At 34.0% G+C, this 72,089-nt stretch overlaps 2 protein-coding genes, 1 non-coding gene and 2 pseudogenes across 4 annotated transcripts; 1 reads left to right on the top strand and 4 right to left on the bottom strand.

Annotated features, from left to right (window-relative positions):
- The first annotated feature begins 32,033 nt into the window (after positions 1-32,033).
- Positions 32,034-34,878, top strand: LOC120148610 (DEAD-box ATP-dependent RNA helicase 35-like). 2 transcript variants are annotated; one of them, XM_039161685.1, is made up of 3 exons: positions 32,034-32,140; positions 32,293-33,201; positions 33,869-34,878. In XM_039161685.1, exons 2-3 carry the CDS (start codon positions 32,303-32,305, stop codon positions 34,731-34,733), a joined length of 1,764 nt encoding a protein of 587 aa, XP_039017616.1. In that variant the 5' UTR covers positions 32,034-32,140; positions 32,293-32,302; the 3' UTR covers positions 34,734-34,878. The 2 variants fall into 2 exon arrangements, with proteins under 2 accessions (XP_039017616.1, XP_039017617.1); XM_039161686.1 differs by having other exon boundaries at positions 32,044-32,140; positions 32,273-33,201.
- A 616-nt stretch (positions 34,879-35,494) lies between these two features.
- Positions 35,495-36,525, bottom strand: LOC120148572. The gene is made up of 2 exons (XM_039161652.1): positions 36,335-36,525; positions 35,495-36,208 (listed from the first exon to the last, which is right to left on the bottom strand). The coding sequence occupies exons 1-2, from the start codon at positions 36,366-36,368 to the stop codon at positions 35,601-35,603; spliced, it is 642 nt and encodes a 213-aa protein (XP_039017583.1). The 5' UTR covers positions 36,369-36,525; the 3' UTR covers positions 35,495-35,600.
- Positions 36,526-50,403: 13,878 nt separating this feature from the next.
- LOC120148627 lies at positions 50,404-50,520 on the bottom strand. The gene has a single exon (XR_005518385.1). It is a non-coding gene; the product is annotated as a U5 spliceosomal RNA (small nuclear RNA).
- A 1,280-nt stretch (positions 50,521-51,800) lies between these two features.
- Positions 51,801-61,119, bottom strand: LOC120148571 (annotated as a pseudogene).
- A 7,593-nt stretch (positions 61,120-68,712) lies between these two features.
- The window catches only part of LOC120148570, a 7,231-nt pseudogene continuing 3,854 nt past the window's right edge, over positions 68,713-72,089 (bottom strand).

Genomic DNA, 72,089 nt, shown 5'->3' with positions numbered 1-72,089 from the left:
TACAAAGAACGGAGGAAAGCACATGAAAATAAGGTATTCATTAAACTTGTAAATACGTTGATACAAAATATATAAGAACTATAACATTATATATTGTTAAAAAATGTAGGAAGTGTCGACAAGATGCAGCATTAAACGGGTGAATTTATTAATTAAACACCTTAAGGAGAAGGGTCAGTTGATCGTTGGTAGGAGTAAGGGATCGACCTATTCGGAGGGAATTGTGTCGATCCTTGATGGTGCAATTTGATGTCAGGCAATGTATTGCTAAATATGGTGATTTTTCCTTTCCTCTCGGGATCCCATGTGCTGCAGCCGTATTGGAGGTAGAAAATGAAGGCAAAAGTGTTGTAGAAGTCTGTAAGAGTAAGGACTGTAAAGCACATGCCTCCAAATATGGTTTGAAGCATAAGGTGACATATGCTGAAATTGAAGAGGAAATAAAAAGTGGATCTTACGTTGGGGATGAGCTGAAGGCCAGAGTTCTATTATACCTTGTCGGTATCTTTCTTTGTCCAACGGGTAATACGTCAACGAACAAAGAACATATAAAGCTCATTTGTGATGAAGGCTTGAAGGGTGAATTCAATTGGACTGAATATATCCATTCGAGATTGATTGAATCAATAATCACCTTTGAAAAGGGTAGCCAGAGATACCTCAAATGGTGCATAGCAATCTTAGAGGTAAATGAGTTGAAGAACTTTTTTGTGTTTTTATATAAAAATATAAATTTTATTATAAATGCAGGTTGCACTGTTCGATTTTTGGTCGGGCTGTGAGGCAGTGCCGGCTTATGAAAGAACCGGAGTGGCACGCATCCATGCATGGGGGAAGGAAGAGGTGGTTAGAGTGATGGTGAAGTTGAAGTTGAAGTTGGATAGAGCGAAGAAGCAAGAAAGGGTAATAAATGTAATTAAATAATATTAAGAATATAATCAATGTCTTAATATTGTAATTTAATTTTGAAGGTTATTGGCAAGGATGTAGAGGAGGCAGAGGAGAAGAAAGGAGGGATGGTTGTATTGGGGGATGACGGTGAGTGGGACGATGGTGAGGGAAAACGTAGTAACTTCGACATTTTGATGTCTAAATTGGCTGATATCAAAAAAATCCAATTTGAAATCATGCAAAGACAATCAAGAGTCGAAGAGAAACTTGAGAGAGTCGAAGATACACTTGAGAGGCATAAGGGGGTAGTGGAAGGAAAAATAGATGGAGTGGTAAAGAAGTAGAGGTGTTGAGGGTGAAGTGGTGAAAGAAGTTGGGGTGTTAAGGGGTGATATTAAGATGGTAACGGGTGAAAAATTTGAGGGAGTGGTGAAGGAGGTTGTGGAATTGAGGAGTGAACTTACGGGGGTGAAGGGGGTGGTTGATAAATACTTGGATGAAGGAGATCAATTGAAGGGTGAAATAAAAGATATGAAGAGCTATGTAGAAAAAAATACGATGAACTGAAAAAATATGAAGAAGAAAAGAGGGAGGAGGAAGAATAAGAGATGGAAGAAATGAGGATGAAGGAAGTCAATGTCATTTATACACCGGAGAGTGTTATAGCAGCAGATTTGGATTCGGAATGTCCTGCACCCCAGAAGAAGAAGCAGAAGGTAAGTTGAATAAAAGAAAACTTAATTTGATTTTTATTATGTTGTTGTGACAAAAATTTGTATGCAAATTGTAGGTTGAAAAGCGGATATTCCAAGCGGAATTGATGACATCGAAGCTGCAATTTGTGATTATTTATGGAATAGAGAGTTAGAATCGGAGTAAGTGAAATATTGTTTTGTGAGTGACAACTATTAATCCTAATGATTCATACAGATATTCTGTAATCTCAATGGGAAATCAATTCGCTACTATATACGACGTTGCAATGTTGAAGCCTACGGAATGGGTTGGCGGTGTGGTAAGTAGAAAGTAGAAAATGTTAAAACTTATTGAATATGTTCTGATTGTGTAATTAATTTTGTTAGGTTATCAATTTGCTCGCCTGGACAATATGCTACGATTCTCAAAAGTCACTCCGGAGGATTGGCTACCTTCCATACCTCTTAGCGGTGAGTTAAATTAATAAATGTTGAAAAGTAGTGTTATAGACGGTAAATTAATAATGTTTGTTGCGTAATTACAGCAACAGGCGTTGGATGCCAACAACAAAGAAAGTGTTGAGAGTATTTCTACCTTCTGGGTCTCATATTGGATACTATGTGAATTCACCGACTGTGAGAAGGTAAGACACCATACCAATTGCAAATGATGTTTTCAGATATAGAATGTTGAATTTGTCAAATTGGGTGTGAAATTTGTTGCAGATCATGATCACAATAACTACCATAATTCACATTGGTATCTGTTGGTGTTGGATATGGTAGATCGTGTTGCAACAATATATGATAGTATGTTTACAACTGAAGCAGCTAAACAGAGAGTGAAGGATGCTAAGAGATTAGTATGTATGTAGTATGAAAGGACATTATGTAAATTATAATGCATAATTTTTTTGGTGCATAACTTCTTCTATTTTAATGCAGATTAAATATTAGATTTTTATAATAAGAAACGCATTTGGGTTGAATCCTGTGGATCTCTAGGAAAGTATCCCTTGAAAAATTTCAAATTTGTGGAGCATAGAAGAATAAGCAATTGAATGGGTATGAGATGTTATCACAAATAGAAAGCTTAATTTATGCAGTATTCATCATAATTGACATGTGTAGTTTTCAAATTTGTAACAGACATGATTGCGGCATGTATGTGATGATGTGGATGGAATCGATCGGTTCTACAGGGGCACTGGTGATTTTGTAAGTGGATAGAAAAATTCGTTTGTGGTAAAATTGTTAAAAGTCGTAGATTGAATGCTAGTTGACAATACTTAACGTTCTGACAATTTGAATATAGGTTGTTGGAGACTGGGATCGATCGCGAATATTAAACGATCTCGTAAGCCACAATCAAAATGAACGAAGACAGAATAACAAAGTTGCCATATTACATAAGAATAACAAAGGATGCAATGATGTAAATGTAGGGTTAATTTTGTATAAGATTTATAATTTTGTATACGATTATATTTTTGTATGTGAATATAATTATGAATGAGATGAGAAAAGTTAGCAGTATGTTGTTGTACATGTTTCTTATACACATTAAGGGTCTGTTGATACTTTGAAGTAAAAGGCAAATTTACAATATGGCCAACAATATGTAATATATAAATTTTCAATCTAACCGGTACAAGTATACGGTTTTAGAGAGAATATGTCTAAATAATATGTCGACACTTTTAGTTTGTGTCGATATTTTTGTTCCAGAATGAATGGAAAACAGGGTGCAACCATAAGTGTCGATCCATATATAAAAAGTGTCGATCCCAAAAATCGAACCAAAAAGTAATGTAATATGTAATTTTCAATCTAACCGGTACAAGTATACGGTTTTATGAGAGAATATGTCTAAATAATGTGTCGACACTATTTTAGTTTGTGTCGATATTTTTGTTCCAGAATGAATGGAAAACATGGTGCAACCGATCCATATAAAAAAGTGTCGATCCCAAAAACATCGAACCCAAAGTATAATGTAATATGTAATTTTTCAATCTAACCGTACAAGTATACCGGTTTTATGAGAGAATATGTCTAAATAATGTGTCGACATATTTTAGTTTGTGTCGATTTTTGTTCCAGAATGAATGGAAAACATGGTGCAACCATTAAAGTGTCGATCCATATATAAAAAGTGTCGATCCCAAAAACATCGAACCCAAAGTATAATGTAATATGTAATTTTTCAATCTAACCGGTACAAGTATACCGGTTTTATGAGAGAATAGTCTAAATAATGTGTCGACACTTTTTAGTTTGTGTTGATATTTTTGGTCCAGAATGAATGGAAAACAGGGTGCAACCATAAAGTGTCGATCCATATATAAAAAGTTTCGATCCAAAAACATCGAACCCAAAAGTATAATGTAATATGTAATTTTTCAATCTAACCGGTACAAGTATACCGGTTTTATGAGAGAATATGTCTAAATAATGTGTCGACACTTTTTAGTTGGTGTCGATTTTTTGGTCCAGAATGAATGGAAACAAGGTGCAACCATAAAGTGTCGATCCATATATAAAAAGTGTCGATCCCAAAAACATCGAACCCAAAAATATAGTAATATGTAATTTTCAATCTAACCGGTACAAGTTACCGGTTTTATGAGAGAATATGTCTAAATAATGTGTCGACACTTTTAGTGGTGTCGATATTTTGGTCCAGAATGAATGGAAAACAGGGTGCACCATAAAGTGTCGATCCATATATAAAAGGTGTCGATCCCAAAACATCGAACCAAAAGTATAATGTAATATGTAATTTTTCAATCTAACCGGTACAAGTATATGGTTTTATGAGAGATATGTCTAAATAATGTGTCGACACTTTTTAGTTGTGTCGATACTAATTTAAATATCAAGTACCCCCACCGTTCACTATATAGTACTCTTAATCGAAACCCTAAACATAAAGGCAAGCAGGCATAAGATAACTCTTACTCTTTCTTCTACCGTTATCATAAGTGACGATCAGATATTCAGGTAAATTTATTGATAATTTATGGGTTTGATTGATTTCTATATTGGAGTTTTTTTCCTGAATGTGTTTGTGTTCCATTGTAATAGCATCCAACCAAAATGGCTCCAAAACGTCAGCATCAGAAGCGAGGTCTTTCTCAAGCTCTTCTCAACCCAATTCTTCTCAACCACAACCTCCTTCTGTAACAAACGATTCTTCTGAGGAATCAGGTCCTTCGAAACTCTGAACTTTAGATCCGATATGGAGAAACAAAGATGGCAGACGAGTTTTAAAGTAAGGAAGATTCGTCCCGAATGTGTCATTGACCTGGGTTTCTTGTTTGATGATAAATATGCATTTAGTTTTAAATCCACATTTACATCTTGGGGTTGGCTTGAATTCCTTGGTGTAGAACCAAGATATTATCCCAACCTAGTTAGAGTCTTCTACAACATGCTTCCTTACAGCACGAGCCTAATAAGACTAATATAATAGGAATTAATACACATGTCATGGGGAAGGATATATATATATCTCCAGAAACTATTGCGGAGGGTTTAGGTGTAGCGAATACAGGGGATTCAGATGAAAATGGTGTAGATTGGTCTACAATTAAACGGGTTGCTAGAAATAGCCCAATTCACCTCGATGTAGAGCGAGAGTGTTTCACAAAATGCTCACATGGTATATCCGGCCTAGTGGGGGAAAACATTCAACGCTTCGAGACAGCGATATTGGTGGATAGCAAAGTATAAATCCAAAACGGCTCCAAACATTGCAAAATCATATTTAATACAATTGTATATATGGTCACAAAGGGGCAACAATTTCAACTACACTACCATATGGATGTGTCATCACCCATCTGTTGAAGAAGAAGGAAGTTGATTTTCGCATGACGCCCTGTTCGATTAACCCGCAAGATGACATGGTATTATTAAAAAAGCGGATATGATTTTGTTGAAAACTCGGTTGGAAGCGTGTCAAGGAGGTCGGATTAGATCAAGAGAGGGAGGAAATGGACCCCGTTGGCCATGAAGAAGAGCAACCAAGTGGAGACGCAATGATGGAAGAAGCTCCAGTTGCAGAGGATGTCACAATTAAGACCGTGATGGAATACATGGTCAATTTTCGGGAGCATATTGATTCCCTTGTGAGTGGAATGCGATCCGATATTTCATCATTGCAACGTGAAGTCTCCATGTTGCGTAACGAATTACGTCAACGACATCAAACGAGTTAGGTAATTCATTATCTATGTTTCTTAACATTTACACGTTCTGAACTTTATTTTATTTTCTTTTAACAGATGTGGACAACCAAGCGGTCGCAGAAGATGAAGCTGACGATGAAGATGACGATGATGATGACAATGAAGCTGGCGATGAAGATGATGACGATGATGATGATGATGATGAAGATGATGATCCAAACAAGTATATCGTGTCTGCAACGCTGCCTTCAAGAAAACTTTTAATTTTTGATCTCAATGGTGTCATTGCTTACATCTCAAGACTGCCTGCAGGTTTTAATTCTATTCTTTTGTATCCATTATTTTAACATATAAGCGTAAAACTTTAATCTCATTTTCTTCATGTTGTAGATGTTGTCCTCAGAAGAGGATTATTTGAATTTATGCATTTTTGTGTCGACAATTTTGTTGTTGCCCTTTGGTCTTCAAAGATGAGGTTAGAACATGTTTGAAGCAATTGAATTACTATAGTCAAAATCGTTAATATACATTTGAATGTTAACATTCAAACTTGATTACAATCTCAGGCATAACGTCGACCGTGTACTTGAGAAACTACATGTATTTTCTGAGCATTTTCTATTCGCGTGGGTAAGATGAATGTCATTACAATTTGCTGACTTTTCGTTGTCTATGATTCCTACATATTTATGTTCGACTGTTTGTGAACAGGATCAAAAAAAATGCAAAACATACGATTCTGTTACCTACTGTAAAGATCTCAATGATGTTTGGAACGCGTGTCCAGATTTTAACGAGCTAAATACACTTTTGGTCGATGATTCAGCGGAAAAAATGATTTATAATCCGGTAAGTTGCATTTTTGCAATATGTTTTTCCAGTTGAACAGGTGTTCAGACATTGATTATTTTAACAACTTATGTGTTTATATAGAAATACAATTACATATGTCCACATACCTTTGACGCTGCTTTCCATCCGAACGATAATGCTCTAGGTATGACACAAATTTATTCATGCTTATGCGAATTTAGTTTATTGTTAGTAAAATTGCACCTCATTAGTTTGATAATTGAAATTATTTATGTATGTCCTCAGAAAAAATTGGAAACATACGAGAGTATTTGGAAATTTTGTTGAAGGCCTCTAATGTTCCGGACTTCGTTAGAAATAACCCTTTTTCATCGGATTAATTTTGTTTGCCGGTACATTATTTGAACATTCTTGTGTATTTATATTTTGGGGTGATTATATTGTGTGTATATTTTCATTAATTATTTCATATTTGCTTCTATGTGTACATATACATTTGAGGATTGTTGAAATATCAATACTAATGTATTTTACATCTGCTTGCAAATGTATCGAAACACATGACTATAGCATTATTTTCGATGATATCCACAACAAAGTGACGATTTAAAAAAGTGTCGACTGAAAAATGTAATAGACAATTTTGTAATATAACCGGTATAAATATACCAGTTTACTTATAAAATAGGTAAATATAAGCGCTACCTATTACATAACTTACATATTATTAAATTAAAAACAATAACATATATTACATATTTATTATTATCTTTGGTTAATGTTGTTAAATTTAAATTCTAAATATTATTTTATAAAATATCAAAACAATCAAATAATTTTTTGTGTAAATGAAATTATTAAATTAATATTGTAGGTGGAAAACATAAAACACTATTAAAAAAATTGAAACATAAATTACATAACTTTTAAAAAAAGTATCGATCCTTTTTATAAAAAGTATGGACACTTTCAATATAATAGGTAAAAATATGATGTAATAGGTAGCGCTTATATAATGTAATAGGTATCGTTTATATAATGTAATAGGTAGTTGTTATATTGTAAAGTATCTATCCTTTTTATAAAATTGTATATACTTTTTTCACTGTGGAAAACATTAATTTAAGGTTATCTTTTGAGTGAGTTTTAAGATATTAATTTAGTAATTATAGGCGTCTAATGATTTATTTTTTACGTTACGATATATATTATTATTAAATTAAAAATTCTAAATATTATTTTATAAAATATCAAAACAATCAAATAATTTTTGTGCAAATGAAATTATTAAATTAATATTGTAGGTGAAAAACATGAAACATACTTAAAAAAAATTGAAACATAAATTACATATCTTTAAAAAAAGTATCGATCCTTTTTTATAAAAAGTATGGACACTTTCAATATAATAGGTAAAAATATGATGTAATAGGTAGCGCTTATATAATATAATAAATATCGTTTATATAATGTAATAGGTAGTGGTTATATTGTAAACTATCTATCCTTTTTATAAAAGTGTCTATACTTTTTTCACTATGGAAAACATTAATTTAAGGTTATCTTTTGAGTGAGTTTTAAGATATTAATTTAGTAATTATAGGCGTCTAATGATTTATTTTTTACGTTACGATATATATTATTATTAAATTAAAAATTCTAAATATTATTTTATAAAATATCAAAATAATCAAATAATTTTTTGTGCAAATGAAATTATTAAATTAATATTGTAGGTGGAAAACATGAAACATACTTAAAAAAAATTGAAACATAATTACATATCTTTAAAAAAGTATCGATCCTTTTTATAAAAAGTATGGACACTTTCAACATTATAATAAAATAGGTAAATTTGCAATGCTATCGGTATAAATATACTGGTTTTATGCGCGAATAGGTCTACAACCTATATCGACACTTTTTAATATTGTGTCGGTACTTTATGTCCAGATTGGAAGAAAAATGTGTCGATACGATTTAAAAAAGTGTCGACATTTACACATCGGAACCCATATTTATAATGTAATAGATAATTTGGTAATATAACCGGTATAAATATACCGGTTTTATGAGCGAATAGGTCTACAACCTATATCGACACTTTCTAATATTGTGTCGGTACTTTATGTCCAGATTGGAAGAAAAATGTGTCGATACCATTTAAAAAAGTGTCAGTAATTTTAAGTAACGCGGTTTTTCTTCCTTCATTCAAAATATTTATATGTACATATAATAGGAGTCATGTTGATACTTACGATATATTATATGGAGATCGTTGTCATTCCATTCCGTCTTCGAAAAAATCAGTTGATGTAGGCTGTGTGCTTGTACTCAAACTGAGCTTGACTTGAGGACATGTTAGTTTGTTATGTCCCTCACCGTTGCAGTACCCACATCGCCTAATTTTATTCTCGACCTTGTTCTTCGGCACTTCTTTTCGCTTGCGTTGTTTTCGTTGAGGGTCACGAACATTGTTTACTACAATGCTCTGGTTAACTGAATGATTCAAACCAAACGAGTTTTCTAATTCTTCTATTAGTTTTTTCATCTCATCTCTTGCGGTTTTGAAAGACTCGTCTGTCTTTGATGCAATGTAGCATAACCTACTTGACGTTGAACGTAGAGCAGCGAACCTTGCCATTTGCATCACTTCTGGAGACACATTCAAATCAACATAGCTGGGTGCAGAAGCCTTCGCATCATTAGTCCACCTACTTTGAATCAAAGTCCCAGGAAAATATGTGTAGTCCAATTGCTTCAAAATGTGAAGTTGATGGCGACACGGAAGTCCAACGATCTCGAATTTTTTGCAGGAGCAAATTAGAGTTTTCGTACGAGAATCAAAACTAATTTCAAATTTCCTATTTTTTTCTGCGTACTTTGACAAAATATAATGTTGACATTCATCTGATAAGGACTTAATCTATGCCTCAATCCGGTGCAATGTCTCCCGTATAAGTTCATCTTGGAACACACGGAAAGATTCGCGGGTAAAAATCGCAGCGGCATGGCTTTCAAGGTCGACCAGTTTTGTGATCTGGAAGGGCTTCGTATGGGAACTTAAGTAATCCGCTTTCAACTCGTTCATACGCATTCTACTAATTCCATCTTCAATTGCACGAACAACATCTAAATATGTCTTCTTGTGTTTCAGTGCAATAGCTAGTGAAGCATTCATAGACTCGCACCTTTTTGTTGAGCAAATATTGGCAAAGAAATGACCGGTTAGATATGCTTGTGCCCATAAGTGTCGTGTATTTCCCTTCTCAATCACCCATGGATGCTTTTGGACGTTGAATTCTGAAACAACCGAACGCCATTGAATATCAAATTCCTTGGTTGTCCACCAGGAAGCCATGCATTTTGAGAATGCTGCTGTAAACTTTAGGTCACCAATGTTAGCTTGTGCATTGCGAGAAAGATGCCAAGAACATAATCTGTGCTTAGCATAAGGGATAACAGATTTGATAGCCCTTTGCATTGCCCTATCCCCATCGGTTACAACGGAAATAGGTGATTTATTCATCATGGCTTCTAAAAAATTCTGTAGCACCCACTCGAAAGATTGAGACGTCTCGTCAGCGATTATGGCAGTGGCAAACACAATTGTGTTATGGTGATGATTGACACCAACAATAGGCATAATTGGTCGACCATACAAATTATCTTTGTACGTTGTGTCGAACGCAATTACATCACCGAAGCATGTGTAATCCGATCTCGATGTAGAATCCGACCAAATAAGATTATACAATGCCCCCGATTCGTCTACCGAGTATGTCATAAAAAACACGGGATCATCATGTTTCTTATAATCAAAGTAGGCAATAAGCGCATTCACATCCCCATCGACGATTTCCTTTGCTTTACCTCTTTGAAGTGCATTGTAGAGGTCTTTATGTGTAAATCCAACATTAAGATAGCCCCATGCCTGCTGCGTTAAATAGTTCATTACTTGTGACGTGCCAACACCGACCTCTTTCAATGTTGTTGCCTCATCGATATCAGCCTTACTTACAGCTATATTAGAACGCATAAATGGTGTCATAGCAGGTGTGCACAATGCATGATTATGTTTCTGATTAGACTTACTTATAACCCACTGATCGTTTGTATTTGTTACTGTAACTACGACTCTAGCCTTACATCCTGTTCTTGTGACTGGCGTATGAGCACGTTGATGATCAACATTATTGACTTTTGATACTCGAAACCCTTCTTTGGAACAACAAAATTCTTGTGTCTTCACATTCCCTTCCACGTCAAGCCGTGTTGTTCCCTTACGTGCACTAAACCCATGTTCCCATGCGAATCCCTTGTAAAAGTGCCAAGCTTGATCACGTGAACAGAAGAGCTGACCAACCAATCTGTCAGATTCATCAACATTATGTACTTCATGGCATTCCTCGGTTGGCTTAACATTGTCTACATTAGTATTATCCATGGTAAAAATTTTGTTGTGCAAGTTCAGTGCTCCAGGAGTTGATGGAGATGTAAGCAAAGGTTCATTTTGAACATGTTTCAGTCGTGCTGCTTTCAATAGGATGTGGCATTGGTAGTGGTAGTTAAAGGGTGGGTACAACATTAAATTCGCAGTACATATTTAGGTATGTACAATAACTACAAGTATATATTATCATTAAATTTAGGTATGTACAATAACTACATATTTAGATATGTTTGTTAACTACATATTTAGGTATATACATCTTTTGAGTGAGTTTTAAGATATTAATTTAGTAATTATAGGCGTCTAATGATTTATTTTTTACGTTACGGTATATATTATTATTAAATTAAAAACAATAAACATATATTACATATTATTATTATCTTTGGTTAATGTTGTTAAATTTAAATTCTAAATATTATTTTAAAATATCAAAACAATCAAATAATTTTTTGTGTAAATGAAATTATTAAATTAATATTGTAGGTGGAAAACATGAAACACTGTTAAAAAAATTGAAACATAAATTATATAACTTTTAAAAAAAGTATCGATCCTTTTTATAAAAAGTATGGACACTTTCAATATAATAGGTAAAAATATGATGTAATAGGTAGCGCTTATATAATGTAATAGGTATCGTTTATATAATGTAATAGGTAGTGGTTATATTGTAAAGTATCTATCATTTTTATAAAAGTGTCCATACTTTTTTCACTGTGGAAACATTAATTTAAGGTTATCTTTTGAGTGAGTTTTAAGATTAATTTAGTAATTATAGGCGTCTAATGATTTATTTTTTACGTTACGATATATATATTATTAAATTAAAATTCTAAATATTTTTATAAAATATCAAAACAATCAATAATTTTTTGTGCAAATGAAATTATTAAATCAAATAATTCAAATTGAAAATTAAACAACAAATCAATTAAACATTGTTGTGGGTACATTATTTGAACATTGTTATGGGTACATTCTTTGGAAAAATAATGTTCCGAACTTTGTTAGAAATAACTCTTTTTCATTGGATTAATTTCGTTTTTGTGGGTACATTATTTGAACATTGTTATATATAAATTTGTTGTGTATGTATGTTTGGTTTGATTATATTGTATGTATTTTCATTCAGTTGAGATGGGTTATGTATAACAAAACAATCTATCTCTTCCATGTGAGTACTTTATTCCAACCATGTGACAAGTGTGACAACTCCATCAACTCACAACTCAGCTTTGAACTCAATCAATATTGTCTTTTAGCTTGATGGTTCATAAAGCATGTTACTTGAACAGTATGAATCAATTATGCAATTTTCATATTCAATTTAACACTGCATTTCAAATTCATTTCATATGTAATTGGAGTTTGAATTTAAATTTCAATTTGAGTTTGAATTTCAATATATATTTCGGCTCCACTATAAATATTAGCCCAAGCCAATATGCATGTTATCATTGATTATTCCTAATTTCCATTGTTTTTTTTTCCAACGTTTAAACGTGAGGGAAATCCCGACCATTGTATTTTTTGGTCAACTTTAAAGCGTCAGAAACGTTTCGGGCGTATGATCTGGGTGGTATACAAGAAATGTAACAAATAGCAACTAAAATCATAAGTCCGAAATGCTTCTGAGTACTACCCAAATCATAAGTCCGAAATACTTCCGATGCTCATCAAAATCCAAAGCTCATATGGTGCCAAGCAAAAGGAAATCAAAATCCAAATCTCATATGATGCCAAGCAAAAGGAAATCAAAATCTACAACTTGAGTTTGAACATTGATATGATATGTTCAGTTGTTATCATGTTGGGATTTTCTCGTTTTTGATTGCTTGGATAGTTGTTCTCTTGCTTCTTCAAGTGTCCTTAGCTTGTAATTTATAGCTTGGAATGTGTTTGATATTGTATATATTATTATTAAATTAAAAACAATAAACATATATATTACATATTTATTATTATCTTTGGTTAATGTTGTTAAATTTAAATTCTAAATATTATTTTATAAAATATCAAAACAATCAAATAATTTTTTGTGCAAATGAAATTATTAAATTAATATTGTAGGTGGAAAACATGAAACACTGTTAAAAAAATTGAAACATAAATTACATAACTTTAAAAGAAGTATCGATCATTTTTATAAAAAGTATGGACACTTTCAATATAATAGGTAAAAATATGATGTAATAGGTAGCGCTTATATAATGTAATAGATATCGTTTATATAATGTAATAGGTAGTTGTTATATTGTAAAGTATCTATCCTTTTTATAAAAGTGTCCATACTTTTTTCACTGTGGAAGACATTAATTTAAGGTTATCCTTTGAGTGAGTTTTAAGATATTAATTTAGTAATTATAGGCGTCTAATGATTTATTTTTTACGTTATGATATATATTATTATTAAATTAAAAATTCTAAATAATATTTTATAAAATATCAAAACAATCAAAAAAATTTTTGTGCAAATGAAATTATTAAATTAATATTGTAGGTGGAAAACATGAAACACTATTAAAAAAATTGAAACATAAATTACATAACTTTAAAAGAAGTATCGATCATTTTTATAAATAGTATGGTCACTTTCAATATAATAGGTAAAAATATGATGTAATAGGTAGCGCTTATATAATGTAATAGGTATCGTTTATATAATGTAATAGGTAGTGATTATATTGTAAAGTATCTATCCTTTATATAAAAGTGTTTATACTTTTTTCACTGTAGAAAACATTAATTTAAGGTTATCTTTTGAGTGAGTTTTAAGATATTAATTTAGTAATTATAGGCGTATAATGATTTATTTTTTACGTTACGATATATATTATTATTAAATTAAAAATTCTAAATATTATTTTATAAAATATCAAAATAATCAAATAATTTTTGTGCAAATGAAATTATTAAATTAATATTGTAGATGGAAAACATGAAACACTATTAAAAAAAATTGAAACATAAATTACATAACTTTAAAAGAAGTATCGATCCTTTTTATAAAAAGTATGGACACTTTCAATATAATAGGTAAAAATATGATGTAATAGGTAGCGCTTATATAATGTAATAGGTAGCGTTTATATAATGTAATAGGTAGTGGTTATATTGTAAAGTATCTATCATTTTTATAAAAGTGTCCATACTTTTTTCACTGTGGAAAACATTAATTTAAGGTTATCTTTTGAGTGAGTTTTAAGATATTAATTTAGTAATTATAGGCGTCTAATGATTTATTTTTTACGTTACGATATATATTATTAAATTAAAAATTCTAAATATTATTTATAAAATATCAAAACAATCAAATAATTTTTTGTGCAAATGAAATTATTAAATTAATATTGTAAGGGGAAAACATGAAACACTATTAAAAAAAATTGAAACATAAATTACGTAACTTTAAAAGAAGTATCGATCATTTTTATAAAAAGTATAAACACTTTCAATATAATATAACGTAATAGGTAAATTTGCAATGCTATCGGTATAAATATACCGGTTTACTTATAAAATATGTAAATATAAGCGCTACCTATTACATTATATAAGCGCTACCTAGTATGTTATTATATTTTATAATATTTTCGGTTAAATAATATAACATAACCGGTCTAAATTTTAACCGATCACATCGTATATTAACCGTTTTTTTAGGCACCGCACCTCATAACTACCCAAAAAAAAAACGTGACACCACGATCCTGAAAATAAAAGTATGCTCATTTAAAACATAAGATTATAAGAATATTCTAATGAAACTAGAGGTGTGACTAAAGGTGATTTGATAGGACTCGAAATGTCTAAAACAACCCTAAACCCCAATTGAGTATCTAGGCTCTACGCATAAGCAATCAAGAGGGAAGAGAAGAGGGGTCATGATTGTGGGTGGAGTAAAAGAGGATTGGAAAATCCAGAATCCGGGGATAGGATTATTGACGGTAATAGGCATTAATAGTGCGTAATAGGGGAACTCCATCCATGGGTTTATAGCCGTTGGATTACGTGACGTCAGCTTAGCATGAAAAGATTAGATTGTTTGACTGGATAGGTGTTGGATTTATTATTGATACAAAATCTGAACTGTTAGCACTTGGCATTTCTGGGAGGCTAAATTTTTTAACGGCTCGAATAATATTTGCATTAGATTATTTTTTTAAATAGGATAATTGCTACAGTAATGAAGGTGACGTATTAGAGTCCATGCGACACATACAAACACACATGAATCACCATACATTTCCATCTACTTTAGCTTGATGGAATTTGCATCTTAATTTCAAAGCTTTTAATAAATATTTTACCCATGTAATATTTTACCTTAATTTCAAATCTTTTTCAATGAATTTCAGTTATGCAATCACGAATCGAACCATGCCCAGTTTATTAAGTACAATTATATTCCTGTGTAATCCATATCCTGACAGTACAAGTTGAACCAACCATACATGCTAATTAGGTACATTTATATCCCTGTATAATTCATATCCTGACACTACAAATTGATCGAATTTGAGGTTAGGATGATTACATTTGGTTTGAATTTGAGGTTGGTATTATTAGAATAGCATGGATTTGATCATAGGAAGTTGAATTTATCCTTGAAATTGAATGAAAATCAAGTCCTATTGCACTAAGTAGGTTCAGCCACGTGAAGAAAAATACGGGGAAAATATTCCAAAATTTCCTATAGTCTATAATTGATATTAGAGGAATTTTACATGCTTGGAATTTGATTTGGATTAATTTGGACCATTGTGATAGTAAAAGGACGATTTTGCAAGTTTTTGGAACTATGGGACATTGATGTGTACAAGTGCAATTCTGAGTGTTTAATGCTAGAAATTAATACTTGGATGCTGAATTTTAAGTTTGAATATGGTTAAGAAGTTTGGGATTTAATTGCAAGTTTGCAAAAGTGGAAGAACTAGATTGAATATGTTATTTCAATGCTAGAGATTTTAATAATCGATTTGAATTGAACAAAATGGTGAAGGACCATTTTGAATTAATTGAAAATTTTAGGATGAATTATAAAAGAATTCATAAGTTGTGGTTAAAATGTAAAGTTTGTGAAATTTAAGTGGATTAGTGATGAAGATGATAACATAAAGAATTTGAGAATTTATTTTGGAAATGTTGAAGATGTTATTGAATAGAAAAGTGATTTTATATCGAACAAATATTGAATGTAATTTGTGGATTTTAGTATTGGATTTGGATTATGTTAGGTTGAAATCAGTTGTTAATTGAGTATCATTGGTGAGATTGGAGCTTACTGTGTTCACCTCATTATTAATATTTCATAATCCAATATTGTTAAGCATCGAACGCGATTAATATATAAAATTTTAATTATTTCTTCTATAACCATTTTTTAAGTAAAATCTTATAAAAAAATACAAAGCCTGGATAGATTGATTAATCAAAATAAATATATAATTAAATTATTGGAAAATATTTATGTTGGAGATGCCGTGGCATTGGTGGGAAAAATATGAATGGCGGGTCATTATAGGGAAAGAATTGGGGGTGCAGGGGAGTAACCGTGTGGAGACAGTAGAGGAACCGATGTGTAAGTGGGATGAGGACATCATCTTTTGATCAAAGGATGACGACGGTGAATTGGCGTATCTTTATTTTTGACTTATGATAGATCCTAATCATGTGACGATTCATGTCTGTTCAATTTCTGTTTTTTTTTTTAAATTGTTTCAATTAATATTGAGTAATTATGAGATAATATTCTCAACAAATTCACATTAAACTATTACACCCTTTATATTTTTATGATCGAATCCGATAACTTATAAAATAATAGCAATTTTTACTATCAATATCATTTGATTTTTTTTAATTTTTATATATAAAAAAGTTTTCCATCTAATGTGTGAGACAATTATTTTATGATCAAATATGATTATTACAGTATATATCAAAAGATGTTCATATGACACTATTCATTTACAAAGACACCCAAATGATCGCATTTGATAAGGTTGTAGCGCTACAAGCTTTCGAATATATATGCAACTAGGGAGAAGGCAATATCATCCCAATGTTTTTACGAAGATGTCGTATTGTTTGAACATCTTTCGATGTATTGTACGCGGTAACAATCACATTACTTGATAAAATAATCCTTTCATAACCTAGATAATTTTTTTCTCATAACAATATCCAAGTATTTTTATCAATTTACTTGGCAGATTAAATTTAAAGTTTAATATAATCTATACAACATATTTGATATATTAATTGTATAAAATTTAATATTATATTAAATTTTAAAATTTTAAATTCTAATTCTTAGATTAGAAAACTCAAATTTTAGACAAAGTAAATGATACTAAAATAAATAAAGTATAAATTAAATTTTATATAATTTATGTATAAATATATTTTTTTAACAATATATATAAAAACGTATGGTTTAAACGTAGACAAAACGATATTGATGCATTTTAAAAAAAACGACATTGATGCTACTTAGGTGCTGTTTGTTTTTGCAGATGTAAAAGGTCTGCAGTTTGCGGATCACATATGCAAGCATCTGCAGCAGAAGAAGTGAACCAAAAGTCTGCAGTCTGCAAGAAGAAGACTGTTTGTTTTTTAACGTCCGCATACTGTTAAAATAAACTGAAATATAAATAAAATGATATTTTAATAAATTTAATAAGTATTTTATAATTTTTTAAACTTTATTAACGAAAATGATCATTTGTATATAACTCAACGATATCTAATATATTTTATTTCAAAAAATATATTAAATAAATATTATACAAATTTTATTATTATAAATTATTACATCTACGGACTATTAGATTTTGGTTTTAATATTATATATCATTTTAAAAATTATTATTAAATCAATCGATAATGAAATCAATTTGATTTTAATTCAATCTGTTTGTTTCAGTTTAAATAATTGTTAAAAAAATTATATTTTAATTCTCAATTATTATCGATTCACAAATATATCAATACTCAATTTTATAATATAATTTAAATCATCTTAATTTATTCGAGTGGTACAATCCGATTCTAGTAACATCAAAAAATATATATAATATATACTCCATATAATATACATCAATTAGTATTTTTCTATTTAGAAAAAATATATTATTTGTTATTTATTTATTTATTCTGTATAAAGGGATTTTCGTACTTTACTAGAATTAAATGATAAGAATCAGATTTTTCAATAGTGTGAATATTTTTTTATTAAAACATTTATTTTGTCTTTTAATGCTAATAATTGTATGTTCCCGTGATTTTCTAAGTTTTTATATAAAAAAACATTTACTAAGTTTAATTGTATAATATTTTTTACTAAGTTTAATATATTTTTTCAAATAAAGTATATTAGATATCGTTGAGTTATATACAAATGATCATTTTCGTCAATAAAGTTTAAAAAATTATAAAATACTTATTAAATTTATTAAAAGATTATAAAATTATTAATAAATTTATCTAAATGCTATAAAATAATTATTATATTATCGAACTTTTATAATTTATTATAACATTATAGTGACTATTTTGTAATAATTCATTAAATTTAATGACATTTTATAATTTTTAAAAAATTAAATAGTAAAAATGGTTCTTTGAAGACTTTAAACCACGTCTGCGCCGTGCAGACCACACACATACGTTAGAAGAGTTTATGTTTTCTAAAAAACAAACGGTCTGCGAAGCCTAATGTCTGTGCGTGGTCTGCGCGGCGCAGACATAAGAGCTTTGAAGACCTTAAACAGTGAAAACAAACACCACCTTACTCTCTAAGATTAAAAAAACTATCTGCAATATAATTGATATTTGATTTAATAAGTAAATATTAAATAATTTTTTTATCATTTAATTCTAATCAGATGCCTTAATTAATTAATTAATTAATTTTTATTACTAATGTTTACTATATATTGAGTTGGATTTTAGTGAAGTTTTTTTTATCTTCATAACGGGAATAGGAGATAATTATATATTTTAATTTTATTATGAGATTTGTTTAATACAATCTAAATGCATTTTGGGTAGGTTTTGCCATGTTAATATCATCTTATAAAATTTAAAATTTTCGATATCCACAAACGAGATTTGCATGTTTCAATCTCAAAATGCATCTCGCATCATTTATTAAATTTTTTGACAGAAAAAAACAGCTATTTCTTTCCAGGTAAATATTTATATAATTCAAAGTCCGGAGTTGTAATATAAAATATTAGGGTAAATTCGTATTTAGTACATAAACTATTAATTTTAATCTCTTTTAGTACCTAAACTTCAAATATTTACAAAAACATATCTAAAGTTTATTTTTTATTTCATTTTAATACCACACCATTAAAAATTATAGTTTTGTTTCATTTTAGTACACTCGTTTGAAATCTAACATTAAGTTTTGAAAAGATTAAAAGTTTTAGGTACTTAAACAGATCAAAATTGATAGTTTATGTACTAAGCGCATTAAATTTTTAACGGTAAGATACTAAAACGAAATGAAAACTAAACGAAAGTATGTTTTTAAAAAAAATCAAATTTTATGTATTAAAACATATCAAAACAAATAATTTAGGTACTAAATTTGTAGTTTACCCAAAAAAACTATCTTGAAGTGAGACATTGATAGTATGTTTGACCAAAACAAAAATAAAAAATCAGTTTCGTTACGAGTGCGTTTTTTCTTGTTTATTATTTCAATTAATTTACAGCATGATCATGCGATAGTAAATCCAAGCATGCTACTTGTCTTCCTAGTCATGCTTTAATACGTTAGAATATGTATACATATATTTTTTTAATTGTATGAAATTATTATAAAATAGTATTTTTACGATTTTTTTATTAATTAATAATGTGTGTATACTCTACAAATATAATTGCTCTAACCTAGAACCTCAATAAAACAATAATGTGTGTATACTCTACAAATATAATTGCTCTAACCTAGAACCTCAATAAAACAATAATTTTTTTAATCATAAAATCATTCAATAAATTATACACGTAATTGCATTCTAAGATTATTATAAAATAGTATCTTTTATAATTTCAAGATTTGTTTTTGTTTAAAAGTTAAGATGCAATTAAAGTTACCCTCAAGTGATATTGAACTCTATAACAATTTTATAATAGGAGAGGGTTGTTGGCCATTGGGATACCCTCAAATTGATATTTGAAGAAACATTTGCTACTACCAAAAAGGGGGGATGTTTTAAACTCTATACCTATGAGGCTGTTGAAGAAAGGGGATATGATTTGGGGATCTATGTTGTTCCCAAGAGAAAACAAGGTTTCTGATGATGAAGCACGCCCACGAGTTAACGATGATTTCATGGGACTAAGTGTTGTTCACCTGCAAATGGCAATGTGCAAAAAGCGTGGGATTGTGAGAAAGAATAAGAGAAAAGAGAAAAATCCCCATAATTAAGAAGACAAAGAAAGTATGCTATGATGACATCTTTACCATTCTTTTACATCCAAACTGTGTATTTTAGTGTAAAGTAAGAACTCTAGTCTCTGTTGCTTGCCGTTTCTTGTCTTTTGCGCTGAAGATGAGATATTGAGTTGCGGGTGCTACAAGCCTTTTAAGTTTCCTGGTTTGGGATGAATTGATGAGCCACTTCTGAATATTCTCCCATTACACATGTTTCCTTTACACAATAATTGCAAATCTGTCTTTTTTCTCAAAGGAAAATATGAATAGTGGACTAGGTGGATTTGGTTTGCATCATCGGTTTGCCCCTCCACACCAGGACTGGTCTTGTCAGTACTGTATTTAGCCTAAATGTTCATTCCGGGTTTTGCCTGTGTTAAGTGCTGTGATTAAAGCAAGTTCATGGACTATGACCGGCTATTGGAACAAACCACATTCACGGGCTTTGCCTTGAATATTTGACAGTAATAAATAAACAGAGCCTTCTTCCTCTAGTAGTCTCACATTAGATTTCTTAAATATCATCTATACTTTGAATTTCATTGTTATAAATAGAGTAAGTTAGACTAAAATATTCTATCTTATAATGAATTTTTATAATATCTAATTCAAATAATAGATCAAATACCAAAACTATATTAAAAGTTTGTTTCGGTTCAAAGAACTAACCATCTCCAAGAAGCACAGTTTTATGAGAGAAGCTTTTACCATTGTTCATCCATTCTTGGTTTTATCCTAGATTTTCATTAGATATTGAAGACTGCTCTACTGCCTTCCCTGCTGCTTCAAGCTGTGCCATCAAATCTCTAAGCTGCAAAATCCATGGAAAAAGTAGCCACAACACAAAATTGATACAGAGGTAAATTAAGTTGACCTGGCAATGGACAGGAGACGCACATAACATAGAACAACTAAACACACTATACGAGAAAGAAACACGAACACAAGATACAAACTTTGACTTCAACAATTAACAACAGCGCAACAAATCTGTTAAAAAAGTCAAATACTGGCTTGCTTGTTCCTCCAACGCCTGAATTTTATCATTCTTTAACCTCGAAACCTTCTTTTCCCTGACAAAGTTCAACCTCAGTGTTAAATCAAATAAACAACGAAGTACAACACTCATTAACCTGTCTTTTACCACGCGATATTAATTCATTTGGTATTTGAGTCTTGAATCACCAATTCTGCATAGAATCAATCTTTCTGTAGTTAAAAGTTTCAACTCTGATCATCTATGTTGATGATCAAAAGGACATCAGATATGAAACACTTAAATAACACCAGGGTTGTGTTTCACCAATGACTCTAGGATCATAACATGTTTATTCGAACCCAAAATCCAACTCAAAAGGAATCAAATCTAATCGTGTTGCACACAAATTCTGCAATCCAACCATAATTCCAATTACCATCACCAAACAACCAAAAATAAAAAGGTCCTAGAAACAAGATTTTCAAAGATCACAGCTTATAACAGGGAAAGTTACCGCTTGATGGTCTAATCCTTCCAATTATATTTCTAACTAATTTTGTCACCATTGTTCACGTAACCTTCCCTTTTTCTCAGTGACAATCGATGGATTCAATAAAATGTCTAACAAAATATATTTCAGAATTCGTCCAGTCTTAAACTAAAAATATTTATCTGAAATATTATATAAAAGTTCAAAACCATAAAACTCCAAACAAAATCATTTGTTGCTTAGAGAAAAGGAAAATGCCTGAAGAGTCCAACCAGCCAAATTCACATCTCATGATTGCCAACATCCATTTCCCTCCTCACTGCAATTTACGTGATTATCCATTGTAAATTGAGAGACATCCACCCCCAACATGATATGCATATCAATTACTAGTTTAACACATCGGTTGAGTGCTATGCATATCATGTAAGAGGCCTAGGTACAATTAAGACTAAGAGCATGAACATTATCTTTTATTTTATCCCCATAGTTGGTGATATGTATTGCAATTTAATTTGTTGAATAAAATTAATTAAGAAATACTAAAGGAGAAATATAAATGTCATATGAATTTTTTTAAAAAAAAATTGACATGTCATGTCACACTAATATTGTCGTTAATTATTTTGAAAAAATAAAGTTTAATTAATAAAACAAAATAAAAATTATAGTGTATATATTAAATGTATAATTTACTTTTTTAATATTTATTTAATAACAAAATTAATTAGTAGTATATTTCAATAAGTTGTTTTAGTAGTATGTGCGATGTACGACGTGGTCATCCATCTATATATAATATACACTTGGCGTACTCAAATTATTTTTGTGGCCGTTGGGTTTGTATTTTAACGATGATGTCTATGTTTGATTCCACAACTAAACAATCTGAGGATAACAAGAACCAAAAAATCCCATAAACAATCATATAAGGGGCTTCCTCGCCCATGTAGGGCTTTGGGGAAAAAATATCCCCATATAGAGCTCTAACCAAATTATTTCTTGAACTGGGGTGTTTGCTACAGTCACCTCATTGGTCGTCAAGTGCTTCATAGGTCGCCAAGTGCTCCTTGTTACAAAGGCTCCTTTGTTGCATCAACTCTTCTCTCTTCCCTCGCTGTTGCAACTATTCTCTCGCATGCATGGCCCATGCACACTAGGTAGGTCGTCGTGTGCTCCTGGAGACCTATGGAGGTCGTCGTGTACTCCTGGAGACCTATGGAGGTCACTGTAGCAATCACCATACTTAAGCAAATAATTGTTCGACTGCACTATGTGAAGAAAAAAAATTTCCCATTGCATTATTCAACCACTTTTGCCTCATATAAGGCTTCATGTACGGTCTTCATTCGCTTTATGTATGGTGTTTCAGGTATAGTTACCGCTATATTATTGTTTAATTAGTTATATTCTATTTTAAAAATATTTAAATTAATCAAATATCAATAAATATTTAAAAAAAAACCTTAAAACTAGTTTTGGACTAACTCAAACCTAAGAGATGTAAATATTTATAAATACTAAAATTTGAATCTAAGTTTTTAATGTATATTTATAACCAACTGAATTATTCTGTCACATCATCATTTATATATAAACAACTATGTTAATATCTTGGATTATTATATCATAGAAAAGTTTCACGTCAATATTATTAATTGTTATGTTAGCATTGTAAAAATTAAAACTGGTCAACTTGTTAAAAGGTAGAATTTGAATAATTGATTAAAATTAGATGACTAAGAATACATTATAGGGATGATAATTTCTTGGGATGTCGTATTATGATCCGATTCGACTTGATCGGGTTGATTTTTTAGTTTGAGGTTAGGTTGAGTTGATTTTTTTAAGGTATGATTGATTGAGTCGAGTTTATGGTAAAAATCACTCCGGTCATATCGGAATACACAAGTAACTGTAATACTCTCAACTCGTATCCGACCCGGATACGAGTCCGATATGTCACATTGACATTTTAAAACAATATTCTTACAAATACATAACATTTGGACTTATATTAAGAAAATACGATAATATACTGTTGAATTATGTTTCGTTCTAACAAATTTAAAGAAAAACGTTTTTATGAATAGTACTATACTGTATGAATAGTATCATGATCATTAATGAACAGTACGGTGAACATTACCATTGCTAAAAATTTTCCAGAATGCTAGAGGGGTATCGATACCCTACTACAGTATACCGATACCTTACTACAGTAATTCTGGCCAACATATATAAAACTCATAAAAATTTAACCTTTTATCACTATAAAGTTATCATTTACATATATACGTTTAAAACATTACAAAATTCAATCATATGATTTTACAAAACCGATTAGAACATATCGGATTCAAACCTTTATTTACATGCCAACCAATATCAGTATTACAAAATACATACTATTCAATTCTTTTCTGATCTGATCTTTGGAAAGGAGAAACTAACTTGTCTTGCATAACTTTTATCAATCTTTCTCTTCTCGGAACCTACGTGTGAAACAATCACACGCTAAGTCGTTGACTTAGTGAGGAATAAAATATAATAATAATAATGCATCTCATATACATATGAACATATCATCTAATTATTCTATCATGTCACACACAATTCAGTGTAAATGATAATAACATGAATAATGTAAACAATTTTGATACCTTTTGTAAGCCCATTAATATGCTTATCAGTATTTATATTACTATAACTAATTCTTTTTTATCATATAAGCATATACTGAACATTTCTATACATATCATCGAACACATATATCATTTCACAACAGAGCACACATATTATCATATCAATTGATTTATTTACTCTCTTTAAAGCCCATGTATACTTCTGAGAACTTAAGATATATGAGTACATTGAGGTTGTGCACCACTATGTTGCCACTACAGCTCGTATAAATGTCCCGAAGGACCAGTCCATAGATCCCGAAGAATCTAGGTAATCAGTCCATATGTTCCGAAAAACATAGGTAAACAGTTCATATGTCCCGAAGAACATAGGTAAACAGTCCATATGTCTCGAAGAACAAAGGTAAACCCTTGACTCTTGGCATGCCATTTATACCCCTAACTCTCATATCATATAACATGGGCACTATCATTATGCTTCATTTATTCATGCATTCATATCATTGCTCTTATAATCACATAATTCTTTTCTTCTGTCACATACCATATGTATGTGTAAACATTTGTTTCATATCATATAACATGTATTATTCAAGTATATTCATATGTTTCATGGCTATGTCTTCTCATAGACATATATTCACATATTCACATAGTCACATAACTTATATTCTTTCTCATGTAGTCACATAGGTTCATGTCATATAACAAATATCACAAGTGCATGTAATCACGTATTACATGTAATCACGTAGATCGTTACATATGGTTTATATCATTTCTCATTTGTTCATGTACGTATGTCATATCTTGTTCACATATGTTCATATATACATCACATAGCACATAGAATAACATATGAACTTATACATGTACTCATATACATACTTTCATATAGTCTGTATACAAATACCATATAACTTATCTCACAATTTTACATAATTACTTATATCACATTAATTATATATTGTTTCCATGTATTTACTATTATTGGATTCACCTATCTTATATTACATATTCCTATAATCACTTATGTCAATACCATATAGCTTATATTATAATTCATATATTCCTGTAGTTCAGTATCACATATCACATATACACGTAATCATGTAGATCATGTCACATATAATAACATATACCTATTTTAATGTACTCATGTGCACATAAGAATCACAAATCAAATAACATTTTAGGAGTCACTTCTTAGCATAGTAACTCTGTCGCTGGCTCATCGCAAGCCAATGTTCATTCAATAACATAAGTACAATTAAATTTGCACTCACCTTGACACTTTATATATCCAAATCCACTTATATGATTTATCTCTTTGGATTGATCCTAACTTTGTAGCGTTTCAGAACTTGCTTGTGCTCGATATCTACACAATCATACATTTTTAAGGTAATTATCAGATATCTACACCTTTAAATTTGATGCTAATAACTTAAACGAATTTAATATACCCATATTCACTTTTTCCTTTAAGGGGGTATCGATACACTCCTAAAGGTATCGGTGCCCTTATTGCATTATGTGATTTTTCGTTCAAGGGGGTATCGGTACACATACATAGAGTACCGATACACTCTGCCCAAAACATGTTTTTTCACTCGAAAATTCATCATTGTCAGCTTAAATTCTTCCTGTTTCATTCCCTTTTCTACTCTTAACTCAAGTACATATACTTAAACTAATTTCTACTCATTCAATACATCATTAACCTCAAAATTCCATATTTCATATATAAATCAATAATCATACCAAATTTTCAAGATGCTCTAAATCCAATTCTATCACTTCATATCTCCTAATTAAGTTGATGACAAGTCAAATTTAGTTTCAAATTCAACTTATCAACTATTTTCCAGAAATTCACTTAAAACCCCATTCTCTTTGATCTTTCATAATTTCTTCATCTTTTGATTTAAGACAACTTAAGTTTTCCTTAAGCTTAAGTATCACTTAAGGATTAAAACCCACTCTTAAAATCAACAAATAATCAACTAACAAAGAAACTCACCTTTGCTCCCTTGGGTTCACGGTGGAGAAGAAGAATAAGAAAGAGATTTCTGGAGAAATCTCTCAACCTTATCCCCATATATACCCTTATTTTAATTCATTTATTGGTCAAGTGACCACTTTGCTCTCATATCATATAACATAGGTAAACAGTCCATATGTCCCGAAGAACATAGGTAAACAGTCCATATGTCCCGAAGAACAAAGGTAAACCCTTGACTCTTGGCATGCCATTTATACCCCTAACTCTCATATCATATAACATGGGCACTATCATTATGCTTCATTTATTCATGCATTCATATCATTGCTCTTATAATCACATAATTCTTTTCTTCTGTCACATACCATATGTATGTGTAAACATTTGTTTCATATCATATAACATGTATTATTCAAGTATATTCATATGTTTCATGGCTATGTCTTCTCATAGACATATATTCACATATTCACATAGTCACATAACTTATATTCTTTCTCATGTAGTCACATAGGTTCATGTCATATAACAAATATCACAAGTGCATGTAATCACGTATTACATGTAATCACGTAGATCGTTACATATGGTTTATATCATTTCTCATTTGTTCATGTACGTATGTCATATCTTGTTCACATATGTTCATATATACATCACATAGCACATAGAATAACATATGAACTTATACATGTACTCATATACATACTTTCATATAGTCTGTATACCAATACCATATAACTTATCTCACAATTTTACATAATTACTTATATCACATTAATTATATATTGTTTCCATGTATTTACTATTATTGGATTCACCTATCTTATATTACATATTCCTATAATCACTTATGTCAATACCATATAGCTTATATTATAATTCATATATTCCTGTAGTTCAGTATCACATATCACATATACACGTAATCATGTAGATCATGTCACATATAATAACATATACCTATTTTAATGTACTCATGTGCACATAAGAATCACAAATCAAATAACATTTTAGGAGTCACTTCTTAGCATAGTAACTCTGTCGCTGGCTCATCGCAAGCCAATGTTCATTCAATAACATAAGTACAATTAAATTTGCACTCACCTTGACACTTTATATATCCAAATCCACTTATATGATTTATCTCTTTGGATTGATCCTAACTTTGTAGCGTTTCAGAACTTGCTTGTGCTCGATATCTACACAATCATACATTTTTAAGGTAATTATTAGATATCTATACCTTTTAATTTGATGCTAATAACTTAAATGAATTTAATAGACCCATATTCACTTTTTCCTTTAAGGGGGTATCGATACACTCCTAAAGGTATCGGTGTCCTTATTGCATTATGTGATTTTTCGTTCAAGGGGGTATCAGTAAACATACATAGAGTACCGATACACTCTGCCCAAAACATGTTTTTTCACTCGAAAATTCATCATTGTCAGCTTAAATTCTTCCTGTTTCATTCCCTTTTCTACTCTTAACTCAAGTACATATACTTAAACTAATTTCTACTCATTCAATACATCATTAACCTCAAAATTCTATATTTCATATATAAATCAATAATCATACCAAATTTTCAAGATGCTCTAAATCCAATTCTATCACTTCATATCTCCTAATTAAGTTGATGACAAGTCAAATTTAGTTTCAAATTCAACTTATCAACTATTTTCCAGAAATTCACTTAAAACCCCATTCTCTTTGATCTTTCATAATTTCTTCATCTTTTGATTTAAGACAACTTAAGCTTTCCTTAAGCTTAAGTATCACTTAAGGATTAAAACCCACTCTTAAAATCAACAAATAATCAACTAACAAAGAAACTCACCTTTGCTCCCTTGGGTTCACGGTGGAGAAGAAGAATAAGAAAGAGATTTCTGGAGAAATCTCTCAACCTTATCCCAATATATACCCTTATTTTAATTCATTTATTGGTCAAGTGACCACTTTGCCCTTTACTTCATTTGATAATTACTAAACTTTCTTCATAAAATATCTCCAAATAGTAATTGAACTATTCATATATTCTACTTTAATCACCAAATTCTGAAGTTTTATAATTTAGTCACTAACATGGTATTGAGGATGTTACAGTAACTCAGATACAAAGGATCCTGAATACCCCATTTGGTTCAATTGGACTTAAAATCCTATTAATTCAATGCATAATCCTAAATACCCCTGATTGTTTGAATAATATAACTATTCTCTGTAAATTTGATTATAGAATTATTATGATATAAAGGTTCCTGAACACCATCCTGATGCACCCGAACCATAACGGGTTCTAAAGTATCAACTTTAAATCTCTGATTAGAGTAATCGACCCCTTTCAATAAGACCTCGATCTTGGAATTCGATCAAATTAAATAAGTTTCATGTTTTCCATTTCTGATAACTACCGAGTACCTTTGAAAAATACTTGGATCCTCTAGTGTGTTCCCCATGTACTACATGACTGTCTTATATGTTTTGAAATATATTTCATCGTAATTATTGATTTCTAGCTTATGAACCATGGCTACATGGTATGTGTTTTATGATTTCAGTTTTCACTAAAAAATATGATCGTTCTTGATTATTGGGAATCATGAAATTTACTAGTTTATAAACTATGGTTTTCTATTTTCACTAGTTATATTGAACTGTTTTATTGGGACATTATATGGGTAGGCTGAAGGTTCAACTCTGATCAAGCTGGTAAATCCTTACGGACCTAAGGTGACCCTTGGGTAGGCTGTGAGGCCCCGAGAAACTTTCTTGGGTAGGCTCTCAGGCCCCAAGGCACTCCCTTGGGTTAATCATGGAGCTATATATATATGGTGTACAAGTGGAGGGAAATTATATGGTTTATTTCATTCTCATGTTACAAGATTTTACTGGATCATGATCCAGATATTACGGTTTACTGTTAAAATTGATTTCTATTAGATTTTATATGGGTATAATTCTGGAGTATGGAGATTCAACCCTGATCCAGTTGGTAAATCCTTACGGACTTAAGGTGACCCTTGGGTGGCCTATAGGCCCCAAGGCATTCCCGTAGGTTGGCTCCCTTTACTGTGTGCTTAGGGTAAGCCCTTATGGATGCAGTTCTGGGGAACTGCATAACGATGTTCGGTTGGAGGGTTCTACTAAGGTTTTGAAACCATGTTTTAAACGGTCACTATTTTAAAAAGATTTATATCTTTTCATTAGTTTTGGTTGAAACACACTAGACATCATATTCCAATCTCCTGAAAACATTGTACTCTAAATGTTTTTCTATAGACTAAGATCTTCATGGCTTTTACTTGATGAACTATCAGTAGAACCCCGATTTTATCCCGAAAATCTGTATACGTCTGATTCAATAAGGAAAATTTATTGTTCTACATTTACATGCATGTCATGTAGCATCAATAGGTAGTTCTGTATTACTGAGCTTCCCAAAGCTCACTTTGCAACCTACTATTTCAGGTTAAAAGAATCAAACATGTGCAGCTATCGACATCAGTAAGGGAGTACCATCGACATTGCTTGCGGAGTACGTTGCATGTGATTAGGGGCATGTAGGTTGTATTTTGTTTTATATACGAGTATGAAAATCTGTTTTATTTCTGAATATTAGTAAATTTTACTTTTGTATTTATAAATTGATTTTATGATTTTACATGTTTTAACAAAAATATTTAAAAAATTTTCGAGACTTTTACGGTGGGTCACTCCAATGGCCCTAATGTGACACCTCAAATCGGATCGAGTCATCTACATCGATATGAGGGGGTTACAATTTAAATTATAACCAATTTGGTTGAGAAAACCCATGGTTTAAATCGAATGTTCTCTTTTAATTTCACTTGCAACTTTGTGTTTCTTTGTTTTATAATTATATTTAAAACATTTTATATTTATCAGTGGAATTACATATAAATGATAAATACTTTTGAGTGCTGATATACATATATTAATTATATGATAATTAAAATAAGGTGAACATAAATACAATTTTAAGATAAATATTATTAATAAGATATATATATAATTAAAAATTAAAATTTTAAAATAAATATATTTTTTTAGCTTAATTCATATAATCATCGTTATCGCTGATTTTCTTTATTCAATGTTAAGTAAAATATTCCGGGAGTCATTTATAATAATTTCGTTAAAAACTTTGTTCTTTAAGGCGTAGTATGTGAACAACAATGTCATACATTACTCTTGCCAAGTACTTAGCAAATAGAGTGGAGCCATGTGCTTCTCCTTTGTAATAATTTATTACAAGAAAATGTTTGGGTCTGGAGATAAATGATCATGTATTTTGCGTAGTTTGAAATATGTGGAATTAAAATGAAATAACAGTTCAGAAGGGCTTTGAAAAATGAGAAGTCGGTTATAAGCAGTGTTTTGAAAATCTGATCGGATTGGTCGGTTCAATCAGGAATCGTTGTCTAGTCTGATTTAATCTATACCGGTTGAATCGTTACTAGTGAACCGGCCAGAACCGCTGAACTGTTCGAACCGGACCGGACTCAAAAAAAATTTAAATTTTATTTAAAAAAAAAAATTAAACCAAACAATTTCGTTTATTAAACGAGCCAAGTCGAACTCGAATATTGCTGAGCTCGACTCGAACTTGAAAACTTTAAAAGTAAGCTCAACTCGACTCAAACTCACAAGCTAAAAATTATCAAGTTCAACTCAAACTCGAAATATAATATTGAAACTTGAACTCAAAAATGCTTGAACTCAAAAAAAATTTAGAAGCTCAATTGAAGCCTAAAATTCAAGCTTGATTGAAGTGAAAGAATAGTTCACTCAATGCTCACCAAAAGGCTTCATGATTTTGAATGTCAAATTACCTCTATTATTTATAGAAGTTAGTTGTGATGCTCTTCTATGTTTCTTAGCCATGTGGGATTGTTTTGTTCTCATATTTTTACTCTTTAGACTTTTGGGATGCTCTTCTATGTTTCTTAGTCATGTGAGATTATTTTTAAAAAAAAAATTAAACCAAACAAATATCATTTTGTTATGATTTTTTTAGCCCTAAATTTATTTTTTAATTATAGTTATATAGTTATATTTATTATTTAATATGTTTTAACTTAAATATTATGTTATAATTAATTTGAATTATTTTATTTCGCTTGATTTTATGGTTTTTAACTTATATATGTTATGACTTGCTTTGAATATGACTTGTGATATAAAAAATTATTTTTTATTAAATATTTTTTGATATTTTTATTTAATTTTTTAAATAATTATGTCGTCGTTCGATTCTTCCGATCGATCAAATCGATTCAACCGATTGAACCAATAAATCAATAACATGACCGGTTCGCTAACCGGTCCGATTCTGAAATCCATGATTATAAGTTGAATCCCAGGGCCCAATTGGACTTACGCACTAATCCTACACACTTCATTGAACTTCCCCATCTCTCTTTCTCAATTCGACACCGCGATTTTGCGACACCCGCCGCGCCGTTTCCGCCTGCCTGTTCTACCTACAAAGGTGATTCCCCAACCCTACTTTCGATTTTCTTCCTTCCTTTCTCGTTCATGTCGCCTGTATTTTAATGCACATAAAGTTTTAGGGATTTTTGCTTTATTAGTTCGGGAATTGATTTTTTAAATCAAAATTTAGGGGTTTCTTGGTCAATACAGAAAATTAAAAATGGAGGAAGATGATGATTACGTTGAGTATATTCCGGTTGCAAAACGTCGAGCTATGGAAGCTCAGAAAATCCTACAAAGAAAGGGAAAGCCTTCTGCACTGGAAGATGAAGCTGAAAAATCCAGTGTCGCTGAAGTGAAACCTAGTTTACTTATAAAAGCAACTCAGCTTAAAAAGGACCAACCTGAGGTCAGTCAAACGGAACAAATTGTACAGCAAGAGAAAGAGATGATTGAACATTTACCCGACAGGAAGACACTTATGTCAGTTCGCGAGTTGGCTAAAGGGATTACTTATACAGAACCCCTGATGACCGGGTGGAAACCGCCTTTGCATATTCGAAGGATGACTCGAAAAGATAGGGATTTCATTCGAAAGCAATGGCATATTATTGTTGAAGGGGAGGAGATTCCTCCTCCTATTAAGAATTTTAAGGACATGAAGTTTCCGGATCCAATATTAAAGAAGTTAAAGGCAAAGGGAATTGTGCAGCCAACTCCAATTCAAGTCCAAGGCCTGCCTGTCATTTTGTCTGGAAGAGATATGATTGGGATTGCCTTTACAGGATCAGGGAAAACGCTCGTATTTGTGCTTCCTTTGATTATGATTGCATTACAGGAGGAGATTATGATGCCAATTCTTCCAGGAGAAGGTCCTTTTGGGTTGATTGTCTGTCCTTCCAGGGAGCTTGCTAGGCAGACATATGAAGTGGTGGAGCAATTTTTGGTACCTATGCGGGAAAATGGGTATCCAGAAATCAGGCCATTGCTTTGTATTGGTGGTGTAGACATGAGGTCTCAGTTGGATGTTGTGAAGAAAGGGGTTCATATTGTTGTTGCTACTCCTGGGAGATTGAAGGATATGCTTGCCAAGAAGAAGATGAATTTAGATAATTGCAGGTACGACTTTAATTCAATGCGTTTAGTAACACCATTTTCAATTATCTAAATTCTAATGTGCTACATTTAGTCTTATTATCATCAATATAACGTGTTTGAATTTAGTTGATTATGGTAGCTTAAGCCAATACTATATGCATAGACAGATGTCAAGAGTCCGATGCTAAAATTTATAGAGGCTTGGTGGGGGCCAAGCTACGTTTGTTTTTCCTGTTCGTTTGTTTTCACTTGTTTAAATATCTTTCAGTAATTTCGCCAATATGCTGTGCTATTTGTGTATTGGTTTCTGATGAAAATAAGTAGCGTTCCTCAAACTGGTTTCTTTTCCAAATTTTCTTTCCTTTATTTTCAAAGGTGTTGGATGAAACAAACACTGTTCCCGGATTTGTTAATTTCTTAAATTTGCATTTTTTTAGGAAAAGACTTTTTCTTTTGGTTTCCTTTGTTATTAATTTTGTTTAGATATCTCTATGTACTTCGGCTATTTCATAATTTTAGGTGCTTGTGCATCGGTTTTCGCTACTTATTTAAAATTATAACAAATGTTTTGAATCTGTCACAGCAACCTTTCTTACTCTCAAAACATAATTACATATATGCAGTTTTGAATTTACATTTTTCCTTCTAGGTAGGTAATGATACTCAAGCAATTGTGTCTTTTCTGTAGGTATTTGACATTGGATGAAGCAGATAGGCTAGTGGATTTAGGCTTTGAAGATGACATCAGAGAAGTGTTCGACCATTTTAAAGCTCAGAGACAAACCCTTTTGTTCTCTGCTACCATGCCTACCAAAATTCAAAACTTTGCCAGAAGTGCTTTAGTCAAGCCAGTTACTGTTAATGTTGGCAGAGCAGGAGCTGCAAATCTCGATGTGATTCAGGAGGTTGAGTATGTGAAGCAAGAGGCCAAGATCGTCTACCTCCTTGAATGCCTACAGAAGACGCCTCCACCTGTTTTAATATTTTGTGAGAATAAGGCTGATGTGGATGACATTCATGAATATCTCCTACTGAAAGGAGTTGAAGCTGTGGCAATTCATGGAGGCAAGGACCAAGAAGAGAGAGAGTACGCAATTTCATCCTTTAAAGCCGGCAAGAAAGATGTCTTAGTTGCAACTGATGTTGCATCAAAGGGTTTGGATTTTCCTGATATTCAACATGTGATCAATTATGATATGCCTGCGGAAATTGAAAACTATGTCCACAGAATAGGACGAACAGGAAGATGTGGTAAAACAGGAATTGCAACCACATTTATAAACAAAAATCAAAGTGAGACAACCCTGCTTGATTTGAAACATCTACTGCAAGAAGCCAAACAGAGGATTCCACCTGTCTTAGCTGAGCTCAGTGATCCAATGGAAGATGTGGACGCAATCACCAATGCAAGTGGTGTAAAGGGGTGTGCTTATTGTGGTGGGTTGGGGCATCGTATCCGGGATTGCCCCAAGTTAGAGCATCAGAAAAGCATGGCTATTGCAAATTCTAGAAGGGATTATTTTGGTTCTGGTGGTTACAGAGGAGAAATTTGAGTTATGCTTATAAGTACCCTGAACTTGTTTTGGTTTGTATCAAACATAAAGAATCTGGGGACGAGGCCCCTTTAAATCTTGGGTTGTTGTGCCTTAATGCAACTTCTGTTTCTTTGACATGAATTAATGCAAAGTTCAACAATGAGGAAAATAGAATCACGCGTCATCTTGTTTCTTTTGGGAAACTTCGCTGCAGTTTGTTTTGTCCTTTTTAAAGTTGTTTTTTTCCCTTGTTTTCCAATATGATAAATACTGAATAATTATCTGTGAATCGAAATTTAAAATGAGCTTTAGCTCAAGTGATAAAAATAAGGTGAAAACGGGGGGAAATCTTGAGTTCAAGTCATTGTTACCTCCCATAGAGTTACGTAAGATAGCATTGAAACTTTGGAAGACCTTCAGAATGGAACTTGATCACTGTTTCTAATTACAATGCAAATTTATGTCTAATTGTGTGGATGTGTATCTCTGATCGAGAATTGCTAATACTTTGGCCTCAACATATCCAAAACCTGGATTTTCCTATAGAACTTGCGACAGACTCTTCTTGGCTGTTCCTTGATCAGCATCACTATCAATTAGATGTTTCCAGGTTTATGTGCAAGGAAGGTAGTGCTACTGTATCATTAAAACACAGTGAAGTGATTATGCAATGCCATATTTAATCAGAATTTATATACCTTATGCTTCTTTATTACTCATTGTGAAAATAATAAATTCTTTTTTGGTACAATGGAAAAAAGATCTTGGGGGTTGTAAATGCTGGGATTTGACTTTATAGGATAACACTTCTTCATGATGGTTGCTTGAACCAGCTGGGTTTTGTGTGGGGTTCAATGCTATGAAATTTTACTCAACATCTGGGGCTCAAACTGGAGAAGGCTTGATGACCAAAAATCCATAGCCATCTTCTTTATCCTTATTGAGGATGGTGTAGCGCAGTGTCTCAAACAGCTTACAGATTTCATTAATTAGTTTTTTCCTCTCCACCACTGTCTCTAAGAATGCTTGCTTCATAACTTCACTTTCTTCCTCGAGTCTCTTTAATCTTGTATTCAGGTTTTCAGCTTCACTAGCCTGCAAAGCCGCCTCCCCTTCACATAAATTGCTGCAAACCCTTTTTCTTGGATTACTTACTATCACTCCAGATTGAAACAATTCCTGTTTCGAACTCGAAGAAGCCCCTTCGTTCTGAAAACTGAAAAACAAGTTTTCTTGTTTCTTGATAGAGTCTGCTGAGACATCAATCTTTCTTGCATGCTCACTTCTACTGCTTGCTGCCTTGTATTTCTTCAACTCTGGATCTAATTCCATCTCAGATGAAGCAAGTTCTATCATCTTCATAGGTGGAACTTCTCTAAGAAGCTGCTTCAGAGAATCGAAACTCTGGGTTTCAAACACATCGGAAGCTATCAATTGCGAAATTACCAAAACAACACTTTCCGCGAAATGATCGAGCATAAAATGGAGCAATCCTGAAAACAACAAACATAAAGGCTAGAGAAAAGAAAGAAAGAAAGAAAGAAAGAAAGATTGGGGATAGACTAGTTCTTGCAATCGAACGACTGGAAATGGAGGCAGTTGAAACGATGGTTGCTTACCTGAGAAAGATATTCCCAGTGACAGTGACACCATTTGCAAAGGAATGCTTGCCCCTTTTTCGCTTGGCTTCTAAGAGAGTTTGGGGCACTGCAGTCACAACTCACAAGCAGAGTTTAAACTAGCCCCTTTTAAGTTTGCATAAGAAATGATTGATTTTTGCTGTTGGAGTTTTGAGAAAAGAGTGGAATATAAGTTATCGAGAAATTGCTAAGCACTTTCATGGAGAATGTCACTCTCTTCCAACATTTTACCTTCGCTGCAATCTAAATCTGAATTCACTTTACTTATATGATATTCGAATTCACAAGCATATATATACAACTAGATAAGAACTTAAATGTTTGGGTAAATATACCCCGCTTCTCCATCACACTTCCATAGCTAACCAACACATAAAATTCCCCAGTTTAAACTTTGCCATACGATTTGTAAGAAAGTGGTTTATCGGCAAAACCCACGTCTTCTTAATATACTGTTCAACTACATATTTCCCCCTTACGTTCCAAGAAAAAAAATGCTATCACAAATAGTTGCACCTTGTGAAGGAGAAACAGTTCAACGCAGTTTGAAGCTTGAAATCTTCAACAACCAAGGTTTCCAAGTTAGACGGAACCATTTTACAGACGACAGGGACTTGTTTCGAAAAAGCAATGAAAAGAAAAAACAAAATTGGGATGTAAATGAATATCTGATTCAAATGTCTTTTGAAAAGAGAATACTGATTGTAGACACCCGTTTTTGTCCGGGTTTTTTTTTATATATATTATTATTATCGTTATTTTTATTATTATTATTTATTATTATTATATTCATTATCATTATTATTTACATATTTTGTGCAGGCCAATCCCAAGGCCCAAACCCGAGCCCATATGATAACCCAACTAGGGTTTCCTCTCAAGCTTCAGCTGACCCTCTCACCAGCCGTTGGATCTGGACCTAAATCAATGGTCCAGATCAGGAGATATTAGGGTTTCAACCCTAATCCCCTAAATGACTCAGCCGCCGCCTTCAACTTCTCATCTCTAGCCGCCGCTCAAGCCGAGCGTACCCTCGCCGACAGCCTCTGACGCCGGCTGCCTGCATCCACAGTGACCGAAGGTCCCTCCATCAATCTATTAACAGTGAAGAACAGCAAAACCAATCAAAAAATATATATATCATCAACAGTGAACCCATTAAAATATCATTCTAAATCCCGATTTTTCGGGATTCAATCGTACCAAATCAGAGAAACAATTCCCATACCCCGTAGGCTTCATGATTTCATTCAAAACCCCTAATAAATCAAGCATGCAACCGGACAGAGGGAGGGGATTCATTCGGGTTTCCAGAAAAAGAGAAGATAAAAAAAGAAAAAGAAAAAAAGAGAGTCAAATGAAAGGGAGAACCAACAGCAAAAAGTGAAGAATAGAGAGAGAGGAGATCTCACCGTGGGTTCGAAGCCGGTTGGGAACACCAAGAGCCGCCGGATTTCAAAGACATCGAGAGGTAAAGACCTTAGATCTAGTGGGCTAGGGTGGATTCTAGGTGAGACGGGGTGAGGTTCTGAGTTTAGGGAGATGAGAGGATGATTTTGGGGGTCTCTGGCCCGTTCCGGCCACCGTGGGCCGCCGCGCACCGCCGTGAGGCATCACCGACGGCGGAGACTTTTCTTCTCCCCGATAAGGGAGTTGAGAGAGTTTAAAAATCCCTCTCTCCTCCCTCTGATTTCTCTAGCCGAGAAAATGAGAAGTTTAGCCCGTTTTAGCCTTTAAAAAATAAATATATAATTGAACCAAAACGACGCCGTTTTAGGGGTTCAGGGTATGCGTGTTTCAGCTTGAAAGGGTAAATAGCCTATTTGGTCCTCGCATCTTTGTAACATCCTACCCGTGTTTCTCATATTAAAAGGGGTAAACCACACTTTTGGTCCCTGATCCTTTGTAACCGCATTATTTAGTCATTAAATGAGATTTATTGTATTTCGATTTCGAGCCTTTATTTTTAGAACTTATATTTTAGTCCTATTAATGGATGTTATGTTATTTTTGTGGATATTTGACTTTGGCCACAATGTTTGTATTAGTTTCATTTTAGTCACTGATTTTGTATGTTGTACATTTTGGCTGATGTTCGAATTTGACTCTAAGATTTGTAAATCTGTTTATTTTAGTCACTAGTTTGCATTCGGTTTAATTACTATTTTAGTCCCTACGTTTCTGTTTTTGACATTTTAGTCTTTTAATTTTCTATTTTGCTGTTTTAGCCCTTTAATTTGTTATTACCATGTTAGTCATTGTAATTATTAAATACTTACTTTTTGATCATTATATTTTGGGTTGTAACATTCATTTGTATTTATTTCAATCTGTACGTACATATTTCGTGTTATGTAGTCATTTGTATCAAATGTAAATAAATATGCCTAACTTTATTTGTTGTAAATATTTTATTGTGCATTTTTTTTATCATATTTATTTCCATTTCCTTAAGTATTAATGTTATCCGAATATTTCAAGAATGTATTTGAAGAACGGGTGTGGAGAGTATCACTTGACCGAAGTGGTACAATCCGATACAACGTTCAAACGAAATAAGACTTGAAATAAATTTAATTTATTTTACTGATTAAATCTCTTATGATTCAATGTGTTTTTATAGGGTAATTTAATTTATGTAGAGGTCGATAGTTAATTTACATTCGATTCAATTTTTTTTAATCAATGTGGATGGAGTATTCTTTTACTGATAAGAAATAGTCGAGTTAGCTTTCTCGAGGGAGGATTACTAATTTCGAGATTTCTTTTCGGGTTAAAGAGTTTTCTATAATTAATTAGTTCGAAGTGAATTAATCAATGTTCAATAAACGGATCACATTTTAACTTTATATTTGACTCATAAATTCCACCATTTACAACAAGGTGTAAGCGACACAGTACCAGTTTTTGGGCGTTGTGGGGTGTTATTCCTTCCCCACACGTAACCGACTCCCGAACTCATTTAATCGAATCTTTGGTGATGCAGACTAAATTTTGTCTTAAAAAAATGATTTTTCTTAAAATTGTTAAAAGACGTTTTTAGGTATTTGACCTACCTAACCCAAAGGTCGATGGCGACTCCATTTTCAATTTAATTCAAATCAATCCAAAATCGCCCAATTTTTCAAAAATAAAGTCGTAATCGTTTTTAAAAAAAACATATTTAATTGTTTTAAAAAAAATGGTTATGACAGCTTGGCGACTCTGCTGGGGACCTTTTTTTAGAGAGTCAAGCTGTAGGTCGCTTACACATTGTCGTCTTAGTGGAAATTATAAGTTTGAGTACATAGTTAACTTATGATCCGTTTATTGAAATTTTTAATTGCTTCGTTTTTTGTCATACTAACATTTTATTTTATTTTTGGCTTTCAGCTTTGTCAAGATTTTATCATTTGTTTCCTTGTTTTGTTTTCCTTTTGGGTCGAAGATAGGTATGTTCCTCCTCACACACATCACTCGCATTAGCATAACATAAGCTCTAGAGACGAGCTTCGATCCAAATTAGTCGGGGTGAATGCTTTACTCTCGTAAGAATTTATTCTTCGTATGAGTTTTAGCAAATAACCCATGGGATACATACCTTATACCTTCGTAGGGATTTATTCCTCGTACGGGTATAAGGCAATGAATCCCCTCGAATTGAACTCGTTCCGTTTGAAACCTGTAATGGGTGTGGATAGAGGGTTTGGCAGCCCAATGGGGCACCGACATTAAGGACAATTCGAGTACCTTTTTCCTGTTAGAGCTGAAACCATGCATATAATGAACCTTAGAACGGTCACCATAGGTATAGTCATACCGAACCTCTGTCCGTCAGTAGGTACCCAACTTAGGTGTACACAAAGGAGGAGTGTTTCTGAACCTTTCATTTCTACTTTAAATTCTGTTGAATAAAAACATGTGAACTAGATACCATGCGGTTAGGACCAATTTTTTTGAAATTATTCATTTTGGGGTAAGTAGTATGTCCGGGTAGGATTGTTATCTATTGAAAGCATGCTCGGGTAGATATCATGACGGGTAGGTGTTATATTTATCTGTAGATAACATATTTTAACTATATTGATTATCTTGCTTGCACTAACTCGTTTCTCTATTTTGTTTGTGTTACTAACTCATTTTTTCTCATTTGTTTGTGTCATTTTTCATCTTTCTTTGCATTACATTGCATCTTCATGACATAATGCGGGAAGTGTTGATCCGCAAGGGGATATCCATGAGAAAATCTTCACAAGAAGAGATAAAAGTTTTCAATCAAGCAGTCACGTACACAGACATGCACCGAAGGCTAAAAAGAAATTCACAGAGTACAAGAATGAGACTTGCTCGAAGATCGTGCAACATTCGAGACTGGAGAGATGATCCTCTGATCCATTGAGTAATCCAGCAGTATAGCCTCATCTACAATCATGTCATCACTAGTTATCAAGGAGTGACGCACTGACCTCAGCACCATCGGGGCATTAACGGAGTCAGATTACAAAGCATTGAAGGGCATTAGTTCCAAATACGAAGATACGAGATGAAGCAGTGAGCTCGAATATTGTGCATCATTCAAGACTAAAACGATGATCCATTGAGCCAAAGAGTAATCCAGTAGTATATTCTCATCTATAATTATTGTTACCCATCAAGGAGCGACGCACTGACTTTAGCACCGCCGGGGAATTAATGGTGTCAGATTACAGAACGCTTGAGGGGCATCGTTTTCAAGGATGAAGATCCGAGACGAAGCAGCGATCTATTTCAGACTCAGCATCTAGGCGAAGGCATGTCTGTAAAGTGGATTGTCTTGTGATGTGAAAACTTTTATCTCTGGTGGAAATTGTTCTACGATATTCATCGTTGGGATCAATATTTTTGCATCTGCATTTTCATCATTTCATTTTGCACAACATTCATTTAAGCATTGTTACATGCATTAATCATACCTTGCGGGAAACTTTAAGGAAACACTTCTAACTGTGCAACTGCATTCACACAGTACTGAGAATGGATGCAAAATTTGAGCAACTGAAGAAAGAGCTAGAAGAGAGTTTACAAAAGATGCAAGCTGAGTGGGAGGTTAAAATGGAGCAGATGCAAAAGACCACCGTGGATCGTATCTTGCAAAACCAAAAGGACATAGTTGGCCAAATGGTAGCAAAAATGGCTGAGCTTAACCAAGGAAAAGACAGAGAGAAAATTTCCTTGACCCGTGAAACAGTTGAATGTGTGAAGGCACAGGCTAATTCACAACCACTTATCTCGTCCAACAGGATTCCTAGTCACCAAGCGACGAGAAGAGCCAAGAACGAGATCCCAGAGAATTTGAAACAGTGGTGCAGAGAGATATTTTAGGGAATGAGAGGACAAACCTCTCACAACGGGATGGATGCAACAGAACTAGTACTAGTTCCTGACTTGGTGCTCCCGCCCAAATTCAAGATGCCCGAGTTTGAAAAGTACAGGGGAACCAGTTGCCCAATGCTCACCTCACGATGTTTATTCGAAGGATGACTGGATACACTAACAATGATCAGATGTTGATCCACTGCTTTCAAGACAGTTTGATTGGACCCGCTTCAAGGTGGTACCACCAACTGAGTCGTTCTCAAGTCCGCTCCTGGAGGGATTTGGCTAGTGCTTTTCTGGGCCAATACAAGCACATGATTAATATGGCCCCCGATTGAACAATGCTTCAGAATATGGGGATGAAGAATTATGAGAGCTTTCGACAGTACGCACAATGATGGAGGGATATTGCATCTCAAGTGCATCCACCAATGACTAAAAAAGAGTTCATCACTCTATTCATCGATACATTGAAGTCTCCATATATCGACTACATGATAGGGGTTGCCACTAAGAGTTTCTCTGACATTGTCATGTGTGGAGAAATGATCGAAAGAGCAGTCAAGAATGGCCAGATAGGAGGCACTAGTCTTTCCGACAATGAGGAAAGAGATGAGATTAACATTGAAGGATCTTATCTAGCTAATCTGGGGACCAAACCTCATAAGACATTCTGTCGCATCAATCCAATCCCAATGACATATAAGGAATTGCTCCCAATACTAGTTGAGAGGAACCTTGTGACTCCAGTTCAATCCAAACCAAGAGAGACCCCATATCCTGAAGGCCATGATATTAACGCCATATGCAGCTATCACATTGGGAGCTCAGGGCACACCACGGAGAATTGTAGGACATTGAAGCGCAAGGTCCAAGATCTGATCGATTTAGGGGCATTAACGTTCAAGGTGTGATGGGGCATTCTGATCGAAATTCGGCCGGGCATCCATCCTGAGATTTTGTTACATTCTCATGCATGTCATCTTGTTTGATCTTGTTTTTCTTTTTTATGTGTGAATGTTTGTAAGTCGCTTGACGTGGGAACATTTTCAATAAAATGCTTCATTCTTAGGAAATGAACAATGAGCAGATTTCAATTTTGAATATCATTTTAATTAAAAGTTTTAATAATTGAGGTTGTAAATCTTTGATAAATGACAAGATTGAACCCTGCAAACAATGACCCCTTGATCCTAATCCAGAGGTACACCAGAGTACATACCATTTTCTTGCAGGGACCGAGCTAGTTTTCTATTCACATAAAGAGTCAATCAAAGGGTTTGGCATTCAGGTATGTGTTAGGAGCGGATAAAATGGGGCAACTAGCACATGAGATTGCAAAACTAATTGGTTATTATTTCTGTTTATGACATTCAATGATGATCATAATCTTCTCAGATGGAATGGTCAAGTAGATGAATCTAGTTTAGGTCAGTTGCTTGGGAATTGAACTCTAACGATGAGATTTTCTGACCTTCAACAAACACCGAGACTATAACAGGTTTTCCTCAGCAAGCTTAAGAAATGGAATCCGTAAACAAACAAAAAAAACATATATATGTATACAATAAAGCTGAGCTATTCCGCTAAAGCAATTGGTAATAGAGGAAATTCGAAAGCCCTGGCTTTATGAATAGATTACATTCAAACCATGACATTGATCGGGTACTTGGCAATCCGGTGTATGCTCCACTGTGGTTGTCAAGTCGAAGACTTTGTGATGACATGAATCCTTCAGCTAGCTTGATAAAGGCAATTATAAAATATATGTACAATAAAGCTGAATTCAGCTAGCCAAACAATGGCAAATTAAATCAAATTTACTAAATAAGGAGTTTCGGTGAATATGGACTAAGGGAGTTGAGGAACGCCTGTTATAGTCGAACTCACACGAACACTCAGAAATCTCATTTTTAGACCGATATTTTGCACTACCTTGACTAGGTGAACCTACGAAGCCTGAACAAATGGAAGATTTTAGAGAATTGAAACAAAAGTGTTCTAAAGAGTTTAGCAAGTGACTATGCTAGTTGTGTCATGTTGTCCGCCACCGATTAAAATGCCAAATCACGAAAAAGACATATCACGATCTTCACGATGACCAAATAGAGGAAACACACCTTAGAATTTAGGTAGCCAACCTCTAAACCCACCTGTCGATCTTGGTATTTGTCAAAGATTTGTAACTATCAATGATTAAAAGAGTATTTGATTCTTTTGATATCCAATGAATTCATGTTTTATGATTGGCTTCAATTGTGAAACTTAGAAGGAGGCAATATTTTTCAAAATTTTGAAAATTCAAGAAGAAGAAAAACATTTTCAAACAAGATAATCTCTCCGGCGGAAATATCTTGGAATTCAACAAATATATCTCTGAAGCTCAGAATCGAAGTTGGGCAAGAGAAGCTATTTTAGGGAAAAATTTGATAGGGCAAGGCAAACAAATGGTCTCAGGTCAAGGCTTGCAAGAGTACACCCTAGTGGAAATACAAACAAATTGAATCAAATATAGAGTGAAGACTGCTCTCGCGATCATTCTCCTCCCAGATCGAGAAAAGTATTCTCATACATACATACATACACATACATACATGATACATAAAACTTGTATCAAACATTTATCATCATGTGTATTAAAGACATTTTTCTCCTCACTTGAGGACAAATTCAATAAAAGAAAATCAAATAAATTTCATCTTGACATCTATCATAACTTCCAAGATAGTTAGTCAAAAATGCATCATTCTGATCTTTTCAGGAAATAAGAGCTCGGAAATAACCAGATGTTTTCAACCTGAAAGAACAATGCAATCCACATATTTGGCTTCCTGAAGTCAACAATCAGATCTTCTGAAGATGTTTCCTCAACATAAAGGAATCAATAGACAAACTTTGAGCTATTGAGATTATTTTCTTTAAAAAAAATAAAGTGTCGTCTCACTTGAGATAGTTTTCTTAAAAACAAATTTTATTTTGTCTCGCTTGAGACAACTTTCTCTTTAAAACAAATTATGTCTTGCTTGAGACATTTTTCCACAAATTTTGAGAATTTTAAAACAAATTGCGTCTCGCTTGAGACATTTTTCCTTTGAGATACAAATTTTGAATTTGATTCACTTAAAACAAAATTAATCTCACCTTAGATTGTTGTTTCTTTCAAAACAAATTTCATCTCGCTTGAGACCTTTTCCCTTTGAGATCCAAATTTCTAATTTGTTTCACATTAAACAAAGTTGATCTCACTTGAGATCGTTTTCTCAAAAACAAACTTTGTCTCGCTTGAGACAATTTCTCTAAAAACAAATTTTGTCTCATTTGAGACTATATCTTAAAGCAAATTTTGTCTCGCTTGAGACATCATTTTCTCTCATAATACAAATTTCAAGGTTGTTGTACTTAAAGCAAAATTAATATCACTTGAGATTTTCAAAGCTGATTTTGTCTCGCACGAGACAGTTTCCCCTTTAAACAAATCCTGAAATCGTTTCATTTGAAACAAAATAAACACTTTTGAAAACACCTTTGAGATTATTTCCATATAAACAAAATCGACAATCTTTGAATCTTTTAAAACAAAGTTTTGTCTCTCTTGAGACAATTTTGTGAAAAAAATCTTTGAGATTGTTTCTTTTGAAAAAAATCTTTGAGTCTATTTCTTTTGAAACAAAGTTTTGTCTCTCTTAAGACAATTTCGTGAAAAATCTTTGAGTCTGAAACAAAGTTTTGTCTCTCTTGAGACAATTTTGTGAAAAAAAAAATCTTTGAGATTGTTTCTTTTGAAACAAAAATCGTTGAGTCTGTTTCTTTGGAAACAAAATTTTGTCTCTCTTAAGATAATTTCTTTTGAAACAAAAAATCTTTGGGTCTGTTTCTTTGGAAACAAAATTTTGTCTCTCTTAAGATATTTTCTTTTGAAAAAAAAAATCTTTGAATCTGTTTCTCTTAAAATGAATTTTTTATCTCTTGAGACAGTTTCTCTTGAAGTAAATCTTTGATTATGTTCATCTTGAAAATCTTTGAGTTTGTTTCTCTTAACAAAATCATCTTTGAGTCTATTTCTTTAAAAACATATGTTATCTCTCTTAAGACAGTTTCTAATGAAAAACTAACTTTTGAGATTGTTTCATTTGAAACAAATTTGGTCTTACTTAAGATGTAATCCATCTTTGAGTCTGTTTCTTTTGAAACAAAATTTTATCTCTTAAAGGCAATTCCTTTTGAAAAAAAATCATTGAGTTTGTTTCCTTTGAAACAAAAATTTTGTCTCTCGAGACAACTTCTTTTGAAAATACCCACCTTTGAGATCGTTTCTATTAAAACAAATTTTATCTCGCATGAGACAGTTTCCTTCAATGTCATCTTTGAGTCGTTTCCCTTGAAACGAATTTTGTCTCTTAAAACATTTTCTCTTAAAACAAGATCATCTTTGAGTTTGTTTCTCTGGAAACAAGGTTTTATCCCTTAAAACAGTTTCTTTTGAAGAAAATCTGAGTCTGTTTCTTTGGAAACAAATTTTGTCTCACTAAGATACAATTTTCTGAAAAACAAAGTTTTGTCTCTTATGAAAATGTCTTTTAAAAAAAAAATCATTGAATCTCTTTCTTTGGAAACAAAATTTTGTTTCTCTCGAGACAGTTTCTTTGAGAAAAATCTTTGCGTTTGTTTCTTTGGAAAACAAAATTTACCATCATTGAATTTGTTTCCCTTGAAACAAAACAAACATCTTTGAGATCGTTTCCCTTGAAATGAATTTTGTCTCATTTGAGACAGTTTCCCATGAAACACAGATATTTGAGAACGTTTCCCTTAAAAACAAATTTTGTCTCGCTTGAGACAATTCCCTTTAAACGTCATCTTTTGAGTTGTTTCATTTGAAATGAATTTTGTCTCTTTCGAGACAGTTGCTTTTGAAACACATTATCTTTGAGCTTGTTTTTCTTGAAACAAATCTTTGAGTCTGTTTCTTTTGAAACAAATCTTTAATTTGGTTTCTCTTGAAACCATAACTCCTAAAGATGGCCAGCCGTCCTCATCATGTAGGAACCGTGTCATCCCCAGACCAGATCTCCTCATCACGTAGGAGCCGTGTCAACCATAGATAACCAGCCGTCCTCATCACGTAGGAACCGTGTTATCACCTTCAGATGGCCAGAACTCTTCATCACGTATGAGCCGTGTCATTCCCAGACCAGATCTCCTCATCACGTAGGAGCCGTGTCAACCATAGATAACCAGCCGTCCTCATCACGTAGGAACCGTGTTATCACCTTTAGATGGCCAGAACTCTTCATCACGTATGAGCCGTGTCATTCCCCGACCAGATTTCCTCATCACGTAGGAACCGCGTTAACCTTAAAACGACCCGAACTCTTCATCACGTATGAGCAGTGTCGTCCCCAACAACCAAAATTATCCAATTTCTAAGGGAGAGAGCCAGACAAAAACGTGATGTCTTTTCATCTTTGCCCTATTCTTGTTAACACAAGAATGCGCAAAGAGGGGCAGCTGTAGACACCCGTTTTTGTCCGGGTTTTTTTTATATATATTATTATTATCATTATTTTTATTATTATTATTTATTATTATTATATTCATTATCATTATTATTTACATATTTTGTGCAGGCCAATCCCAAGGCCCAAACCCGAGCCCATATGATAACCCAACTAGGGTTTCCTCTCAAGCTTCAGCTGACCCTCTCACCAGCCGTTGGATCTGGACCTAAATCAATGGTCCAGATCAGGAGATATTAGGGTTTTAACCCTAATCCCCTAAATGACTCAGCCGCCGCCTTCAACTTCTCATCTCTAGCCGCCGCTCAAGCCGAGCGTACCCTCGCCGACAGCCTCTGACGCCGGCTGCCTGCATCCACAGTGACCGAAGGTCCCTCCATCAATCTATTAACAGTGAAGAACAGCAAAACCAATCAAAAAATATATATATCATCAACAGTGAACCCATTAAAATATCATTTTAAATCCTGATTTTTCGGGATTCAATCGTACCAAATCAGAGAAACAATTCCCATACCCCGTAGGCTTCATGATTTCATTCAAAACCCCTAATAAATCAAGCATGCAACCGGACAGAGGGAGGGGATTCATTCGGGTTTCAAGAAAAAGAGAAGATAAAAAAGAAAAAAGAAAAAAAGAGAGTCAAATGAAAGGGAGAACCAACAACAAAAAGTGAAGAATAGAGAGAGAGGAGATCTCACCGTGGGTTCGAAGCCGGTTGGGAACACCAAGAGCCGCCGGATTTCAAAGACATCGAGAGGTAAAGACCTTAGATCTAGTGGGCTAGGGTGGATTCTAGGTGAGACGGGGTGAGGTTCTGAGTTTAGGGAGATGAGAGGATGATTTTGGGGGTCTCTGGCCCGTTCCGGCCACCGTGGGCCACCGCGCACCGCCGTGAGGCATCACCGGCGGCGGAGACTTTTCTTCTCCCCGATAAGGGAGTTGAGAGAGTTTAAAAATCCCTCTCTCCTCCCTCTGATTTCTCTAGCCGAGAAAATGAGAAGTTTAGCCCGTTTTAGCCTTTAAAAAATAAATATATAATTGAACCAAAACGACGCCGTTTTAGGGGTTTAGGGTATGCGTGTTTCAGCATGAAAGGGTAAATAGCCTATTTGGTCCTCGCATCTTTGTAACATCTTACCCGTGTTTCTCATATTAAAAGGGGTAAACCACACTTTTGGTCCCTGATCCTTTGTAACCGCATTATTTAGTCATTAAATGAGATTTATTGTATTTCGATTTCGAGCCTTTATTTTTAGAACTTATATTTTAGTCCTATTAATGGATGTTATGTTATTTTTGTGGATATTTGACTTTGGCCACAATGTTTGTATTAGTTTCATTTTAGTCACTGATTTTGTATGTTGTACATTTTGGCTGATGTTCGAATTTGACTCTAAGATTTGTAAATCTGTTTATTTTAGTCACTAGTTTGCATTCGGTTTAATTACTATTTTAGTCCCTACGTTTCTGTTTTTGCCATTTTAGTCTTTTAATTTTCTATTTTGCTGTTTTAGCCCTTTAATTTGTTATTACCATGTTAGTCATTGTAATTATTAAATACTTACTTTTTGATCATTATATTTTGGGTTGTAACATTCATTTGTATTTATTTCAATCTGTACGTACATATTTCGTGTTATGTAGTCATTTGTATCAAATGTAAATAAATATGCCTAACTTTATTTGTTGTAAATATTTTATTGTGCATTTTTTTATCATATTTATTTCCATTTCCTTAAGTATTAATGTTATCCGAATATTTCAAGAATGTATTTGAAGAACGGGTGTGGAGAGTATCACTTGACCGAAGTGGTACAATCCGATACAACGTTCAAACGAAATAAGACTTGAAATAAATTTAATTTATTTTACTGATTAAATCTCTTATGATTCAATGTGTTTTTATAGGGTAATTTAATTTATGTAGAGGTCGATAGTTAATTTACATTCGATTCAATTTTTTTTAATCAATGTGGATGGAGTATTCTTTTACTGATAAGAAATAGTCGAGTTAGCTTTCTCGAGGGAGGATTACTAATTTCGAGATTTCTTTTCGGGTTAAAGAGTTTTCTATAATTAATTAGTTCGAAGTGAATTAATCAATGTTCAATAAACGGATCACATTTTAACTTTATATTTGACTCATAAATTCCACCATTTACAACAAGGTGTAAGCGACACAGTACCAGTTTTTGGGCGTTGTGGGGTGTTATTCCTTCCCCACACGTAACCGACTCCCGAACTCATTTAATCGAATCTTTGGTGACGCAGACTAAATTTTGTCTTAAAAAATGATTTTTCTTAAAATTGTTAAAAGACGTTTTTAGGTATTTGACATACCTAACCCAAAGGTCGATGGCGACTCCATTTTCAATTTAATTCAAATCAATCCAAAATCGCCCAATTTTTCAAAAATAAAGTCGTAATCGTTTTTAAAAAAAACATATTTAATTGTTTTAAAAAAAATGGTTATGACACGGATCTTGTGACTTATGCCATTAGCTCCTTACCGATTCATTGGCATAGCCAACAGGTATTCCGAGCTCCATTCCATTGTGTTAGGTCAGAGCTCTAAAAACCTGCTCCAAATAAAGAAGAAAAACAACGCAACAAATGAAATCCAACCTATGTCACAAAATTATGGTGGTAAGTAATACAATCAAGAATACCTTTTCTTTTCCAACATTTTTCCAATTCAAATAACCGTCGGCGGTTACGCACATAGAGGGCAAAACAAATAACGGTTGGCGATTACAGACATAGAGGGCGATAGAAGGGCACTGTTGCTGTCATAGAATAACGCTCGCAGAGATAGAGGGCGCTATTGGCCCTCTACCGCTATATTGTGAGAGCGGACCACTATTTAAATCCTTAAATTTCCAAGCTAGTCATTTAAGGAAAGCTTTAGCACACTGTATAGGCAACATAGCATAATTAATACAGGTTTCGTAAACCACATATTTCAGCACTTGCACTTTTCAGAAATCCAAAGTGCTGACACATTAGTACTTAAACCCTAAAGGTTTAAGTGGTTCGATTCTAGAGAGGGGATGAGACATTAGCGCTACCTTCCATCAACCCTTTAAACTATCAGTGAGGACAGTTAAATCGGAAGGAACTAGGATTCTTATAAAGAACGACTACTCCAATAAATTAAAACATCATACAAAATCTTTGGAACTAGGATTGGGGTGGGGGCATTCAACGAGGAACACCCTTCCAAAAATAGGCGCAACCATATTAGGTGGAGAGCACACGGTATTCTTTAGTAAAAGGCGAAAGAATAGTTCGTTTTGTGCTCACCACACGGCTCCGTGATTCTTCATTCTAGATTAGCTCTTTTATTTATGGAAGTCGGTTGAGATGCTCTTTTATGTTTGGCAGCAGTGTGAGATTGTTTTATTCTCCAGTTTCTACTCCCTAGACCTTTGGGCCTGCAATTCCCCACTCTTGTGCCAAATTACACACTTTTCTATCACGTTTTCCCTCATTTCTCCTGCTTTGTTTAATGAAGCTTCCAATTTTAACTTCAAAGCCTCTGGCCGCCACCCCTCTGGTATACTGTTTCTATTTGAAGCTCAAACTCCAAGTGGGACAAATATAGTTTTGGTTTCGATGAGTTGCTGAAGCACCAAAAGCTTGTCTTTTGACTGTAAGCTCTGATCATCAATCTTCCAATTAGAACGAAGCAACAAAGTAAACGTTTTTTTTTGTGTGAGCAGAAACACAGTTCCGATGAACTCAGTGTTGTCGCCTACGATTACTTATTCTGTCAACGGCATGATTACTTATTCTGTCAACGGCATTGATATCGACACTGAGAACTAAATTGATCTGATAAACATGTCAACTTGCATAATGTTCAAGTAAGCACCGAATGCCATCTGTGCAGAGGAATACATATGTAGGGCTTAATTGCTGGTGGACTTTATTTTCATGTTTCTATGCATTTATTGATCAACTTTCTGGAGATCGACATATCAAATTGCCAGAGCCCAGAAGTAAGCTACTTATATCACTTGTTGCTTGAGAATAAGCTTTCATTCTACCTACAAGTTTTTGCTTGTATAGTTGCAGTGTCATAAATGTGCATTCAAATGTTAAAACGTAGGTCTTCCATTAATACAAGATATCTATAGTAGAAGTGTCCGTTTGTCAAATATGCATATACACATTTTTTGTTGTTGCTGTTTTCTAGGAACAGCAGTATGAGGAAGTGTCAAGATGTCTGTAAAAAATAGCCAAATTCTCATATAATAGAAAACAAAACAACTCTGTTTGATCCATCTAGATCTAGCCTTACATTTCCGTCATCCAAAGGTGGTTCAATCTTACCCCCAAAGATTTGAAGCCCCCACTACTCTCTTAATTAGGCAACAACATCTCAAACGCCCTCCCTCGTTGGAACCACCATGCCTTTACCAATGCAACTTGCCAATCCTGAAACATTCACTTGGACAGGTTGAGAAACAATAAACAAGTGAATTCAACAGGTTAAAGCAGCAACAACTAAACTAAGTTTGTTTACAATTATTGAAAAGAACACAGAGCTAACATCTTGACAAAAAGCAACTGATACTCATACCATAGGAAACAAGACAGCTCTGTTTTTACACATTTTTTTTACTTCAAGATCAAGATCCATCTTGTCTAGCATTATCCAACGGAGGTTCAATTAAACTTCCATTGCAAAGCCCAAGCAGCTTCTGAGGAAACCTCGTCTTTTTCTCCACCTCGCCGTTATCCCCAAACAATCGCTTCCTATAAACCTGATGGAGCCTCCCAAACAAGTCCTTCTTAATAGATTCGAATGCCATATCCAACCTTTCCAACTGCTCCAATGCATTCTGGTTATACATAAACAACCCGTAATACAAGTCAAAGCTGTCCCCTTTAGTATTCTCCACCAAATTCAACAATGTCTCGTACCCTTTGGTGTTAATAGGCGAAGACTCCAACTCGAACTTCTCCAACAGCCTCCCCATTGTATGAGTCACGAACTGAGACCCCGCCGCGTACTTATCATGCTCCATGCAACTCATCTCCACCATTCTACACCCTTCATTCTCGAATATGCCCAAAAACTTGTCGCATCTCTTCACTCGACTCTCCTCGTCCCCGATCCTCACTTTATCGTAAACGAAAGGAAGCCCCGCCCACGAGGTTTTACCACTTTCGGGTCCGAACATGGGATGGGTACATAAGATATCGAAATCCTGAGGCAAATACTTCAAGAAAAGGTTCCTGGGGAACTCTTTAACTGAAAGAACGTCGACGAAAAGGGTGTTTCGACGCAGTCTTTGAAAGGGTAGTTTTTGAAGGATAGTTTCGGTTGAAAGAATGGAAGTAGAGAAGAGGAGGACGTCTGGGTGTTGCTCGAAAAGATCGTTTGGGTCGGAGTAGAAGGAGATACCGAGCTGGTTGGCGAGGCCAGTGTAGTTAGTTCTTGAGTGAGCGAGGATAGTGTGGTGGTGGCGGAGGAAGGTTTTGGAGAGAAACTGGCCAAAGTTGCCGAAGCCGACAATGGCGATCTTGAGGGACGTGGATTGAATGTAGCGGTTTTTGAGATGGGATTCGTAGTCGAAAGGTTGAGCGGCGTCGATGCAGTTGATTTGCAAAGAAGGGAAACGGGAGGACTTGGAGGGATTGGGGACGAATGGTTGAGGGAGAGGGAGGGAAAGAGAGTGGGAAAAGGACAGTGAAGGGAAGGATTGGGGATTTAGAGATCTTGTGGCAGAGGAAAGCAACATTGTTGAAATTTGCGATTTGTTTATAAGCTCTACTGGGATTTCAATTTTATAGTAATTAAAACTTCAGAGGCGGCTTTATATTTCTTCTGGTGGCTGGATTCCCTAAAGGGGAATAATTAATGAAATTTATTTTTAGATTGCTTTTTACACTGCACAGTGCACAAGCACAAGCACAACCTCAAAGTTATTTGTATGTATCTTTTAGCTTTTCATTTATTGAAAAATAAAATCCATTTAAAAAATGAGTATTCGAATAATCAATTCAAAGATAAAAATTTGGTTCTATTCAAACTAAATCAATTTGAAACTAAAGAGTGAAAAAAACTGGATACGTACCAGTTTTCTCTTTCGTTTTTCTGTTGGCCATACTATCTCTGTGTTGATTACCTCGTCCTTGAAAAAGTCATAATGATTCAACCAACTACTTCGCTTCTCTTTGTCGTCAGCCTGCAACCATGCAATTCTGAACGGAAGATAGGGTTGGGTTGGGGGGAGGTCCTTGAACCTCTAATAACATAAGCAATTCGTATATGACAATGGTCACTACATTAATAATTTATTGCCAATAAAAGCACTCATCAAAACTATCTTTAAGACTGGTTTAAATGTTTGAAAAATGATTATGAGATCACAAAATTTCAAAATTAAGTTGTTCTGACACTGGGAAAATAAGACATCCTACCCATGATAACAAATGATCATTTTCTGTGATCAGTCATCGTCGACCCATAAAAAATAGTAATGACTATACCTAAGCAACACTAACAGTTTGGATTGATTCAGAAACTTAACACTTCTGGAAGAATAGGAACAACATTGTTGCACGGAAGTTAAGCTGCACGTAACAATCCGTCCTCCCAAGTAGTGTTTTCCGGTCATCCCTTCCCTAAAAGATCTTGAAGAGCAAGCCACCGTGAGTGGCAAAGAAGGGAGCGAACACGAGTGACTCGACTGCCATAAGCTTGATCAGGATGTTAAGTGAAGGGCCGGAGGTATCTTTGAGTGGATCACCAACAGTGTCACCAATGACAGCTGCCTTGTGAGGATCAGATCCTTTTGGACCGAGGGTCCTGGCGTGCTCTGAGGCACCAGCCTGACATTGGAAAATATATGAATCACTCAAACATACAGAGAAAGTAGCATAAATAAGCCAGTAAAGTTGGGTGGGAATTCCTCTTGAATATTTTAAAAGTATTTACCTCAATGTACTTCTTGGCATTGTCCCAAGCCCCACCAGTGTTAGAAGCAGAAATTGCAATCTGTCAAAGAACAAAGCCAAGAGTCATAATCAATGATTTTTTTAATGTTCACCCACTTTTCCAACCATCATCCATCATGCTTTGAAAGAAGGATTCTGGCAAGCGTTTCCAACTTTACCTGAACACCAGAAACAAGAGCACCAGCAAGGACACCAGCAAGAGTCTCAACACCAAAGAAAATTCCAACAATTAGGGGAGTAAGCATAACAAGGGCACCGGGAGGAATCATCTCCTTGATAGAGGCATCGGTTGAAATTTTGACACACGTAGCATAATCAGGCTTTGCATGACCCTCCATGAGACCAGGAATGGTGTTGAACTGTCTGCGAACCTCCTCAACCATCTTTAAAGCTGCACTTCCCACACTCTTCATGGTCATGGCAGAGAACCAGTAGGGAAGCATGGCACCAACAATTAAACCGATGAACACCTTTGGGGTCAAGACATCAACAGTAGTGATAGCTGCACGGCTCACAAAGGCACCAAATAGAGCCAATGACACCAACGCTGCTGATCCAATGGCAAATCCCTGGAAACATATAAGGATTGTACATCAAATATGTATGACCAATAATCGATTCTGTTATACTATGCTTAAAGCAACTCTGGTGTCAATTTAAACACTCTCCTAGAAACAATCTCTAGGAAAAAAATTAAATGTTGTACCTTCCCAATAGCAGCAGTGGTGTTTCCAGCAGCATCAAGAGCATCAGTTCTCTCACGAATGCGATGGCTCATTCCAGCCATCTCAGCAATACCTCCAGCATTGTCACTGATGGGACCATAAGCATCAATGGCCAACCCAGTTGCGATGGTGCTCAACATTCCAAGGGCAGCGACTGCAATCCCGTACATGGCAGCAAAGCTAAAACTAACAAAAATGCTGATTGCAATGGCAAAAATCGGGATGATCACAGATTTGTATCCTAAAGCAAGTCCAAAAATAACATTGGTTGCTGCTCCTGTCCTGCAGGAATCAGCAACATCCTGCACAGGACTAAAAATACAGGAAACTATATATTAGGATTCAAAATTTGCAGCAACAATGCTATAGATAATAAGTCAAAGACTGTTTTCAGTACCTGTATGCATTGATGGTGTAGTACTCGGTAACAAAACCAATAATAAGTCCAGCCCAGAGACCAACACCCACGCACAAAAATAGTTGCCTGCAAATCAAAATCATTTCGGCAATTACATGTACAGGTATCATAAGCACAAGCAAGATATCATAAAATAGATGCTAGGCGAGACATGATGCAGGCCACCAGCTTCATGTCTTTAAGAAGTTTATAATTAATATTCATGTCAATGTGCAAAAGGTTTTGACCTTTCCTACTCTCAAAAGTTTAGGCATAACTGAATAATAGATGCGCCTAGGTAGAAATTCCAAAATAGCATGCTTGCCATATGTAAGAATCATGTAATCTTACCAGTTCTTAACAACTTTCTGATCCCCAAAATTGTAAATGGTGAAGGAAGATGGCACACCAATCCATGTAACAAATGCAATTCCCACAGTCATAATAACAGTGGATATGATAAGCTGCTTCTTCAAAGCTGGTTCAATTTCGTTGACACCATTGATTTCGAAGAAATCCGTCGCAAATAGGGTTGTGATCAAACAGACAAGAATACCAACAGAACTAATGAGCAGAGGATACAACATGGCAGTGAAGTCGTGGTTTACTCCAAATGAGGAAATAGAAGCGACAACAAGAGCAGCACAGGAAGATTCAGCATATGAGCCAAATAGATCTGAACCCATACCAGCAATGTCCCCAACATTATCACCAACATTATCAGCAATGACCTGAGTTACAAAACAAGTTTAAATCATTTAAGGTTCTACATACAAAATAATTTCCTGTGGAACAAAGATTGACAAGCATACAATTAACATGGAATAACCATAATATAAAAGAATGATTTTGCTTACAGCTGGGTTTCTTGGATCATCTTCTGGAATGTTCCTTTCAACCTTGCCTACAAGATCAGCGCCAACATCAGCAGCCTTTGTATAGATACCACCACCAACTCTTCCAAAGAGTGCCATAGATGATCCTCCAAGACCATAACCAGTAATAGCCTCAAAAAGGCCTTCCCAGTCATCACCGTAATACAGCTTGAAGAGATTGATGGCTACGTAAAGCACTAACAAACCATTTGCAGCGAGGAGAAAACCCATTACTGCACCAGATCTAAATGCAACAATGAAAGCCTTTCCAACACCCTTTCTTGCTTCTAAGGTTGTCCTTGCATTTGCATAGGTAGCAATTTTCATCCCAAGAAACCCAGAGAGAACAGAGGTTATAGCACCAAGCAAGAAGGATATAGTACTGAAGAGAGCAGTGCCAAGAGCAGGTTTGCAAATGTTTTCCTTATCATAGGTGCAAGGCTGGCTCTTTGTGCTGAAGCCCTCAACAGATCCCAGGAAGAGGAAAATCAAGATAGCAAAGCCAATCATGAAGACGCCAACATACTGATATTCAGTGAAAAGAAAGGATGTTGCACCTGTTGCACCATGCATCAACCGATTTAATTGATATGGATAACCATAATTTGTCTCTTCTTCAAGACTATATACTTGACCAAGAGAAACAAGGCTTAGGTCAAACTCTTTAGTACGAAAAGCATTATCTCATATAGTTCATGCCATTGAAAACCTGTATCGGCATATATCAAGTGTACTTTTGTTTTGAAAAATTCAATCTTCTATTATCTAATTAATTTATAGTTATTGTTGTATCAATAAAACATAATGACATTGACAACTTATGTTACCCCTAAATTATTAATATGCATTTTATGTTGTTATTACTATATTGAAACAAATTAATGTATTTCGACGAGAAAATTGAACATCAATTTTATTTTTATTTGACATGTATATATTATTTTTTGACATATATTAATTGCAAATATATGATAACAAGTGCCATATAGTAATTTATGATAGATATTAAATACAATAAATATTTTTGTATTTAATTTTTCAAACCATTGGATGAACACTTAGATGGCGTTTGGCTCGCTCGAATGTTTCTGAGGGAATTAGAATCTGTGAAGGAATTGGAATCTGTAGGAATTGTAATTTGAATCTGAAACTTGTTTGGTTGGCAGGAAATTGAATTGGAATCCAATTCCATATTCTGTTTGGTTCGTAGACATGTCAGATGAATTTGATTTCAGTAATGTAAAATGACAAAATTGCCCTTCTTGTTTTTTTTTGCTTAATTTTAGTTTGTTTTATAACTTACATGTAGCAATATATTATAAAATTTTAAAAAATATTAAATTTTCATTTTATTGATTGATTATTCATTTCACTAAATTATAAAAATCATACTAATAAACATCATAAGTTAAAATCATCCCAATTAGGGATGGTCATGGGTCGGATTTTTGGTCCACCCAACCCGACCCGAGAACAAGGGAACCTCCACTCGAGACCCGACCAAAAATAAAGTTTCACCCAACCCAAATATATGAATTAGAAACCCGACCCGACCCGTAATAAAAAAATATTTTTATTCAATAAAAACAGTGACTTAATTAAAAAAAATTATATATAGAGGGGTATTATTGCAATTATTCCTAAATATATAAGGTACAATTATATATTTTTTTCGGTTCAGGTCGGGTATTTTTCACCCTAACCCCGAACCCGACCCGAATATCACACTTAAAAAAACCCGACCCGACCCGAATATCACACTTAAAAAAACCAGACCCGACCCCGAATTTTTTTTAAAAAAAATCCGACCCGATCCCGAAATTTAAAAAAAAATCCGACCCGAATTGCAAAAGATTGATGAGAGTAGTATGGTCAAATTTCACATTCCCTCCTCCAAAGGATTTCAATTCCATCATGTTATGGATGAAATTTACTTTCCCTCCCTTGATGGAATTGGATTCCAATTCCTCCTTTGAAAACTTGAACCAAACATGGGAAAGTGGTAGAATTAGATTCCAATTCCCCCCTAATTCCAAGAGATTCCAGCGAACCAAATGCCACCAAAGATTTGGGTCATGGACTTACGACACAAATTATATAAAATGATAACAGTTGTTTATCTATAAGAATAAATGAGATCCCCAACGTTGTGGTAACTACAACGATGTTAAACTACTCAGTCATACCATGAAGCTATGGGAAAGGGTGATAGAGGCTAGGTTGAGACAGATTACTAGGGTTTCGGAAAACCAATTTGGCTTTATGCCAGGTAGGTCTACTACGGAGGCGATTCATCTCATTCGACGGCTTATGGAGAAATATAGGGAAAAAAATAGAGATCTTCACATGGCGTTCATTGACCTTGAGAAGACGTATGATAGCGTACCCCGCGATACGATCTGGAAGACCTTGGAAACGAGACGGATCTCAACTGCTTATATTCGGGCGATTCGTGATATGTATTGTAGATCTACTACATACGTCAAGACTAAAGTTGGCGACACCGAGGCATTCCCGGTGGAAATCGAACTCCACCAAGGGTCGGCTCTTAGCCCTTACGTCTTCGCCTTGATTATGGACGACATCTATTGTGCGACACCAGACGGTGTTCCATGGTGTATGCTTTTCGCTGACGACATTGTCCTAGTTGCTGAAACAAAAAATGAGCTGAATAGTAGACTGGCTACCTGGAAGACTGCTTTGGAAGAAAAAGATCTAAAGATCAATATTAAAAAAACAGAGTATTTATGTTCAAACTTCAGTGGGAACCAAAACGATGAAGATGTAGAAGTATGCATCGAAGGACACATTCTCCCCTCAAATGATTGTTTCAAGTACCTAGGGTCTATGATACATAAAGATGGGGTGTAGATGATGACGTTACACACCGTATAAAGGCGGGATGACTAAAGTAGAGGGTTGCTACTGGAGTTTTGTGTGATAAGAAGGTGCCTCTAAAACTTAAGGGAAAATTTTATAGAATGACAATAAGACCAACGCTGCTGTATGTATCAGAATGTTGGGCAATCAAGAAGGATCGCGTAAGGAGGATGGAGGCCTCAGAAATGAGAATGCTTCGATGGGCATGTGGTAAGACTCTGTGAGACATGACACCAAATTCTACAATTAGGATGTCATTAGGGGTGGTGCCTGTATCTGAAAAATTGAGGGAGGGAAGACTACGGTGGTTTGGGCATGTCTTTAGGCGACAACTGTCGGATGCGGTCAGGAGGGTAGAGTCGATTACAGCCGACAGTGCAGAAGGAGAGGACAACCAAGGAGGAAGTAAGTAGACTGTTTGAGATCTGATTTGAAAGATCTAGCCCTTACCAAGGATATGATCTCTGATAGGAAAGTATGAAGACTTAAGACCAGGATAGTCGAGTAGTGTGGGTCACAGTCATATGGTGTAACATCTCTGTCTTCTTTTTAATGCCTTTGTAGTAATTTCCATGACTTCTACTTTTTATACGTTTCTATCATTGGAATTTATGAAGGCTTAGAACTAGGGTAGCGAAGTAGTATAGCCTTAGTTTAGGTTTTAACCCATTTGACTTTATTCCTTCTCGTACCTTGTTATCGCTGACTATTGTGTGTCATTCTCTTCATGTTTTCTCTTTTTAAATTTTAGCTGAGACTTACATTTCTGTCTATATGCAGAGATTTTTACGCAGTGATTTATTTGCAGGGATTACTTCTCATTACAAACGCACATATGAAGACTGTATATGAAGACTGTATATGAAGACTGTTCAACTATGTATTTATTTATTTATTTATACTTGCATTGTATTTTATCTTTATTTTTAATTTTCTGACTGTCAGAGATCTTCTACGGAAGTTGCTCTCAACCTGGCGTTGGAGGCAGCTTACTACCCTACTTCCCCTTTATCCCATTACATATGGGAATATGATTTTGTTGTTGTTGTATATTATTTAACTACTGAACCTGTAATCGTCAGAAATTTTCTAATAACAAAAACTTAAACCCCCACCAAAATAAATAAATAAATATAAAGACAGCTACAATTTCCGAAAGGAAAAATAAGCACTTATAAAAATGATATCTTAACTAGATTAGTATCATTACTATTCTTTACTTGCAGAAGATAAGTATAACTAGATTACTATCCCTATGCTGATTCGAAGAAAGAAACAAAATACGTATGGAATGGGGCACGTGCAGCACACGTCCAAAGGCGGGCAAATTCTATTTTAACATCCACAGAACCTAATAATTCTTTTAGATAAGACAATATACCATAACTGCCAGTAATGATAGCACCACCAAGATAAAGCATGTCCCAGTTATAACTCCACCACTCACCAAATCTAAACTTTAGATCCAATTAAAAGATTTCACTGCTAATATACTTCCGATGAAAAAATAAAGTTCTTCTTATGGAATATAATTTTTGGCAAGGAATACTCAACCTTAATTTTACAGTTGAGTTCCCTACCATTAAGCCAAATTGCAAGAGCAAGAGAATTAACGATTTAAGCTATTTTATTGGAGAAATTTTATATTTTTTTTAAAGAAATAACTTCCATATTATTGCAGCTCAACTCAAGTATGTGAAATGAAATAATTTCTAAAAAAATTACGAAATCCAAAAAAAATATATATAGTCCAGATCTAACATCAAAGTCCAAAGATTTTTACCTTCGGAGATAGCGTTTTGAATTTCAGCGCACTTGGTGACGACGTTATGGTCATTGAGTCCTTCCTCTTCCTCAATCAAGGAATCACCGTAACCGTTCTTGTTACTACCGGATGCATGTCGCTCGGATGTGAGCTTCACGCGCGACACCAACACCCACTGCACCAACGAGAAAGCAATCCCAATCACGGCGCACACTGGCACAAAGATCTCCGTCGCAAACTCCGATAACAACGCCTCCCCCATCGCTGCTAACTTACAGTCCTCTAGTCTCCGCGAAAGATAAAAGAACTCGAGCTACGAAGAGGAAGAATGAATTGAGTAGGAGTATAGCCTCTTTTATATAGGGCTCCAGTGAATTTATGTCGAGAAAGAAATGGGATATTTCTAATATCCAAAGCGAGCAATCCCCTGCAAACGAATCTATTGAAGCCTCTTCTGTTTTGAGCCCTTTGATTTATTATATCAGCAGATAATGTACGAAAGAAGGGAATATATGACCTTTAGCTGTGGATAACTATGCACTTTACTATGGTACCCCTTTTTTTTCTTCTTCTTCAAAATATGGGTTCGTAAAAAATACCAACTACCAGCACAAGATTAGATCTTTTTGGAAAAGAGTGTCCAACTATCCACTAAACCATTATAACAAAACGTTCCGTACAACAAGTTCAATAGACTCAGGATAGTCCTGATCAAAGTAAAAGGAAACATTGGAATCAAGAGGTCGTTTTGCTAACATATGAGCAATTTGATTCGCTTCTCTATAAATGTATGAAAAAAATACAGTTAGTGAATTGAGTACATTTGAAACGAATAGATTGAATAAGTAAACCTAACGTGGAATCATCAGTCTCACAACTATAAAACTTAGACACAACCATCGCGGAATCAACTTCAATAATAATATTTTGACATCCTTCTTCTAATGCGATATTAATCGCCGCAGTGAGACTATGAAGGTCAGCGACACCAAAGTTATAGAAACCAGCAAACGTGATTGCATACCACCTAGGACCTTTCTCCGAGCGTCTCGGGAAACTGCACCAACGACCGTTAATCTATTAGGCCAATGAATCTACCTCTTGAATCGCAAACATAGCGGTATTTGAGTTCGGTGAGACGGTATCGTCTTCGGGCTAAAATAGATGATTGACTTGGACAAGTTAATCCTTTGTCCTGAAGAGGCAGCATAGGTACCGAGCATCTCTTTTATATATGTAGCTTCCATTGTCGAGTTTTGTAAGAACACACCAAACTGTTATCTACGAATAATAGATATTCACCATGCCCTCCGCGGATGTTCACGTTCAATGATGGTTTGGGCTGCTTTTGTTCGACCAGATCGGTTGGCTGATTATTTATCACTGGATCTTGTTACTTGGATGATTTTCAATTCATCGGATACTGCTTATTTTGGTATTCAAACAAAAGAAAATTAGACATTCTCTTTGGAACGCTTCTCTGGCACATTTGGCTTGATCGCAACAATTATGTGTTTAATGACTGTTCAAGCGACCCAAATTCTACCATTGCTCGGAGTACAAAGGTGCAAAGGTTGTGCTACTCAGCTCGACAGGAAGCTAAACGGGGTGGTTCCACAATGCAAACTTTAACAATTGGGAACGTGGGATTGGTTAAATGGAACAAACTTGCTGTTGGGTGGATTAAATTAAACACGGATGGGGCCGGAATCCAGGAAACAATACTGCTTCATGTGGCGGGGTTCTTCGAGACTGCCATAGTTCGTGGTTGGTGGGTTTTTATAAATTCATCGATATTTGTACGATTTTGGAAGCTGAATTATGGGGGTATTTGTCGGTTTAACGTGTGCTTGGGAGCTAGGTATCCGAAACGTTGAAGTTGAAGTGGACAACACACAAGCTTTTCGCCTCTTGAATTTGAGTACGACTGTAAATGGAACATTGCCGATTTTAACTCATATCCATACTCTTGTGCAAATGAGTTGGAGTGTTCGCTTTAGCCATATATCTCGGAAAAGTAACCGTGTTGTTGATTTTTTGCAACAACATAATGCAATGTTACCTGGTGATTCTGATTAATTTTGATGTATTGTTTGTTCTTTTAAGATTTATAGGTGTATTTTTTTCTTTCGATTAAGATTAGAGAGATTTTTAATGAAACACCTATAACTTTTTGTATGTATGATTTTTCTTTTAATCATACCATTTAATCAAAAAAAATAAAATAATAAAATAAAAACATGATGTTGTGATATATAATTCACACTCGCCTCTCAAAGCAGTGCTTGTCTCATCCTATCTCTGATTTTTATTTGAATATTTTATTCACTTCCAGCTGTCACTTTTAACCTTAGTCACACTGTATACAATTCTAAACAAAATAGATAGAAATAAGAAATTAAATATGATACGATGAATATAATTAAAAAATAAATCATTGTATAAACATGATTAATCGAGTTTCCTATTTAAACTTTTAAGACTGATTTGATATTTAGGAACATTTTAAACCGTCCGTTGATGCCCTGTTGATGGTGATGTGGGTTGACTCCTTGTCTTTAGGCTAACCTAGGATTTAATCCTCTATGCTTTTTTTAAAAGAGTTTTTCAGTTTGATAGTTAGCTACATTTTAAACCGTCCGTTGCCTACTCTGTTTTCATATTTAGGATTTAGGAACACTTTTTTAGGTTAAATGATGTAGTTTCATATATGATTAAGAAGATGAGTTATTTTGATAATTATTTTTTGTAATATTTTTTAATATTAAATTTAAAAACTGGGTTTTTTTTCTCATCATGTGTTGTTTACATTGATTTTTGAAATATTTTAATGGAGAAAAGAAAAACTTGCAAGCCAAAATCTTTCCTCAATTATAATCTGTCGTTTTTGTTATAATATGGAGTATTATTTTATAAAAAAATGAATAAAAATAATTTAACATAAAAATTGAATTATTTGTTTACAAATAAATATTAAATTTAAATAAAATTTAAGATTATTCTTATATCAGGTTGAAACTAACAAGTCAATCACAAATAAATTTCTCTTTTCACTCTCCACCCTAGTCAACTAAACCTTTCAAGAATCCCTTGCTATGCGTTATTGGCATGGTTTTCAGAACCGGATCGGTTAGCGAACCGGTTATGTTATCGATTTATTAGTTTAATCGATTGAATCGGTCTGATCGGTCGGAATAACCGGACGACGTCATAATTATTTAAAAAATTAAATAAAAATACCAAAAATATTTAATAAAAAATAATTTTTATATCACAAGTCATATTCAAAGCAAGTCTTAACATATATAAGTTAAAAACCATAAAATCAAGTGAAACAAAATGATTCAAATTAACTACAACATAATATTTAAGGTAAAACATATTAAATAATAAATATAATTATATAAATATAATTAAAAAATAAATTTGGAACTAAAAAAATCATAACAAAATGATATTGTTTGGTTTACTTTTTTTTTAAAAAATAATCTGACATGGCTAAGAAACATAGAAGAGCATCCCAAAAGTCTAAAGAGTAAAAATATGAAACAAAACAATCCCACATGGCTAAGAAACATAGAAGAGCATCCCAACTAACTTCTATAAATAATAGAGGTAATTTGACATTCAAAATCATGGAGTCTTTTGGTGAGCATTGAGTGAACTATTATTTCACTTCAATCAAACTTAAATTTTAGGCTTCAATCGAACTTCTAATTTTTTTTTGAGTTCAAGCCTTTTCGAGTTTAAGTTTCAATATTATATTTCGAGTTCGAGTTGAACTTGATAATTTTTAGCTCGTGAGTTTGAGTCGAGTAGAGTTGAGTTTACTTTTAAAGTTTTCAAGTTCGAGTCGAGCTCAGCAATACTCGAGTTCGACTTGGCTCGTTTAACAAACGACGTTGTTTGGTTTAATTTAAAAAAAACAAAATTGGTGATTTTTTTCCATTTTTTCGGTTTTCAGCCGGTCCGGTTTAACGGTTCCGACCGGTTCACTAATAACAGTTCAACCGGTGTAGATTAAACCGGACTAGACAACGATTCCCGGTTGAACCGACCGGTCTAGTCCGATTTTCAAAACACTGGTTATTGGTGCGAAAGGACATATATAATGGGATAATGGTTTGAAGAAAAGAATATGGCTCATATAGGATGTTGATGAAATTGTTTTCTCAACTAACGTGGAATGAATAGTGCATGAAAAAAGATGGTAAGATTACTTGCAAATATATTTAGAAGATAAAATATCTTTTTCGTACTATACGTAATTTGAATGTCAGTTTTAATAGAGTACTAACCTAGAAGACATATGCGTGTAATGTTCATTACATCTTAATTGAAAAAATAATTTCCTTTACACCTCTAAAAACTATTCTTCACCATATTATTTAAGGAGTTTTACCGGTGTTTAAGCTTGATAAAAAATGAACATATTTAATACGTGTAGAACACGGATAACGAGAGGTGTCATATCGTTTTCCTTGCATGATTGGTGGACAAAATATCACTAAATACAATCACCGATTCACCGTGGCCACCCTGTGATGGAACACCATGCAGTGATTGTTGCCAGTTTTCCCGAAACACATGAAGTAATTGTGATGATACACAATGCAACTGAAATGAAGGTGCTTTGTGTTTGCGGTTTGTTTAGCCTCAAGGAGTATTTGTGAGGGCATTCCTTCACCAAGATGGCATCGAGGAGATCCTGCCTCAATACGTTCTATGATCATGGAGAAAAGATATCAATCACAACGACGTTGGTATTGATGTTAATAGCCCACTTCATAGGTATGATCATCTGTACAGATGCATTATGCAGGAAGGCCGGAGTTCGATACAAAGCAACAGTTGGAGAAAAACTATCTACTTCATACCAACTGTTAGTTTACATAAATTGTTTTATTTTTATCAAAAAATAGAAGAGAATTAAAACTAAAAGAGCACATCACACGGATGAATATGCATTAGCCAGGAATTGAACCCAAGACTGTACCGTGACAAGGCAAGGCACTGTTCTACCATTATACCAATGGTGCTTATTGACAAAATGGATTTAAGTGTATATTTTATCTATTTTCAGTGGTAAGGCTTGATTCATCAAGAAATTATTTCTAGTACATTTTTACATAGCAATGCGACTGCTATTCCATAGTTATTAATTTATTTATAATAAAATAACGAGCAATAACGGAAAAGTAAATTTTTTTTTATTTTTTTTAAAATTAAGTATTAATTTATCTTGTAGTTGTTTTCATTTTCTAATACAAACAATTAATTTTATTCAAAATAGGAAAGGTTTCAAATCACAATAAAGATTTTCAACCAGAATCGTAAATTAAGCACATAATTAGGATAATTTTTTATAATCATTTAAACAAAACTAGCAACTTAAGATCATAAGGACCATACGAGAAAAGATTAAAAATTTAATCAAGAAACTCGAACAAAGATAGATATAAATAGATATGACATCATCGACAAACGAACAAAAAAAGGGGATCAAGCTATTGAAAGACTAACGACAGAATCTCAAATCAGACTCGACTGACGTGAAAAGATATTCACGAAAGCAAAACGAGTATCCAAATCCACTACAAGGGTCAAAAGCAGGAAAGATCAACAAGATATCAAATAAGCGACATCTTAATCAGCCGTGACGATGTCAAAACAACCCTTAAAAAAGATTAATGAAAAAAAGGGCAAACGATCGAATAATATGTCAAAAGACAAAAGAAAGTGTGTCATAAAGACATATGAAAACGTGACATGTAGGTAAATTTATTGAAAATAAAAAAACAAAAGAAAATAGAGATACAATACAAGAAAGGAAAAAGACAAAGAAATACTCGTGGTTGGTAACCAACATTAAAGTGAGTGCGGTGGCCGATCAACAAAGAAGAGAAATAAAAAAGATGAGCGGCACACCAATGATAAAAAACTAAATTTTTCAAAAAGAAATCCTAAATGTTATTATCTTGTAGTTACTTTTATTTATAGAAAATCTTGACGGTAGAAACATCAATCTCAAACTCTTTTTTTTTAAATAGAGAGTGGCTGCATATTTACAGAAGGACCTATATAATCTGGTTTCTAATGTACAAAAGACCCTTCAATAGGTCTATCGATCCTCTAGGAAGTGCCATAAATATGTGGACATCCAAATTCTTATTGTTTTTAGAAGAGGCTGCCTACCAAGTTGTTCGATTTAATCTGGCTTCTAATGTAAGATAAAAATATATGTTAATTTTTTTTACTGATTACATCTTAATTTGATCAATATCATTCTTACATAACTTTTTTTTTGGGTAACATAAAACGTAAAAACCAAATGCAAATTAGCTAGATTCCTAGAGATCTTTTAGCATTATATCTGCCAACTCCACCGGGGTCCCATGAAGACGTTCATTCCAACAGGGGCACCACGACTCATCGTAGCAAGTCTATCTGCAGCAGCATTCACTTCTCAGCAAACATGTTTAACCTTAATAATCCAATCTCCATCCCGAAGCGCAAAGATCATGGTAATTTGCGTATTTCCCGCTAAAGCATCCGATAAGATTTTATAGATTTTGTAAACCTCAAAATTATTCGTTTCTACCTATTTGAGTCGGAATCCAAGCATCCAAGCATGGAATAAAATATCATGAAATGCCCACAATTCCGCCATAAAAACTGAGCATCTTCCAAGGCTCCGTGTGAACCCGAAGATCCAATCTCCCTCAGAGTTTCGCAAAATTCTCCCGGCTGCTTCCATATTATCACGAAGACAAACAGCCCCGTCTGAGTTCACTTTTATCCAGCCTGTGGGGTGTAACACCCCAAATAATTCCCAATTTGAAACCCTAAAATTTAGGGGGAAATTTTCAAAATCCCTAATTTTATCTGATGACCAAATCATAAAAATATTAAATTTTCATTATGTTTTGTAAAACTTATAAAGTAAAAGGACTAACTCTATGATTATACCAATTTTTTTTTTAAACACAAATACCTTCACTGGTTTAAAACACGAGCAGCGCCTCTAATGTTATTTTTCTTTTCCTCCTTCGTGTTGTACATTCTCTCACCGCCGCTCTCTTGTTCCTTACGTCGTGACAACGTCCCGTTGAAGGTAGGTCCGGTGAGAAGCCCCTTTTCGTCTTGTGTTCCACTTCCACCTAGGCGAGTTCGAATGAACATCACTTATTTTTTTCTTTGTTTTAAAACGTACGACTGTGGCCCCTTTTCTATTGCACAATCGTCGATCAAAGCCGTTCATGGCTGTTGTTGCTTTCGGTTAGTCGCTCACTCATCTAGGAAGGCTTGGGTCGCGACAGAACAACCCCATTTTCGTCTTAAAAGTTCCCTGCCGCTGTTGCCTTTTCTTGTAAACACCGTCGTCGGCCATTTAGTTTCATCAACAACAATGACATGAGAAGTATATTTTGTGGTATAATATGATTGGATGATATACGTAATAGAAGGAACTTATCTAATAGTTTCTATCAGTATAAATAAAAAACAGTATAATCTAAAGGTAATTTACAAAACACATTAAATAATGCAAGTTATTTTTAAGTATTGTATACAAGCACGTGCAAAACCAGGATGCTTATGTTGGGAAAACTTTTTGGATTGGAAGGCCAAAACTGAAATTTTCGTATTGCAATAGCTTAATTTAAATTATTATAACTGAAAATTAAATTGATTTTTTTCATATGTAAAAGTGGTTAAAATTAAAATCATTATTTACCAAAGACTGTTGGATAGAGTTATAAGAATAAACTATAATCAATAATCGTTCATATTACACAATAAAACCGAAATTGAACAATTGAAGTTTTATATCCATTTATAGTAATCGGTAAAAAAGACTGAAAATATGAAAAAGCATGAATGAAAAGTAGATAAGATAAAATTGAGTAAGCCACAAACAGGTACTGAAATGCAGTAAAAATTGATTAAAGCTTGCATGAAAGGTAAAACTAAAACAGACTCAAGGATTAACTTCTTTTATGGTAAAGATGATTAGGAATTGCAACCAAAGGTATAAAAACGAGAAGCACTAATCGCTTTTTGAAGTGGTATTCACTGGGGAACCATAGTTTCCTCCGAGAATCAGCTCGTCGTGTCTGCATGTTTCAACTCCATTAACTGAAAAAGAAAAACGATCAATATTAAGTATTCAAATATATTTAATACGAATATACTTATACTTGCTATCTATGTCCATACCCGATCATGTGCGAGGCTTTTTAAGTGAAAAGAAACCAAAAAAGTGTCACAAAATAGTATACTTGAAAAAGCTAAAGACCATAAGCACACTAGTGTGGCATAGACAAGGGGGGGGGGAAGAGCAGTCAAGTTGCATGGGTTTTCTAGGAGTTGACTTCATGATGAGACACCAATCTCTTGAGAATATACAATGCATTGTTTCTTCTAGAAATGACAGTAAAGCATTTTATAAAAAGAAAATTCAACTATTGACATTTTTAACCAATAGTTCGGATTCAGATGTAAGTGTACGACTTATGTTATTTCAATAGACAATGAACTGAGTACCAGAAGGTGCAGGGCAATTAATCTGTCCCCGTGGCTCCACAAGAATGTACAATGGCTTTCCATTTAGTCCATGTTGTCCCTGCAAAACATACAGATACTAAAGTTTAAGGGAATCAACTGTGTGTGTAAATACAGATATGCTCAAGTTTAGTCTAATCTCTTTTATATTACCTTAACATCACGCAGGCCAACAACACATGCACATTCAACCACTTGTGCGCCGACTCGTTCTAGTAAACATCATCGGCAACAAATGTTTCAACCATGGAAGATTCAGAAACTTGTAAAAAGTATGTAAATAGCGGTGTATTACCTAATAGACGTATCGCAGCGGAAAGAGTACCCCTGTAGCCACCAAATCGTCGATAACTAAGGCACATTCACCGGGTTGAACAGCTCCGACATGCATCTCTAAACACTCTGTGCCGTATTCGAGTACGTATGCTTCGGAGATCACCTCTCCTAGTATGTCAAATAGTGAGAAGAGCTTAAATTACTTGTTTTCATTAAGCAATGTAGGTCACTTGATGTCATTAAGCAATCCATATGAATACCTGGCAATTCCCTGGGTTTACGCAAGGGAACAAACTTGGCACCAATAGCCAAAGCAATGGAGGGACCAAACATAAATCCTCTAGCTTCAACTCCTACAATGTCAACTCACCAAACGTGTAAGCAATAATAGAACCAACTTCAATACTTTTAATTTGATTACTTCCAACATCTCCCACCCCACCAACTACAGTTATAACATATACTTTAGGCTGAATTTCTTTTTGTTTAGAAAAAGGAGCAATTTCGTATTGGACACTTACCCTACTTGATTAACATTCATCCGACTAATAATATATAAATATTTGGTGCTTCTTGACAAATGGTTATAAATCATAATTTGCTATGGCCAGGCCACCATGACATCCGTATCCACAAATTTAAGTTGATTTTGAAGAAAAAAATGAAATAATCAACGAATTCAAATTAATAATAAACTAAATATGATACGAAAACACGATCAATACGAGAAGTGAAAAAACAAAAAGGAGCCAAAATAGTGGGAGGATACCTGCAACAACAGAAATACCCAGGTCTCTGTAACGATCAACAAAGATGTCGACGGTATCTTTGAAGGCCTTGTGATCAAGTAGCAGTGTGGTAATGTCTTGGACCATAATTCCTGAACACAGAACATCAAACCAAAAGAAGAAAAAAAAAACATGTTTTACAATTTTGCTTCAACATAAAAAATAGAGAAAAATCTTTCATGAAAAGCTGAGGGGTGGAAGAAGAAGAAACCTGGTTTTGGGAAGTGAGGCACAACTCTGATGGCTTCAGAAATGGCCTTCAACCTTGGGTCACCTTGTAAACTATTCTGATCTCCTGCAAACATGTTCCCCCCCCCCCCCCCGGGCGTAATAATAAGATTTGCTTTTACTGTCTTAAATTACTTGGTGTTAGAAAAAGAAAAGTAGCAGAGGAAAAAAGCAGTGTTCTTGTTGACTTCTGCTGCCTTAAACTTAAAAGATAGAGAAGAGAGAAAGGAAGGAAGGATAAATATGTGCATATCTTTGTTGGCAAAAGCACCACTGAAGAAGATCCAATGGCTTAGTGCTCATTATTTATAGCCTGCTTTTCCTAATTTCGTTTTTGGAGAGGATAGTGCTGCTGTCACTCTCAAAATTTGGCATTTCATTTGGGTGCGGACATAATGACGTAACTAGAATGACCACTTACTAGACATTTTATTTCGGTCCTCTGAAATCTTCCATTTGTTCAAGCTTTGTAGGCTCCTCCAACAAAGGCAGTGCGAAAGATATCGGTCTAAAAATGAAATTCTTGAGTGCTCGTGTGTAGTCGACTATAATAGGTGTTCCTTAACTCCCTTAGTTCAACATTACCGAAAATTTCTTGCTCAGATAAATTTGATTTAATTTGTCGTTATCTGGCAAGCTGGATCCATAAAGCCGGGGCGTTTAACCAATTGCTTTAGAGGGACCACTTAACATTATAATCAGTTTTATCAAGTTCACTGAAGGGTTCATCACATCACAGAGTCTTCAGCCTGACAAGAGCAGTGGAGCAAACACCGAATTGCCAAGTGTCTGAGCAATGTCATGGTTGGAACGCAATCTATTCATAAAGCCAGGGCTTTTGAGTTTCCTCTATAACCAATTGCCTTAGTGGAATAGCTCAGTTTTACGGATTTAATTTCTTAAGATTGTCAAGAAGAACTTGTTATAGTCTAGGTGTTTGTTGAAAGTAAAAAATTTCATCTTTAGAGCTCAATTTTCAAGCAACTGACCTAAACTAGATTCACTTACTCGACTATTTCATCTGTGAAGATCATTATCATCACTGAACGTCTTAAATAAAAAGTATAATAATGTCATATGCAAAAGGATGCCCCATGTTGTCCGCACCTTATGAAAGGAAAATGTTATATTGGTTAATTACAAGAGCATGGTACGGTGTTTGAGTGTATATTCTGGGTAAATTCAAATTCCTTGTTTTAAATCATGTTACTTCGTCAAAGATATGTAACTTTGAACCATTTCAGAGTTTCTTAATTCAGATGATATTCAAAGAATTGCAAGTTTGCAAATGTGATTCATTGTTTAACATCTTTAAAGTAACATAAATTTATTCAAAGTCCTTACAAAAACTTGAGAAAAAAATGAAAAAACAAATTCAAACAAAATGTCTCAAATGATGAAATGGTCTTCCTCACT

This window comes from Hibiscus syriacus, unplaced genomic scaffold (genome assembly GCF_006381635.1).
Source record: "Hibiscus syriacus cultivar Baekdansim isolate YM2019G1 unplaced genomic scaffold, ASM638163v2 tig00110963_pilon, whole genome shotgun sequence".
Taxonomy (NCBI): domain Eukaryota; kingdom Viridiplantae; phylum Streptophyta; class Magnoliopsida; order Malvales; family Malvaceae; genus Hibiscus; species Hibiscus syriacus.
The sequence above is the reverse complement of the archived record's forward strand: the minus strand, read 5'-3'. Positions and strand labels throughout refer to the sequence as shown.

Excerpts from the sequence above, each read along its gene's own strand:
- LOC120148610 (XM_039161685.1), top strand. The coding sequence starts at position 32,303 with ATGGAGGAAGATGATGATTACGTTGAGTATATTCCGGTTGCAAAACGT. Across the intron at positions 33,202-33,868 it reads ATGAATTTAGATAATTGCAG|GTATTTGACATTGGATGAAG; the intron begins GTACGACTTTAA and ends TCTTTTCTGTAG.
- LOC120148572 (XM_039161652.1), bottom strand. The coding sequence starts at position 36,368 with ATGGTGTCACTGTCACTGGGAATATCTTTCTCAG. Across the intron at positions 36,209-36,334 it reads ACTGGGAATATCTTTCTCAG|GATTGCTCCATTTTATGCTC; the intron begins GTAAGCAACCAT and ends TGTTGTTTTCAG.